The sequence below is a fragment of the Euphorbia lathyris genome, chromosome 10 (assembly GCF_963576675.1).
Source record: "Euphorbia lathyris chromosome 10, ddEupLath1.1, whole genome shotgun sequence".
Taxonomy (NCBI): Eukaryota; Viridiplantae; Streptophyta; class Magnoliopsida; order Malpighiales; family Euphorbiaceae; genus Euphorbia; species Euphorbia lathyris.
The window spans coordinates 58,364,159-58,436,247 of record NC_088919.1 but is presented as its reverse complement, the minus strand read 5'-3'; the positions used below and the strand labels follow the sequence as shown (position 1 = coordinate 58,436,247).

The following is a 72,089-nucleotide window of genomic DNA, read 5'->3' as shown; positions in this document are numbered from 1 at the left end:
AAAGCCTATAACTCATGTGACATTGTTTTCACCCATCTATCATCTTGTGTTCCGGTTTGTAGGATACTAAATCAACAAAATTTGTTGTAGGATGAAATTCTTACCTTTTTAGGCACGTGCGGACAAATGAGAGGTCACATCGCTCAAAGGTCATACACAGCAAATGAGTTCCACGTGTCACTCTGACTTTTATAACATCGACACTTCTACCCTATTTAATGATGCTTGCTTTGCACAAAAGCATGCTTCATCTTTAGTCCATAGACAAGTGGCGACGTTACAAAAGCCATGTGGCACCTCCACAAGCTCTTTTCTGATCAGTCACAACACTAGGCACAAGATACCTCTGCGCGATGGGTTGGCCACAAACCACTCCTCTGCCATAACCTCACATCCAATGGTTTGGTCAACAAACATTCAGAAAAGGGGAGGGACTACTTGATGAGGAAGATAGGCTTGTGTACTTACGGAGCCCAAGAAGCCCATCCAAAGGGCTAGCCCAACACAAATCAGGCCCACTTGGCCACATGCACAAGGGCACCCTTCAGGTGACGGTTAAAAACCGTCATCCCGCAAGATATAAATCTGTCACAGGGCTCGCTGCCATCTGATGGTACTTCAGATGACGGCCGCGTTCTGTCATCCGTAATAGCCTCACATGACAGCGACCAAATAGCGACATGTCATCTGACCACTAATTATATGGGTTTGTCTAATAACAACTGTCATCGAATATATGTTCTCATGACACCATTTTTAAATAATCTGTCAAAATATCAAGTTAAAATGAAGCTATTATGTTAATGTTATGACATTTTTTGTTTTCCTGACTGTCATTGTAGCGTAATTCACATGACATAATTTGTATTAAATCCTGTTGTTGGAACGTAATTAGTATGACATTTTCTTATAAGAATTTTGTCATTGTTTTTTTTTCCTCTTTCATGAACCTGAATAAATAACCAAAGTTTCTTGTAAATAATGCGCAAATAACCTTTATATATAACAATAAATTTGTACATATGTGAAGATCACAATCCTAACCAAAGGTTTGTCATTACAATGCTAACATTTAACTATATAAGAAGCCTAAAAACCAAAACCTTGAATCTCATGACTTGTTATGCTTATCCTTTGCACGTTTTTCCATCCCTTTGCTACCTAAACATAAAATACACAAGTTAATTGAGTGTGATCTTCAAAGCAATAAAAATAGATGCTTGAAACATCATATTATAACAGAAAATGCTATAAAATGCATCAAATCATGGTAACTCGCGTAAAAATGTTAGCTATACCAGTTGAATTAAACATAAACCAAGCCAAAGAGGAGACTTTGTAGAATAAGTAATTCATTATCAGGAGACATAAGACAAAATTCTGATGAAACATTTAAGAAGCCATATTCAACCTTCCAGTGAAGATATGTTCACGAACACCTAAAATAGTAGGTGAACGCACCCCATGATCCTCATGGAACTCTTGTAACAGGTTCCGCATTTTGAATGCTTCTTCTAAATAATTATCCTATTAGAAATAAAAGCAACATATTATCAGGTTTGCCTTATAATCTATAAGGTGGGTTAGCTGAATCTGAATTGGAAATGAAGATGGCATTGATATTTGCAGAGAGAGAAGAAGGACATCGGAAGATGACGAAGCTTTTGCACATGCAAATCAACAAAAAGTGATATGAGCCAAAGAAGCAACATGCTGAAAAAACGCAATAGACCAGTAACCCCATAATCCTTCAAGAATTGGAAGAAGAACAATCAACCAAATAATGCCCAAAAACCTATTCAAAACACTAACTACTAATATATTTCAATTTCTCAGAAATATGAAGCCAACTATTATGTGATCGTTTACTAATTTGAAGATAATGTCCAATTATAGTGTTTTTAAGCCCGAATTATTAAGTGTTTTGAAAACATTAGTATGTGACAGAAATTGACAGTAGAGAAGAGGACTAACCGAAGATACTAGAATACCATTCCATCTCCACAAAGACGCGATTAGAGACATTTTCATGGATAGAATGTGTTTATTAACAGCATATATATCATTAAATGAGAAAAGTGAATGATATTATTAAAAACTTACATGAACTTGGTCCCCATGAAAGCATGAAGCTTCTCTAAAGTTTCCATAAATAACTTAGGATTGACTGCAACATCTTCATATCTGGAAAGAGGAGCTGGGTATTGAAAATGGTTAAGCAATGGTTCTTTCAATGGCACAAGACTCTCCTTTGCAAAAGAAGTCAAAGCCATATCCACTTTCTTTAAAAGTGCACATAAATTTAGGTAATTAAATAACATCCTATGCAAGCTAGAGAATGTCTCAAAGTCAGATTAGCCACAACCTCTCATTATCAAAAACTGCAGCATCATCTCCTCCTCCATTTTGGTTTGGACTTCATCCACTTTAATTCCTCTATAATGACTTGATTATCGGAGTGTTCACAGGAACCGGTGCAGGAGGAGAACTAAAGGAAGACCTTGTCCGAAAATCTCCATAACCCTAATAATATATATTTTATTCTTTCTTATTCTATTCATTCTATTATATTTCGTTCCATGATCCAAACAACACTTAAATATTAAATATGTATGTCTAGACCCATCCTTATAGAGAGAAGGGGGTTTAAGCTGCCGCTTATAAACATATCTAATTATGAGTAAAATAGTAAGGAAGATCCACCAATCATCAAACATCATTCTAAGGTTGTTAATCTAGAATTAAAACATTTATCCCAAGTGATTATGTTTTCAACTATCGATCAATTCCATTTAAGAATATATTTATTTTGATGGAGATTAAGATATAATATTTTGTTTTATGGAGATTAAGATAGGGTAAATTACAAAACTAGGTCAAATGGGAGGTCCATTTACATATTTAACTCATTTACTCAACTTACTACATATCTAGACTGTTTTTATGCGACTTTCTCATAATACCCTCAATATTTACGCGCGTCTGTCTCCATCCCGTCTAACTTCACAGATTCGACCATATGTGAAGCCTGTGAAGCTAATGTTTGGTTTACTTGATGAATTTAATTAGCATATGCGAAGCCTGAATGTGTTTTGAAGCTAATTCGCGAAGTGGTATATAACAAAAAATGTCAAACAACAACGGATTCTGTTGGAAAATAAGAGGACTAGAATTGGATTTGGCAAGGACTTCTATATATTAATTTTTTTCGGATTACAACAACACCAATATCTCAAACTTGAGATATATTTAAATAGGAATCCTAACACCTTATCTTAAATAAATAATAATAAAAAAAACTCATAACCCATACAAAGACTTACATCACCCATACAAAGACTTACACCAATAATATCACCCAAACAAAGACTTTGAACCATACTTTGACTTTAAACCAAATTAATTCTTCTTTTCACTATGTCTTTGTTTTATTTTATTATTATCAAAATTAAGTTTATTTTTTTTTTTATTTTAACATGCTCCCTTAAACTTAATTTTTCGTGACTCCAAGTTGAGTTCTCAAATGATTAAAGATATCGTACTTTAGCGGCTTCGTGAAAATGTCTGCAATTTGATCTTGTGTTTTCACGTACTTTAGTATCACCTCTTTTTGCTCAATGCATTCTCGAATGAAATGATATCTCGTATCAATGTGCTTACTCCGGTCATGGAACACTGGATTCTTTGCCAGTGCCAATGCAGACTTATTATCGATAAAAATTTCTGTTGGATCACTTTGAGTCATCTGAAATTCTTCTAGCAATTTTCGAAGCCAAATTGCATGACAGATACATGAGGTTGCAGCAACATATTCAGCTTCACAGGTTGATAGTGTCACAATTGCCTGCTTCTTTGAACTCCAAGTAAATGCAGTATCACCCAAAAAAAATACAAAACCAGTTGTACTTTTTCGGTCATCCTTGTCACCGGCCCAATCACTATCACAATATCCAACTAATTTGAAATCGTCAGTTTTTGAATAAAGTAATCCCAAATTAGTTATACCTTTCACGTAACGGAGAATTCTTTTTGCTGCATTCCAATGTGACACCGTTGGGGCTTCCATGTATCGACTTACTAAGCCGACTGCATAAAGAATATTCGGTCTCGTACACGTCAAATATCTGAGACTTCCGACCAAGCTTCGGAATAATGTCGGGTTGACTCTGTCTCCACCTTCATCTTTTGTCAATTTGATTCCACATTCGACTGGCGTGCTAACAGAATTACAATTTTCCATCTTGAACTTCTTTAAGATCTCCTTTGCAAAACCACTTTGAGAAATAAAAATTATGCCGTCATTCTGCTTCACTTCAATGCCAAGATAATATGACATTAGACCAATGTCAGTCATCTCGAACTCATGAGCCATTGTCTTCTTGAACTCTTCAAACATCTTAGGATTGTTCCCTGTAAAAATGAGATCATCCACATACAAACAAACAAGTAACATATCTCCATTTTTCACCTTTGCATACAGGGCATATTCATGTGGGCATTTGACAAAACCATTTTCTTGAAAATATTTGTCAATGCGACTGTTCCAGGCTCGTGGTGCTTGCTTGAGACCGTAAAGTGCCTTTTTCAATTTTAGCACTTTATTTTCTTGACCTTTTACAACATACCCAGGTGGTTGCTGGATATAAATTTCCTCTTCCAAATATCCGTTGAGAAATGCGGATTTCACGTCCATTTGATGGATTCTCCACCCGTGTTGAGCAGCTACAGAAATTACCAGTCTGATACTCTCCATTCTGGCAACAGGAGCAAAAACTTCATTGTAGTCAATTCCGGGTCGTTGACTGAACCCTTTCGCCACCAATCTTGCTTTATGTCGGACAATTTCACCGTTTGCATCTTTCTTTGTTTTGAACACCCATTTAACTCCAATGGGTTTTTGACCGGCCGGAAGTGATGTCAGCTCCCATGTTTTATTTTTCTCAATCGAATGAATCTCCTCTTCCATGGCTTGTCTCCATTTTTCATCTTTCATTGCTTCTTCTGGATCTGTTGGTTCATCATTAACAAAATGACAATAAAGAGTTAATTCATCATCGAGATTTCTTGTTACATCATAGAGATCTTTAATAGGTATGAATTTTTTAGGCTTTCCAGGCGGATGTTCATCTGAACTGTTTTCATCACTCAAGGACGAACTCGAACTGGATGAGCTTACTGATGTCGAACTGGTTGCTGGTGTTGTGGCTGCGACTGTGGTTGGTTCTTCTTGATCATTGTCTTCATCCATGAAAGGATAAAAACTGTAGCTATTTTCTTTTTCACCGGTCCAGTCCCAAACTGCTTCTTCATCAATAGTGACATCTCTACTAATGACGATTTTCTGTGTCTGAGGATCGAACATTTTGTACCCTTTGGAATGTTCTGAATAACCCACAAACAAATATTTCTTACTTTTATCATCTAGCTTCTTGCGTTCTTCATCAGGTACATGGACATGAGCAACACTGCCAAAAAACACGCAAATGAGAAATACTGGGTTTTATTCCGCTCCATGCTTCTTGTGGAGTTTGATCCCAAACACTGACAGTTGACGATCTGTTCAACAGGTAGACAGCACAGTCCACTGCTTCGGCCCATAACTCCTTCGGTAAATTTTTGCTTTTTAACATGCTCCTCACCATGTTGAGCACCGTTCTGTTCTTTCTTTCTACTACACCATTTTGCTGAGGTGATCTGGGGACTGAAAGGAAATGACGGATTCCATGATCTTCACAAAATTGCTTGAAAGAGATGGACATGTATTCACCGCCTCTGTCTGATCTGAGTGCCTTAATAAAATGACCACTTTCTTTCTCCACTTGGACTTTGAATTTTTTAAATGTCTCAAATACTTCTGTTTTTTCCTTCAAAAAATGCACCCAAGTTTTTCTACTATAATCATCAATGAAAAGTAGAAAATATTTATTTTTACCAAGAGACTGTGGAGTGATCGGTCCACACACGTCTGTGTGAACTAGCTCAAGAGGTGCCTTTGCTCTTGACATGGACTCCTTTGGAAAACTGGTTCTGAATTGTTTTCCAACAAGACATCCTTGACACAGTTGATGAGGCTGATCAATAGGAGGCAATCCATTTACCATCTGCTTCTGTCCCAACTGCTTCAGTCCTCCAAAATTGAGATGTCCGTACCGTAAATGCCAAAGCCAGGGGAGACTTTGCACATAAGCTTTCAAACATTTGGCCACGTCCGTCTGAATGTTAATTGTGAACATTCTATTTCTCGCCATGGGTACTCGTGCAATCAGCTCCTTTTTCTCATTCAACAGGAGTAGTTTTCGGTCCACCATGTGAACTTCATAATTTTTCTCCAATAACTGTCCCAAGCTCAAAATATTGCTTTTCATGCTAGGAACATAATAAACATTATCAATAAACTGCTGAGCGCCATTTTTGAGCCGAATAAGAATTGTTCCTTTGCCTGTAATATGAACCTTGGAGGAATCTCCAAATACAACATTACCGCGAACGGATTCATAGAGCTCCACGAACATCTTCTTGTCACCACACATATGGTTACTTACCGCATTGTCAAGATACCATATATTATTTTCGCGATTTTCTTCACCTTCATAGGTAAGTAACACAGTGCCAGTTACTTCCTCATCTTGAATATTATTGGCAGTCTCCTCTACCTCCTTCGGCGGACTCCAACATTCTACCGCATAGTGACCATACTTGGAGCAATTATAACACTGAATATTGGACTTGTCACGTCCTTCATTCGGCCTCCAGTTTCCTCTTCCTTGACCGCGTCCTCGGCCTCTTCCTCTACCTCTAATGAATTGAGTGCTTCTGTCATTGTTGTTGTTGCCGTTTTCATTTCTGCCTTGACTTCTGCCACGTCCTCGTCCTCTACCATTTCCTCCTCGACCTCTTCCGCGTCCTCTGCCGGAATGACTACTTTCGCCATTTTTAAACACAGTCTTCGTTGCTAAGACTTGTTCTGCGGAATCTTCTTTTCGTTTCTCAAACCGCTCCTCGCGTGCTTGTAGTGACCCTACAACTTCGTCAACTGACATTTCACTGATGTCTCTAGACTCCTCCATAGCCACCACTACGTAATCAAATTTTGCTAGTAGTGATCGCAGAATTTTTTCAACAATTCTGGACTCTTCAATTTTTTCTCCATACTGCCGCATCTGATTTACGACAGATTTTACTCGGGATGAGTAATCACTAATGGCCTCCGTCTCTTTCATCCTCATCATCTCAAATTCTCCTCTCAACATCTGTAAACGAACTTTTTTCACTTTTTCCTCCCCTTGAAGAGAAACTCGTAGAATTTCCCATGCTTGTTTGGCGGTGGTAGCCTCGGCTACTTTCTCGAACATTAATTCATCCAAACCTTGATGGATGAGTGTAAGCGCCTTTTGATCGCTTTTGCGATTTTTCTGCAGAGTATCTTTTTCTGCCTGTGTCAACGCTGCCTCGTTGGCTGGGACTGCGTAGCCTTTTTCGACAATATCCCAGACATCTTGACATCCGAGTAATGCCTTCATTCGAATACACCAACTTGAATAATTGGTTTTGGTGAGCTGAGGGTATTGATAAGGAAGTTTGAGACCGTCTGACATTTTTTATAGGGTCTGTTTGGCGGAAGACTGACTCTCGTAATATGGCTCTGATACCACTTTGTTGGAAAATAAGGGGACTAGAATTGGATTTGGCAAGGACTTCTATATATTAATTTTTTTCGGATTACAACAACACCAACATCTCAAACTTGAGATATATTTAAATAGGAATCCTAACACCTTATCTTAAATAAATAATAATAAAAAAAACTCGTAACCCATACAAAGACTTACATCACCCATACAAAGACTTACACCAATAATATCACCCAAACAAAGACTTTGAACCATACTTTGACTTTAAACCAAATTAATTCTTCTTTTCACTATGTCTTTGTTTTATTTTATTATTATCAAAATTAAGTTTATTTTTTTTTTATTTTAACAGATTCTAACATTAAAATCATAACATTATCAAAATTTACAACAAGATTGCCAGAATAACAACATTAAAATCATAACATTATCAAAATTTACAACAAGAATGCCACAATAAACTCCTAACAAATTATTTCAAAGTCAACGTGACGAATCTGGACGGAAATTTCTCGCTCTACAGGAAGTCCAGACCTTTTGGGATGGACGTGTCCCATGATGCACACCAAGATTGGCACAATCTCTCCTAACCAATCATTTCAAAGTGAATGTGCCAATCATGAGGGAAATTTCTCCCTATACAGGAAGGAAAATCATCTCCCCTGCAGCCCAATACGACGCCTTCCAGAAAGGGATGTTATGTAATCAACCACCTTCAGGAAAAATTAATCGTGTTAGGCAGGGAAAAAGACGATTTTGGCTTCACGAAATGAGGATTAGCGAAACATGCGAATGTAAATGTGCAGGGAAAAGGATGATTTTACTTCGCGAATTGATGTTTTCGCGACGTTTGTGAGGTTTGAAACGTGACGATCTACGTCGCATATCGATGCTTTCACGAGGTCTGTGAGTGAAATCATGAACTTTTCTACTCGCAGACTTCGCGAACTAATCGATTCGTGAAGTAGATCCACACGTTTCAGGCTCTTTCTCTTCGCAGATCGTCGCGAAATCATCGACTACACGAAGTGATTTCATGGAAAAACGCAGAAGAAACAGCAGATACTTACATTTTTCGCGTCTTTCACCCTTAAAAGCGACAATAACAATATGATAAACTGGGAAAACGATGGAAATAACGTAGAATAACCATTTCTTTGATGGTAACAAAAAGAAAGAAACCAATTAACGAGCAGGAACAGGAAGATGAAGAACCATGGCTTCGTTTTCCAGGATTAGGAAGTTGTAGAATCAAGAGATGAAGAGAGGAAAAAAAGAAATACATTTTGATTTGGAGAAATAGTGCAGATTTCGTGCAATTTAAAGGAAGATAGGAAGATCAAAAGTCTTTGAATCATTAATGGAGGAGCCAACAGCCGTTTCGCGCACCCAAGGAGAAGAGGGGAGAGAACGTTCGCGTAAGGGGGAAGTGGGAAGGTTAGGGGTATTATGGAAAAATCACACAAAATCAGTCTAGATATGTAGTAGGTTGAGTAAATGAATTAAATATGTAAATGGACCTCCCATTTGAGCTAGTTTTGTAATTTACCCATTAAGATATAATATTAGAAATAATACAAATTAGTTATAATTGAATTCATTTTAATATTTTTTTAACCAAAACAACCAAAATCGAAAAGTTTGAGAAGTAGATACCAATTTCATTCCATAAACAGCTAACAACAGAAATATTTTGTCATGTAGCTTCCAAATTTATAAGGAATACCCAATTTCAAAGGAATAGAATAATTAGCAAAAATTCCTCTTGTAATTATCATAATTAAAAGGGGATTATTCGCATTAACGAAAGGTTACTTACTATGTTGTAATTTAATTAAATATTAATTGGGTTGTCCGAAAATATATACATCAGTCCAAAATCAGTTATCCTATTTTTAAACATTAGGCCCCAAATCCAAATCCAAAAACAAAACGACACAAACTTCTTGGTCCACATTCCAAAACTTTCTTCGGAAAATTACACAGAAATTCATCTTTGAAAAACTATTTACAACTAGGGCTGCACAAAACTAATCGGAAAACCGAAAAACCGATTTCCGAAATCGAAACCAAACCGAAAAATAGGTTAACCGTAACCGATGGACTAGTGTACGGTTTTTATTTTAAAAACCGATGGTTAACCGAAATCGAAAAATAAACCGATTATGTATTAATACACATAAAACTAGTATAAATATATATAGAAATTTAATTATCAATCTATAAATCTACATATTTGTATTTAATATTTAAGTTAAAAATATCAAAATAACTTAAAACTTATTTGTTTTGGCAATTTTGTTAATTAAATTTGAAGTTACATATTTTTATTTAATATTTAAATAATTATATACTTATTTTAAAGTGAATAATTATAAATGTAAAGTGATATTTGCTACGAAAAGTCACTAATGGTTAACCGACCGAAATATAGGGTAACCGACCGAAGTTTATATTAACCGAAATATAGTTAACCGAATTAAATGGACTGGTTAATGGTTTTTGTTAATGGACTGGTTAACCGACCATGTGCACCCCTATTTACAACTATGTCAAATTATAATTTTGGATTATGTCAAACTAGTAAAATCAGTACTTTTAATATACTTTAAGGATTGTAATTTATAAATTAGAAGTCTAAAATATATTTTCTAGGGTTTATGATTTATGAATTGGAGTCTAGGACTTTTAAATTATAGTGTAAAATCATAATATATAGAGAATAATGATATATTAAGAATTAAGTTTGGTGATATGACTTAGTTGTAATTTTATATTTAATTATGATATTCATGTATTATTTGACCCAACTTTCTTTCTCTAATCCTCACTCACATTTCAAAAATAATTAAGGAATAATGTGCAAAAAATACTCCTAATATTTATAATCAGGAGTAATTTTATCTTTAACATCTAAAATAATATAATTTTATACCTAATGTAGGTAATCAAGAGCCATTTTACTCATAACATTATCAAGTTGGGTCAATTTAAGAAATAATTAATCAAACTGTTTTTTCGGTCATGAATCTTGTCATCTACACATGAGTCATTTTATAGCTCATTAGTAACAGATCATAAACACATGAGTAGATGTGAAAAAATTAAAATTAAAAATAAAAAAGTATACTGTCTATTGTATGAGTTTGATAAAAACAATTTCAAAATATTTCGCGAAATTTATAAATATTAATCTGAAATTCTATTATTAAATCAGAGAAAATATGAAATAATTTTTTTTAAACGAACTGATATACAATTGACACAACTTGCCAGCATTAAAAGTAAAATTGTTCTTGACTGCCAACGTTAGAGATACAATTATCCAATTTTAGACGTTAAGGATAAAATTGTTTCTGACTGTAAATATTAAAGTATTTCTGCACTCCTAATAATTAATTATCAAATATATACTTTCTATATTCTTTTATCTAGTTTTTTTTAACTAATCCCAAATTAAAAGGATTATTCATAGCTTTTGAGGTTTCCTCATCTTAGCCGCTAAAAATTTCTCGTATTGTTATCCAGGTTTTGGAGTTCTCTTCTTATTTTTAGTCATAACTTTACTTCGGTTTTTTTATTTAATAATTTTTTTGATTGATATATTATGGTAGATTTATTAGTTTCTTTTTTATTTGTAGTCTTTTTGCGTTCTTTCTCTTTTTACGAGTGGTAGTAGTATGTTCTCTTATATGAATGACTGTCATCTATCTCTCAATATGAGTGTTATCATATTTTTCCTTAATGGAAAACCGAAAATGTTTGTTTATCATCACATAAATTTGGCTAATTGAAACATTATGAAGTTATTTTTGGAGAAAAAGACTATGAAATCAATTCTGAATGAAGTGTATTTCTCGTCGTTGTGCCAAAAATAATTTCAAACAATGTCTGGTATTGCTCTATTATGATGTATGATACTTCTAATTTACTTGTTGATTGTAATTTTTTAATACAACTATCTGAAGAGTAAATACCATCAAACAAACTATAATTAATTTTTTTTTTTGGTAAATTAAAGTTTAGATAGAGGTAGAAACTATAATTAAAGTCATTCTTTTACAATTTGAATTAATTAATAATTACACCTTCACAACAATAAAAGTATATCCTTTAATTTAACACACACAAAAACAAAACAAAAACGGTGTCGTATTCAAACATGTGTCATCTTGTTTTTGTGACTACAAAGCAATAAAATCCCATATTCGGAAATTTTTTAGTTATTGGCTTCACCTTGATCCGACCGAATTTGAATTCTATACGTTTTCGCGTTTTGTCTTCACTACTCTTTCACTCTTTACTTCCTTTCTCCGCTCTTCTCTTCTATATCTTCTCGAACCCTCGAACATTGGTACGCTCTAGATCCAACGCATTTTCAAAATTCCTCTGCTTCTTCACCTCAAACTTCATCCACATTTCCCCCAATTTTATCTGCTGCTCTTCATTTCAACTGTAAGTTCCTCTTCAATTGGATTCTTTATTTTAGAGCGCTGTCGTTTTTGGTATCGGAGTAGCTGCTGCTGTTCTTATTTTGCTGTTCTTAATGTGGTTGGAAAAGTTAGGTTGAGCTTTTTTAATTGTGAAGTCTGGCTTTTTAAAATTTTTGTTTTATGTTTTGTTGTTTAGTTTGGGTTTTTATTATGTTGGGTTATTGTTCTTTTGTTTTGTTTTTTGTTCTGTTCTTGAGTTTAGGGACTCTGGAATGTGAAATTGATTTTTTCTACTGGAAAGGTACCTGAAATCACTCTAATCCTAACAAATTTGCATAATGGGGAAGGAATTGTTAGAGATAATATTAAAAGCTATTTTTCAGTTTAAGTTTTTGAGGTAATTGATTGGTTGATATGATATTAGAATCTCTTACACCAAGTAATCCGGATTTAAATCCGGATAATTCTATATGTTAATAGAATTCTATTTTCAGCTTAAACTTTTAGGTCAATTGATTCTTTGACATGAAATTAGAATCTCTTAGAACAAGTGAGTGGGGTTTAAGTCCGGACAATTATATATGTTAATAGAATTTCAACATATTGTAAGATGAACTCGTGTTGTACAAGCTTTAAGTTCAAGGAGCATTCACATGCATAGCGTGTCAAATATAATAATAGAAGCTATTCTTGGACCTTACCTATAGCTTTAAGTTTTTGGGTCAAATGGTTCCTTGGTATTAGAGGGTTTTATTCCAGTAGTCAAGTAGTCGAGGGAGGGCGAGCCTTGGCACAACGGTAAACCTTGTTGTCGTGTGACCGAGAGGTCACGGGTTCGAGTATTAGGAGCAGCCTCTTGCCAAAAAATTGACAGGGGACGGCTTGCCACCAATACACCCTTGTGGTGGGATCCCTCCCCGGACCCTTGCTTAGCGGGGACGCGTAGTGCACCGGGCTGCCCTTTTTAGTCAAGCAGTTGATGGTTTAAATATTGATAACACCATTTGCTAATGAAATTTCAATATATGTTAAGATGTGTTTGTTGTGTTGTGCACGTTTCGTGCCTAAGGAGCATTTATGTTAAGATGTCTGTGTTGTGTTGTGCACACTTCGTGCCTAAGGAGCATTTATGTTAAGATGTCTGTGTTGTGTTGTGCACACTTCGTGCCTAAGGAGCATTCACGTGCGTAGGCATGTCAGAGATAATAATAACAAGTATTTGAAGCTCAAAATATGTTACAGAATTAAGAATCAAGATTTCAATTTGTTTGTTTTTTCTAAGTTTTCTTCTTCTTCTGCCTATGATGTTTTAGAATGCTTATCTATTGTCATTTATTGTCTAATTTTTACAGCACATGTACTTTGAATGAGTTATGGGGTCCGAGTCATGGCTCAGTAGTTTATGGTCGCATTCAAGGAAGAACATTCCAAGAAAGGCTACACTAGAGAACTATGACAAGGCAGCAATTGGTGTTTTGGCATTTGAAGTTTCATCTTTGATGTCTAAAGTTGCTAATTTATGGCATTTTTTGAGAGACAAGGATATAAATAAGTTGAGAGAAGACATTGCAAACTCAATTGGGATTCAAAAACTTGTATCTGAGGATGCTGATTATGTGATGGATCTTGTACTAAATGAGATCATGTTGAACTTCCGAAGTTTAGCAAGATCGGTGGGTCGATTGGGGAAGAAGTGTGTCGATCCTTTGTTTTCTCGTTTCGAACATTTCATTAATGACCCAGTTGGAAACAATGTTGAGTGGCTTGGATGGGATTATAGGTTGAAGAAGATGGAAAGGAAAGTTAAGAAATTGGAGAGATTCGTTGCTGTCACGATGCAATTGTCTCACGAGAACGAGGTTCTTGACGAGCTTGAGCAAACTCTTAGGAGAATGCAGGCCAATCCTGATCTCAGACGAGGGAAATTGCTCGAGTTTCAGCAGAAAGTGGAGTGGCAACGTCAAGAAGTGAGATATCTACGTGAGATGTCTCCGTGGAATAGAACTCATGATTATGTTGTTCGACTTCTTGCAAGATCGCTCTTAACGATACTTAACAGGATCGTGCGTGTATTTGAGGTTAGCAAACTGTCATCTGTGGAGGGAAATTTTGATCTTGAGCATATCCCTCCGGCTTGTCTTCCACGGAGCCGCTCCTTTTATGCTGTCATGCAATCGTCAATTCATCCTTCAGAGAACATTTTTTGTGGAATCTCTTCAGCACCTCCTCGGATATGTGATCCGAAGTCTAGAGTAACTGGTAGGAAGCACAAAACGAACAAGCAGCGAGAATTCGAACATCATCGATCATCGGACGTAGGGGTAGAGCATCATCACTTGAGAACCAACAGTTTCGCTCATTTCGTATATTTCAATGAGTGCATGATGAGTGAAACCGAGGCTTTCCGTGCAAATCCAGCCCTCTGTGGTTCTGTGAAATGCACTGATAATCACAAAATGGAACATTCAAACATGAGATCTTCTGTTTGCAGCCATAGAATATACTCTAAATTAGCCCTCTGCAGGCCGAAGCACGGATTGCTTGATGCTCCGTCTTCTACTCTCGGTCACGCTGCTTTAGCTCTTCGCTACGGGAATGTGATTGTATTTATCGAGAACCTTGCTTGTGCCCCTCACATGATTGATTCCGAAACAAAAGACGAACTCTACAATATGTTACCGACAACTATAAGATCCGCTCTAAGAACTCGGCTCAACGGTCTATCACCGCCTGATCATGTTTCCTCTGCAGCTGAGGCGGTTGCAGGGATATTAGAGTGGCTGTCTCCTCTTGCTCATAATACCATAAGATGGCACTCTGAGCGGAGTTTCGAGAGAGAGCATGATGTTTCTGGCTCGAATGTGCTTCTTGTGCAAACTCTACATTATGCAAATCAAGCTAAAACTGAGGCTGGAATTACAGAACTCCTTGTAGGTCTCAGCTACCTCTGCAGAATCAATGGAGACCCTAGTAAAGGAGGCCTGTCGAAGCCTTCTCAGTTCCGAGTTGGTTATGGTTCAACGCCGAAAAGGTTTGTGAAAATGGTGTAAAGTAGAATGTAAAGATCGTTAGATGCATCTTCGAACACAATCTACTTGTAATGGAATAGAAATGTCATAAATCTTAAATTCTTAACAAGAAAGACATCATCGTTTAACCGTAGTTCATTCACGATCTCTTAACACGAATTAATGGGAATTGAATTCTCAATTCTGATAAATGCCTGAAAGTTCAAATTCTTTTTTTCATACTTTTCTTATCTTTATATGTTAAAAATTCATAATATAGAGCATGGTGTTTCCAAGAACTCTCAATTTTATTTGTACCCCAAATTTTTGTTTTGTAAGGACTAAGATTGAGAATGTGATAATAGTATTGCGATGCACGGGATATGAAATTTTTATATAATTTAGATAAATAAATAAATTGACATATTTACTTTTAAGTAATTTTATATCATCCTATGAAATTTTTTTATATTATGTATATTTGAAATTAATATATATTTTTTTATTGATAATTCAAATTAAATTAAATTAATTTTCAAAATATTTGATTAATTTTTTTTATAGAATTTTAATTAAAGGTGAATGATTTATTTATTTTTACAAAATTCAATGATTTGTACTTTTTAATAATTTTAATACATTTTTATATTTTTATATAACTGGAATTCTGTGAAACAATGATAATAAAATAGGAGATTAACTAAAAAAAAATATATATACTTCATTAAAAAAACTAAAAAATATATTAAAATATAATGAAAAACCAAAAATTGAATTAAACTACAATTAAAATTAAATATTATATCTAGGATACAAAAGAATTACAATCTATATTAAACAAAAATTGAATTAAACTACAATTAAAATTAAATATTATATCTACGATACAAAAGAATTACAATCTATGTTAAAATGGAAGCAACATCAATATATTATGCTATAAACTATTACAATCAATACTTTTCTAATGTTGCACATGAAGAAACTTTATCAATTCAATATGTTACATATAAAAAAAATAAAATTCAGAAGAATTAGTCACAAATTCGTCTTGATGATAAACATTTTGCTTGATGGAATTTCACGATAACCAAGTATTTGAGTTTAATTATTCATTATGCTACAATAACCTAATGTATCCAATTGAATCAGCTTAAAGTGATGATTTGTCCTATTTTCATCTCGTAATATCTCATCAAAACATTCAATCAATTTGTTTTTCATTGTATAGAATATCAATCACGCTCGCATTGTCACGTCCGTGTCCAAATTTCTAGAATTTATACCTTGATAATAATATATATGATAATTATTAGGTGTGTGATTTTTATTTGGTGGTGTAGAAAAAGTTTGGAGTTAATTTGATGGTTTTTATGTGTAAATTAAAAGTTTAGAGTAATTTTTAAAAGATTATATAAAGATGGAGGATCAAACTGGATATTCGCCAATATGGACACACGAAGAGGTGGGGGAGAGATATGATCATTATTTGTTTCTTTTTTTCTTTTTCGTTTTCTTCCTTTCCTTTTTCTTCTGCATCATTATCGTTTTCGATCGTTTCTCCACCGTTTCTTTGATTTACGGATATTCGACCATCCGAATCACTCGAAATTAGAACCATAGCATCTTTATCCATAGATCTAAGTCCTAGCCGAAGAGTTTTTGAGTTTCGGCAGTGTTTGGAGGAAAATGTCTTAGACATAGTTTAGAGGAGAATTGAACGGGTTTGTGGTCTTTAATTAGTAGCCAAGGTAAGTAACTAGCAACTATATTTTGAGTTTTATGTATATGGATATATATATATAATCAAAGAATTTTCAGAAATTGATATTTTAAGGTTATTTATGAATTTTGTAAAATTGGGGTTTTTCATGATTTTGCTTTTTATTGTGAAATTACGGTTCAAATGAAGCTATTGATTATGCTTCTACGTGAATTTCAGATTTTACTTGATTATATTGATTTAAGGCTTCATTTGGTTGATTTACATATATATATATACATATATGTTTTTGGTTTCAATGTATATATATTGAACAAAATGAATTTGATGATTTCTTACGAATTGATTTTGGATTGAGAAATCTGTTGCGGTGATTGTTGTTATTATTTTGGATTGAAGTCCAAATATGATTTTTATGAGTTGTGATATTTCGAAGATTAAATGGTTTTGTCCATCTAGGATTGCCCGGGGTATGAGTTGTATTTGTAAGACCATACCTAATGGCGGTATGGCCAGAGTGCACGGCTGATAGTCCTAACTGTTAGGCAAGGAACGAGATATAAATAAGATATCTCGATATTGTTGATGTTGTGATCTACACGGGTGGAATTCGAGGATGGATACACATACACAACTTTGATTTTATGAACTTAAGTTTTGAGTATATTTTATAAGGTTTTGATGATTATATTATAAACTTAAGTTTTGAGTATATTTTATAAGGTTTTGATTAAATCCCTTTATAAACGTATATATGTAGCTATGTTAAGTAAAATGTGTTTTTATAGCTGATAGTTTCTTACTGAGATTTTTGTGTCACCTTTTTAAATGTTTTAATGTTTTTAGGTGAGAAAGTACAGGATATAGAGAAGGTTACCGACCGTTTAGGCGGGGTTTGGAAGTTGGCTGCTTATTGTGGGAATTATGGTTAGAACTTTGGTAGTTCAATTGTAATATAATGGCGTTGGATAATTTGGAGACTCTTAATTATTGATTATGATCTTTCTATTTCACGCCCGATGCCGATTGAGGTTATTTAGGGTCGGGTGTTACACGCATATATCACTTATTTGACTTCATTAATTTTTTCTAATAATTATATATTCTTGAATTTTGTAAGCAAGAAAAACAAACGAAAGAATAGAAAACAAAAATGAAGGGACAAAAAAGATAATCAGGAGAGAACTATCTTCCTCTCTTTTTTTTTTCGAAAATAAGAGAGAATGTCAAGATATGAACATATAAAGAGGAGAGTGAAAATACTTTTTGCACATTAATTAAATTTTTTATTTTTTTCTCAATGAAGTATTAAGTTTATAAATTAATTTTAGTTAAATAGAATTAAATCGCAATTGTAACCACTCAGTACAAAAAAAAACATTTTATAATTAATATGTGAAATTAGTTCTATTAATTAGAATCATTATGCTCAATATTTGAGAATTTGAAGAGATTCAAATAATAATAAAAAAAGAGCGGTCCGGTCGCACTACACGTCCCCGCTGAGCGAGGGAAGAGATTCAAATAATAATATTTTTAATTAATATTTTTCAACAACTTCTCATATGATCATGCTTCTCATATGATCATGTTTCATTTTCATCTGTTAAAAACTATTGAAATAGTAACAATTTTGTACAAACCACAATATAATATTTAAAAACTATATAAGCCAATGTTGCAAAATCAATTATCTCAATATCTCATAATTAATGTACATTTTTAGGATTTTGAGCATCAAAATTTATTTTTATTTACCTTCATTTTGAATTCGTATCTAGCATAATCCAAATTCTTCAAGAATAAACATCTTATCAAGTGTATTAGACGCTTACAATCTCTTTGTCTAGAGAACTAAGAAAAAATACATTCTTGATAATAATAATAATAATAATAATAATATAACATAATTTATAATTGAAATAAATTTCATTGTAAGTATAACATTTCAATTCCTCTTTAATATTTTCTTCAACATGTCTCTAACTTCAATAAACAACTATTGTGTGAAACTTTATATCTATTTGTATCAAAATACATAAAAATAAAAAATATAATCCATATCAGTTAGATAAACTCAAACTAAAAAAATGAGTGGATTTCAACATGTTCCGAATTAGAAAAATTAATCCAACTTCAATTAAAGCTAACAATTGAGTTCATATAAAGCCGAAAATCTAAATTTTAGTTAGACTTAACAATCGAAACGATAACACCTAGCAACATCTACTAAAAAAAGAATGCAAATATACAAAAAAAATTATTTTAGTCATTTTGAAAAAAAAAGACAAATAAAAAAGAAAACATGGATAAGGTAATGAGATGTATGGAACCTGGTAACGACAGAAATGGAATTTCATCTCTGAAAGATGAAACTATAACATCTATTGTTTAATAAAAATAAAACAGCATAATTGAGAACAAAAATAACTACAACATATGCAAAAATCGAATAATTATCTTGAGAAACATAATAATTTCTTGTAATTTTTGACACATTTGTGTTTCCCAATTTTAGTTGTCCATGCATCTTCTATTTCTATCGGATTTCTTCAATTGGAGATATCGGTTTGGAAAAAAAAGACAAATAAAAAAGAAAACATGGATAAGGTAGCGAGAGGTATAGAACCTGAGTAACGGCAGAAATGGATCTGAAAGATGAAACTATAACAACTATTGTTTAATAAAAATAAAACAACAACACAATTGAAAACAAAATAACTACAACATATGAAAAAAATCGAATAATTACCTTCAGAAATATAATACTGTCTATCATGGCCAATGAATATAATGGTGGAATACTATCTATCATGCTTTATATAGAAGTTTATTTATGACTTTTGGATTTCCTTTGTTTTGTGTTTTTTCATTTTCCTATAACTCTTACTGTCTTTTATTATTTTAATTAATAGGGTAATGATTGTTTAATATATTTGATGACAAGTAGAGAAATTCCGATCAACTTCCGTCCCTGTTGGGGGCGTCGTTGGGTTCGACGGGGGGAAGCTCCGATGCCAAAGTCGGTAAGGATGAACAGAAAGGAAAACTGAAGTGACAAAGGGTAAAGGATATGTGTATGTGTACCTGGATAGCCTGAGACGTAGGCTATATATAGCTAGAAAGTCGTAACCTTCAGAAACTAGAAAGCCTCCATTAATGCTCCATTAATGGCGGTTACAAGTTATCCTCAAGCTGGCGGTTAGCTAATTGATAGCTCATTAATGGTCTTTATGGCCAAGTTGGCTCAGCCGTTATAATGGCGAATGAGTGTCCAAGGAGATTCGCCTCATAGGTTCGCCGGCGGATCTCTTTTAATGGGCCCTTGGAGATCCGGTGATCCGCCAGGCGGATCTCATCAATACGCGGCGTTTCCTTAGGTGAATATCCCCTTAAGTCCTCGGGATAATATCTCAATGTTATCAGAAGCCCCCCCCCCCCCCCCCCCCCAAAGTTCCTTTAAAGTCCTTTAGGGCTTTTGAACTTCTGGGCGCCGTCATGATTACCTACATTAATGAGCACTCTGTTCGATGCCAATCGTAGAGTGACACGTGTAACGTGCGCTTTTTTCAAGGAAAGAAAAGACGCCTTCTTTTTCTTCTCCCTCTTTTCCCCATTCCATCTTCATTTTCATTTGCTCGAAGCTTTTTCTGTTAATTTCAGAGTTCAAAGTTTTTCGATTTCATGTAAGTTCATCTTTCCTTACTCTAATTGTTCTGAATGTTTAGGAGTTCTTCATCATCTTCTAGATCAACCTCTGAACTCTTTAATTCGACCCCTTCTCCTGAAATTGTAGTTAATTTTAGTTGGACCACTTCGTCATCGGAAAATTCATCTCCCTCTGAGGACACAATTAGCTCCGATTTAGCTGGGTTATGTAACTCGGCGCGCAATCGTTATCAAACCCGTTCAACCAGAAGCCAAACTCTTTCTACTTCTGTCTCCGGTACTGCTCCGGCCGTTAAGCCTTGGTGTTTTCCGGGAATAATGGCTTCTCCTTCCGTCCAACCTAGGAAAAAGAATCCTCGAACGGAGTCTACTCCGTCTCGTATGAGTGCCGCGGATTTAGCGGACCTGGCGGATCGCTTCCCTTGGATTGATAATTACGAGACTCAGTTAGCCGCAGCCCATCAACGACCCTCCTGTCCGCCAAGCGGTTTTCTAACCGTATATTGTAGTCATGTAGAGAGAGGGTTCCGACTTCCTCTCCCAAAGATGATGGCGGACATCCTCTCTTACTTCGATATTACTGCCAGCCAACTACACCCCAACGGTTGGTTGGACATCGCTTTAGACTGCTATCTCGCCTCAAATTTAGGAGTGGTATATACGGGTCGTGTCTTTAGAGCTTTCCATAAACCCTCAAAACGGAAGTCCGAGTCTTACCTCACTTTCGCAAAATTTGGAGTGTATTCGCCATTCAGTGACAAAATGTCCAATGTCCACTGTTGGGATGAGAAATTCTTCTATGTGAAGATAAAAGAGGGCGAATCACTGGGTTTTCCCTCGTTTTGGAATCCCAAGCCTTTACACATGACGGGCGATATACGAATATTGACCGATAGCGATAAAGTGGTGGCGGAGCTCATGAAGAAGGTCAAGGCGGATGCATGGACATATGCAGACGCTTTAGCCTTCATGATGAGTGATATACCGTTGATTCGCCGAGAGGGGGAGCAGTTTATTTACTCCAAGATTGCGCAATTTGATCAAGGTAACTTTTATTTCTTCTTGAACCTTGATTACTTTATTGTGTTCTTTGGCAGGGGTTTATCTAAGGCCAATCACACTATTGCAGAGAAGCGTAGGAAGTTCCTAGAGACTGAGGCGCGTAGGAAAGATCAAGCGGCGAATCCTCCAAAGGATGCCGGGAAACGTCCCGCTGGAGCAATGGTTGACCCGCCACTAAAAAGGAGGAAGCCTACAACTACTAGAGGCCCTAAGCTTATGGCAGATGCCATGAAGTCCGCAATGCCCGCAGTGGAGATGGAACAGGTAAGTTGTCTTTCTATCTTTTCCTGTTTATCAAGTTTAGGATCTGAGTTTTGATCCTTGAATATTTGTGTAGATGGCGAAGCCTGATCTGGGCGGATACTGGTCCGCCAAGTATGGGGCCCAAGGATCTTTGGATAATGAGTCCGTTATAAATGACCTAGATGAGGCTCTGGGCCAGTTGGGCGAAGTGAAAAGGAATCAGAACCAGATCCCCGGTTCCACTCATGCGCAAAAGGGGAAAACGGAGCTCCTCACGGTAAGCCCCCCGACTAAAAAGGATTTCTTTTTGTAGACAACGTTGTTCCTTTGTCCTTTTCTTTTGACGAAACTGTTTGTCTTTGATAGATGTACACTCGCATACGTGCTATGGAGGCTGAACTCCTTCAAGGCGTGGCGGATAAGGCCACCATTGAAAAGTTTGAGAAAGAGGTAGCGGATGCCAATACGAACCTCGCCTCTACCAATGCAAACATTGCCTCAGCCGTGTCCGCCTTAGCTCTTAAAGACGCAGAGATCAAGAAGCTATAAGACAAGATCGCGACAGACGCTAAGAACTATGAGGTGGCTATAGGAGAGGCAGAGTATATGGCTGGTGAGCAAGCTTTCTATTATGGCGAACTGCTCATGGCGTACATCTCCCTGGCACATCCCGAGATTGATTTCACAGACCCGCAGTTCGCCGTCCCAGACCCAGATGATGTAGCCAAATATAACAAAATGCCAGACGCTAAGGACTACCTCCGCGATTATGTTCGGAGATGGATGAAGCGACCCATGGAAGAAAGCAAACCCCCCACTGACGTCGAGCTAGTGGAGCTTGAGGAAGTGCCCCATAAGGCGGGTGAAGAACCGATCATCGATAACGCCCTTCCTCTTGGTCGAACATCTTCCGTGGAGAAGGAGGTACCCTTTGTAGGCGTATCTGAGGTTGTGGAGAAGGAAGCTTCTCAAGCAAGTGCCGTAAGCGAGAAGAGTGCAAAGGAGGATGATCCCATTATTACTTAGTCTTTTATTCTTGGGTTGTAATAATAAAAAAACCTTAAGTACAATTTGTTTAATCCTTTATGGCAGCTACTTATTTTGCTATTACGTTTGCGTAAGTAAATATATAGGCATTTAGGATTTATTTTGAAGTAGGTGGCTAGCCATACTCCATCGTATGAACCTTTGTGAAGGTTAGAAGCTGTTTTATTCCATTGGAGGAAGTAAAGCTGCCTAGGGGATCAATTTGCTACCTGTCTTTGAGGTAAAGTGATCCGCCCGTAGGACTTGTGAATCCTTTTTTGGGAAGGATGTAAGAGAGTGTAAAGACCTTGCGTCCAAGGATCGTTTTAACTCTATCTGAGGAGAAAAAGTAGCTATGAGATAGCAGTACTTTTTAATGCGAAGAGCGTTGGATGCCCCCCTTCTTTTTAAGACTGGAATATTGATATTGCTGTAAGAAAAACTTTAAAAAGAAGATAGAGAATAGAACAATTGATGTTTATTGATAGGAGAAATGCTTTATTACAGTAAGCAGGTCTTACATGTGAGCCTCGTTAAAACCTTTAATAAGAAAAACCACATGGAAAAAAGCTTACTAAAGGAAAAAGAGTACTCAAGACTGTATGCACTCTTTATTTTCTGACAAAATATTTGCGGAGATTTTGGAGGTTTCAGGTGCGTGGCAATGTGTTTCCCTCCATGTCTTGAATTTTAAATGTGGCGAATCCAATCTTGTCTACTATTTAATATGGTCCTGTCCAGGTGAGCCCGAGCTTGCCCTTCCCTTCTCGAGACTGGATTTTGTCAGCTTTGCGGAGCACGAGATCACCCATATTTAGGTCCACTAGCTTGGCATTTTTGTCATGGTAAGCGGCGATCCGCTGCTTGTATGCTGCCATACGTACGTAGGCCTGGTCTCTTCGATCTTCCACTTGATCAAGACTCTCCTTTAACCTGTCACCGTTGTCCTCCTCACAATAGAAGGCAACTCTATCACTGGGGACCTGTATCTCAATCGGGATCACGGCCTCTACACCATGAGAGAGGGCGAACGGCGTTTCTCCTGTGGCCGTCCTAGGAGTTGTGCGATAGGCCCATAAGACGCTTGTTAGCTGATCCACCCATTTTTTATCATGCTCCCCTAATCTCTTCTTTATGCCTTTTACGATCGTCCGATTCGTAACTTCAGTCATTCCGTTGGATTGGGGATAGTAAACGGAGGCGAATCTGTTTAGAATGCCCAATTTCTCACAGAAAGTTTTGAACTCGTCACAGTTGAACCGTGTTCCATTATCGGTGATGATGGTGTGGGGGATGCCATATCTTCCCACGATATTGTCTTTGACAAATTCCACCATTCGTTCAGCAGTGATGGAGGAAACAGCTTCGGCTTCTACCCACTTGGTGAAGTGATCTACTGCCACTACCACGTACTTCCTCTGCCGGCGGGTAGGAGGGAATGGCCCTACAATGTCAATACCCCAGAGGGCGAATGGCCGTCCTTCTATGATGGGCCTCTGGAGATGCTTGGCAGTATGTGATTCATTCGCATGAATCTGACAATTATGACAAGTTTCCACCAACTTTTGCGCATCAAGTTCGGCTGTTGGCCAATAAAATCCTGCTAACCTGGATTTCTTCAAGATTGAGGCGGATGCTTCATGGGCCCCACACGATCCTTCGTGCAGCTCCTTGAGGACTTGTCGTCCTTCTTCTGGCAGGATGCATTTTAACCAAGGATGGCATAAAGATTTTCTATAGAGACCATCGTTGATTATGGAGAAATAAGCCGCTTTTCTGACGATCCGCCGTGCCTCTTCCTTATCCTCAGGTAGAGTTCCACTCAGCAGATATTGGCGAATGGCCGATCTCCAATCATCTTCAATTGTTGTGAGCAGGGATACTTCCTCCAAGGCGAAGGCTGGAGCTATTTTAACTTCGAAGGGACATTGCGGGTCCGTCCAGTTCTCCTGACTAGAGGCCATTTTGGCTAAATGATCCGCCTCAGTGTTGGATCCCCGGGGCACATAAATTAGTTCCCACTTAGTTTCTTTAGCCTCAAGGTGATCTAGCAATTTTTTGACTTCTGCTACGTATTTGGCCAAAACATCATCTTTTACCTCGTAATTCTTGATTACTTGATTGACCATTAGCTTGGAGTCACTATAGATCACAATCCGCTCGGGGGTGATTTCTTTGAGTAGGCGTAATCCCAATATCAGAGCTTCATATTCGGCGGCATTATTAGTTGCATGAAAATTCAATTTTGCTGCGTATCGTAACTTTATGTATTGGGGACCCTTGATCACAACGCCTATGCCAGCTCCATCCGCCGAGGAGGCACCATCGGTGTACATTGTCCACTCTTCCACTTGAGATTTGGGATGATCTATCCCCTCTTCGGTGAATTCATTCACGAAGTCTGCCAAGACCTGACTCTTCAAAGCTGACCTGCTTTCATATCTCACATCGAATTCACCAAGGCGAATTGCCCATTCCATCAACCTTCCAGAAGTGTCCGGCTTCTGCAACACCTTTCTCATTGGTATATTCGTTAGAACTACAACAGTATGAGCCTGAAAGTATGGCCTAAGGCGGATTGCTGTGGTGACAACAGCCAGCGCCATTTTATCAAGCTTAGAATATCGGGTTTCGGCATCTTTTAAAACCTTGCTCACATAATAAATCAGAAACTGCTGGCCATCCTCCTCTCGTATCATGACCGTGCACATAGCTTTATCCGTAACCGATACATACATGTAAAGGTCCTCACCTTTCACCGGCCGACTCATCATGGGCGGCTCCGTGAGAAACCGTTTGATCCCTCCAAAGGCCCTTTCACAATCCTCGTTCCATTCGAACGACTTTTGCTTCTTGATGACTTCGTAAAAGGGCTGACATCTGCGAGCTGAACAGGAGATAAACCTGCCCAAGGCTACGATCCGCCCATTAAGGCGCTGCACTTCCCTGATGTTCCGTGGTGCTTGCATTTCTAGGACAGCCTTAACCTTGTCAGGATTTGGGCTAACTCCCTTCTCGCTGATCATGAACCCTAAGAATTTTCCATATGTTGCACCAAAAGTACACTTCTCTGGGTTCAGCTTAATATTGTGGCGTCGGAGTACGTCCAGTACTTCCTTCACATCATCTGCATGCCTTTCTACGGTTGTGCTTTTAATGATCATGTCATCCACATAAACTGAGTAGTTATCACCCTTGCTTTCCGCGAATATCTTGTTCATCATCCGCTGATAGGTGGCTCCTGCGTTCTTAAGCCCAAAGGGCATGACTTTGAAGCAATAAGTGGCTTGGTGAGTCACGAACGAGGTTTTGATTCTATCTGAAGGCTCCATGGGAATTTGATGATAACTTGACTTCACGTCTGTAAAGGAGTACATAGCGTGCCCAGCAGTTCCGTCCACGAGTATGTTAATACATGGCAAAGGGTAATTATCTTTGGGACAAGCCTTGTTAAGATCTGTAAAGTCGATACACATGCGGTAGGATCCGCCTGCTTTTTTCACCAAAACGACGTTCGCCAACCATTGAGTATAAAGTACCTCCTCAATGGCGTCCGCCCATTGGAGCTTGGTGATCTCTTCTTCTATCACCTTCTGTCTTTCAAGCCCGTGGTTTCTTCGCTTCTGAGCTACGGGAATTACATCTTTGTCAATGTTAAGCTTGTGAGTGATCACATCTGGACTGATCCCGGGAAGGATCTCATCCTTCCATGCAAAGACATCCTCCGCTCCATGGAGTACCTTAATGATTGCGTCTTTAATTTCGCCCTTGAGCCCTTTAGCCATTCGCACCTGTTTTTCATCCGCCATGAGGTACATTTCTGTCTCGCCCAAGGCCATTGTGACGAGCTCCTCCTCATCCTCCTCCTTAGATTGGGGGCGAATCATTAGTGATGCCGAATACGTCTCCTGAGCCACCTTTTGGCTCCCTCTGATCATTACACCTCCCTTCTTGCCATCATTTTGGATGAACCGATCCAATTTGCCTCTCTCAATGAGACGCTCAATTTCCCGAGCTAACTCCAAACACGCATCGGTGTCATGGCCATTTTTCCTGTGATATTTACAATAATTTTTAGGATTTTTACCAGTATTGGTGTACTCCCCCCTTTTGGTTCGGGGTATGAAATGCTCCGTTTGTGTTGAATGCTCTCGATCCACATAAGCACTTCACTTTTAGAAGCATTGAGAGGCGTGAAAGAGGTGACAAATGCTGATTTGTTCTTAGAACCTTTTCGCCGACCTCTAGAGGAGGAATCCTGGTGCTTGTCCTTTTCTCTATCTCGATGGCGAGAATCGCCTTTGTCCCTTCTAGGTGGAGATAGAGATTCGCGGCGAATGTCATCCACCTCCATAAAGTCCTTGCAGCGCTCTATTAGTTCTGCCATGCTGGTAGGCTTCTTGCGAATTAGATCCTCCTGTAAACTTTTACAAGTGGTATTTTTTACCAGAGATTCCACTGCCATGGAGATATCTACATCCACAATTTGTATACACAATTTGTTGAAGGAATTTATATAATCTCGAAGGGATTCATTCGCCTTCTGCTTTAATTCAAAGAGCTTCCTGGATTTGACCACTAGAGGGATACAGCCAGCGAATTTAGCATAAAACTCTCTGCTTAGTTGGTCCCAACTATCAATCGAGCCAGGAGGCAGTGATTGGAACCAGCCATAAGCGGGACCTCCTAACGTGGTGACAAACATTTTGCATAGTACTGGCTCGGTTGCACGATTGAGGCGAAGCAATATTCGATATTTTCTGACATGTGCCTCCGGGTTGTCAGCACATGTGTATATAGCGAGATTAGGTATTTTAAAATGCCTATCCGTCTCCTCTGCTTCAATCCAAGCCGTGAAGGGCGAATCCCGATTGGCGAATGGGTTATGCCTGGCATTCTCCTCATTCATGCGGAGCACCGCTGCTCGAACTCTGTCGTCAAAATTCTCCGGATCCGCCCTTGGGCGACCCCTCCGTGGAGATCTGCTTGGAGGAGATGACGAACTGGATCCTGAAGACGGATCCGAGGGTGATCGCCCGCCACGTCCGCCTCCGCCTCCATGCCCGTCTCCACCTCCACTTCCATCTCCTCCGCCTGGGGGAGCCTGACCGTTATCTCCTCCAGCGCCTCCTGAAGGAATATGCCCATCATTCCTCTGGTGTGGTGGTGGTGGTGGCAGCCCACTTGGATGTGGCGTGTCTAATGGCCTTTTACTCTACCTACGTCCAGTAGATAGGGGTGACCTGCCTCTACGGGAGGATCTCGGATCTCGAGGCGAAGGTGATTCAGACTGCCTACTTTTTTCCTTTCTACGCTTCTTATGCTTTCGCCCCTCCGAGCCACCCAAGCAGAGATTTGACCGTGGTCTCCTTGGGATATCCGATCCGCCCAAATTGATCCCATGGCTAGTAGATCCGCCTGCTAGAGTTTGATTGTTCCTTTGACTTCCTTCTGCGCCAGCAGGGAATAACTCTCGATTGATCGGTCGTTCTCCCAACGCCGCCGTGGTAGTTACAATAGATTCTGTATTGTGGGCTTGGAGAAACGAAGAATTGTGGGCGTTTGGTCCCAAATTCATCTAGGGCCAAGAGGATATCGTAGATGAAGGCGCTAAACTCCAAACCGGAGGAATGGTCATAAACGACCGTAGGCGATCACCCGTTTCAGAGCCAAATCTTTCCCTTATAGCTTCCGCACACATGTTAATGAATGCGTCCAGGGGCATACTACTTTCAGCTTGTGTTGTGGGAATATTCGAATCAGTGCGGCCAGCACTCGTTATTGGCGGTGTTTCAACCCCTGAGGAGGGGTTATGATCTCCATTTGTCATATTTCTTATAACCGTGAATGAAAACCCTTTATTTGTTTAAGGATTCCACCTTCACCGCACCAATTGATGACAAGTAGAGAAATTCCGATCAACTTCCGTCCCTGTGGGGGCGTCGTTGGGTTCGACGGGGGGAAGCTCCGATGCCAAAGTCAGTAAGGATGAACAGAAAGGCAAACTGAAGTGACAAAGGGTAAAGGATATGTGTATGTGTACCTGGATAGCCTGAGACGTAGGCTATATATAGCTAGAAAGTCGTAACCTTCAGAAACTAGAAAGCCTCCATTAATGCTCCATTAATGGCGGTTACAAGTTATCCTCAAGCTGGCGGTTAGCTAATTGATAGCTCATTAATGGTCTTTATGGCCAGGTTGGCTCAGCCGTTATAATGGCGAATGAGTGTCCAAGGAGATTCCATAGGTTCGCCGGCGGATCTCTTTTAATGGGCCCTTGGAGATCCGGTGATCCGCCAGGCGGATCTCATCAATACGCGGCGTTTCCTTAGGTGAATATCCCCTTAAGTCCTCGGGATAATATCTCAATGTTATCAATATTATAAATATAAATTTGTTATTTTTAATTAATTAAATTTTTTTTATTTTGATTTTATACTACGTTGACAACTCATCAAAAATGTTTAATTCTCATCATTTCTCATTAATAGGGTAATAATTGTTTAATATATTATAAATATAAATTTGTTATTTTTAATTAATTAAATTTTTTTTATTTTGATTTTATACTACGTTGACAACTCATTAAAAAGGTTTCTAAAACACTTCTTCTCATTTCTCTCTGCTTCCGCTATTATATATAGTATAGTTTTAATTAATTAAATTTTTTTTTATTTTAATTTTATACTACGTTGACAACTCATTAAAAATGTTTCTAAAACACTTCTCTTCATTTGTCTCTGTTTCCGCTATTATACATAGTATAGATAGATATATAAAAAATGAAAAATAATTTATCAATCACTGGAAAATATTAAACTTTTATTTTAAGAATACAAAGCTATTAATTTAAATAAATATTAATTCTTAAATTACTTTTTAACTCTTGAAATTAATTCTCCAAATTAAACTGATCTTTTGTGAACAAAAGAAGCGTACTGTGAAATTTATTTGGTGGACTGTATTCTCTGGCGATTACTTCGCTAATTTATATCTCCAATGCAACTGCTGAAGAAAAAACATCGACTCCGGCGGCGTACGAGAGCAATCTCCGAGCTTGTACTCCAGGTTTCTCCGATCTTTTCTTGTTATTTTTTCTGCAAATTAAAATTTTCTTTGCTTTCCATAGAATGTGCTAAACTGTATTTCAATTGGAATGTCATCCATGCTTTGTTTCTTCTTTCTCTGAAAAAGACAAGGTTGATTTGGTTATGCTGCTCTATTCCAGATTGCGCATTCCATTTGTCCGTTTGTTCGGAAGATTAATTTTGGTGTTTGGGGATTTCTATTTATCTTTATACATGAATGATCAGAAAATGGGAATGCCCAATTATTTTTCATAGATAATTGATAATCTTCATCAATTGAAGGAAAATATAGCTTTTCGTAAAGTATGAACAAAATGAATGGAATGCTGAATGATTCTCATTAAAGAAGAATAAGGTACATGTACAATATTTATGCTAACACACTAACTGAACCAGAAATCTATTAGGGATATTGAGACTATGATTAGCAAATCATGCCTTGAACTTTGGATTGATGACTTGGTAATCAGCATTTCAACTGTTGATTGATCTGCTATGCTACTGCTATTAAGCTCGAGTTTGAGCTTGACAATGATGAGCTGTTGTCTGCGTTTGATGGGTTGAGCTACTGCCTTTTTTATTGTGCTGAATTTGAATTCATGAGCTTTGAAGTTTGAATACTAGAGTTCAATCACATTATTTGCTGTGCCTCTTATATAGACCGTGAAAGCATTATCAGAATGACTTATTTTATTTTATTTTCTTATGATCATCATTCTGATTCGGAAATGATCTTCTTCTTTGGTATTGCTCTAAAGGGCACAAGCTTCCTAACTGTAAATCCGAACTTTTCTTTCAAATCTGTGGCCTCTGCAGCAGAATTCCGATCAATCTCCCAATCGAAACAGTGAAGCAAAGATGCAACTGTGAGATGAAGTATGCGATGCGCCAATGGTATGCCAGCACAAATCCGTCTTCCAGATCCAAACGGAAGTAACTCAAAGTTTTGCCCTCTATAGTCAATATTAGAGTTCAGAAATCTCTCAGGCCTGAAGCACAAGGGATCCTCCCAAGTATCTGGATCTCTTCCTATTGCCCATGTGTTTACAAAGACCTGCGTATCTTTAGGTATCACGTATTTCATGAATTTTGTTTCTTCTAACGTGTTTCGTGGAATTAACAGTGGAATTACGGGATGTAATCTCATTGTTTCTTTGATTATTGCCTGCAAATATGGCAATTCATCCAAGTCACTCTCTCTTCAACTTTCCTTTTCGGTCCAACAACTCGATTAAGTTCTTCTTTAATTTTTCTCATTGATTCAGGGCTGCGGAACAGCTCCACCATCACCCATTCAGTAGTTCCACTCGTAGTTTCTGTTCCGGCTAAAAACATTTCCTGCATATATATATATATATATATAGTAACATGTGAGTCTAGAGCTTAGAATGTTTATGAATGATATATTAACTACTACAGAAAAGCTGATTTGTGATGGAAAACTCCATTTGATCCATGAATACTGAACAAAATCGGAAAAAAAAAAACGATTCTGACGGAAATTCTATTGCAAATACTAAAGCTTTTCTCTAGTAGTTTGTCTTGCTGCACAGTTCAAACATAAGAGATTGAATTAGAGACTCAGTAATCATTTACAAATAGTTTTAGTGAAGTTACCAGTATGATTATGAGCATATTGTGAATGGAGATCTTATCAGGTCCTTTTCCATTGCTTTCATACTCTAAGATTGTATCCAAAAAGTCTTCGGCATCTCTTTCTTGCGTTGATTTTCGATCTTCAATCCTTTCCTTCATAAACTTCTCCAATACATTCATAGTTCGTCCCAATTCGATTTCAATGTTTTTCCTGATCCTCTGCGGATCAAACACTTTTAAGTATGGAAAGAAGTCAGCAAGATTAGGCTTCTCACTCCATTTCATCACCATGTCCATGGCATCAAAGAACTCTGAACCTTCTTCAGAATGAGAATCCACAAGATCCTCGGAGAAAATAAGGTTTCCCATCAGGTTAAATGTCATAACAAAAACGTACCAAGACAACACTATTTCTCCCGATTCTCCTTTAGCACGAGCAGCTGCTGCATCTTCCTCGATGAATCGTATCATCTTGTCGATGCAGTTTCGCCGAACATAAACAGACTCGTTGATTTTCTTGGTGGTCATGAGGCCAAGTGTGACTAGACGGCGAAGAATGCGCCAATTGGAGCCATAGGGGCATAGAGAAAGAGATCCCTGATAGAAGTTATGAGCTGTGAAAGCATCAGGAATTTTCCTGTCTGAAAATAGAACATCATGATTCTTGAAAAGATGTTCAGCTTCTTTGGCAGATTGAATAACAAGTGTGTTAGTGAAACCAAGTCTCAACCAAATTACAGCACCATATTTGGATCTAAGTTTGTGTAAACTCTGGTGTGGTAATGTTCCTAGATCAAAGATGTTACCGAAGATTGGCCAAGCTCGTGGACCTGGTGGTCTCAGCTTTACGTTGAGTCGGCTTGATTTGATTAGAATCAGAATTATTACAAACAGAAGAGTGAATAAAGGAAGTAGCCACTCCATTTCCTTCGTTTTTTTTTACTCCATTTGAGCTGCTCTGTTCGCTATTGTTATAGTGGCCAATCTTATCTCTCATTGGCTGGATTTGGCAGAATGAAGCCAAGTAGTTATCCTTTTCTTATATTCTTTTTGGTTGGTTTAACACTCAGACAAAACATCATCTAGAAATGTGAGCAGAGATAGAAAAATATACAAGACATTATTGTTAGTGGTTGACCTTGGATATTTTATGATTCTAAATAGGAATCTATTATCTATCTATATATATTTTTTTTCCCTGAAAGAATCTATATATTATATCTATATACTATATCTAAAAGTTAAGCCTTAAAGTCTTTCTTGATAGTGACAATCACCAAATTGTTGTATTTGATTTGCTATTTGATGAGTTCGTTCACGAATATAATAAATGAGTAATAGACAAACTATTTGTAAGCATCTTGTTTATTTATTCACGAACTTTGCTTGTGAGCTTGTTTATGTACCCAATTAAAGAGCTATTAGCGGGCAAATTTCATAAATATAATTAATGATTTGACTTTGTTCTTTTTGACTGAAAAAAACAGAACTGAACGGAATTATACTGAAACTGAAATAATAATATAATCCTTTAAAAACAGCAATAATTAAAATAAAAAGCTTATAAAAATAATAATGGTTCTAATAATAATAATAAATAATTATAATTATAATAAGTAATGATAAATTACTGAACTGAATGCTACTGAACTGATTGATACTGAAATTAAGTAACAAACAAAGAACAGGCCCTTACTCACAAACAATTCATGGTTCTATATTTTTCTTAATAAACTAAGTTCAAGGAGGATTTTGGGTTCGAAACAAGATCGAAGCTCGGCTCGAGCTCGTTTATTTTCTAAGGAGTTGAGCCGAGCTTGAGCAAAGGCCCAACAAGCCAAAGCTCGGCTCGGGTTCGAGCTCATTAATTTTACAGCTCCTAACACACTAACTGAGCCAGAAATCTATTAGGGATATTGAGACAATGATTAGCTAATCATGCCTTGAACTTTGGATTGATGACTTTGCAATCAACAATTGAACTGCTGATTGATCTGCTATGCTGCTGCTATTAAGCTCGAGCTGCGTTTGATGGGTTGAGCTACTGTCTTTTTTATTGTGCTGAATTTGAATTCATGAGCTTTGAAGTTTGAATACTAGAGTTGAATCACATTATTTGCTGTGCCTCTTATATAGACCATGAAAGCATTATCAGAATGACTTCTTTTATTTTATTTTTTTATGATCATCATTCTGATTCGGAAATGATCTTCTTCTTTGGTATTGCTCTCAAGCGAACAAGCTTTCTAACTGTAAACCCGAACTTTTCTTTCAAATCTGTGGCCTCTACAGCAGAATTCTGATCAATCTCCCAATCGAAACAGTGAAGCAAAGAGGCAACTGTGAGGTGAAGTATGCGATGCGCCAATGGCATGCCAGCACAAATCCGTCTTCCAGATCCAAACGGAAGTAACTCAAAGTTTTGCCCTTTATAGTCAATATTAGAGTTCAGAAATCTCTCAGGCCTGAAGCACAAGGGATCCTCCCAAGTATCTGGATCTCTTCCTATTGCCCATGCATTTACAAAGACCTGCGTATCTTTAGGTATCACATATTTCATGAATTTTATTTCTTCTAACGTGTTTCGTGGAATTAACAGTGGAATTACGGGATGTAATCTCATTGTTTCTTTGATTATTGCCTGCAAATATGGCAGTTCATCCAAGTCACTCTCTTCGACTTTCCTCTTCGGTCCAACAACTCGATTAAGTTCTTCTTTAACTTTTCTCATTGCTTCAGGGCTGCGAAATAGCTCCACCATCAGCCATTCAGTAGTTCCACTAGTAGTTTCTGTTCCACCAAAAAACATTTCCTGCATATATATATATAGTAACATGTTAGTCTAGAGTCTAGAATGTTTATGAATGATATATTAACTACTAAAGAAAAGCTGATTTGTGATGGAAAACTCCGTCTGATCCATGAAAACTGAACAATATCGAAAAAACAAGAACGATTCTGACTGGAAATTCTGTTGCAAATACTTCAGCTTTTCTCTAGTACTTTGTCTTACTGCACAGTTCAAATATAAGAGATTGAATTAGAGACTCAGTAATCAATTTAAAATAGTCTTAGTGAAGTTACCAGTATGATTATGAGCATGTTGTGAGTGGAGATCTTGTCAGGTCCGTTTCCATTGCTTTCATACTCCAAGATTGTATCCAAAAAGTCTTTGGCATCTCTTTCTTTTGTTGATTTTCGATCTTCAATCCTTTCCTTCATAAACTTCTCCAATACATTCATAGTTCGTCCCAATTCGATTTCCATGTTTTTCCTGATCCTCTGCGGATCAAACACTTTTAAGTACGGCATGAAGTCAGCCAGATTAGGCTTCCCACTCCAATTCATCACCTTGTCCATGGCATCAAAGAACTCAGAACCTTCTTCAGAATGAGAATCCACAAGATCCTTGGAGAAAATAAGGTTCCCCATTAGGTTAAATGTCATAACAAAAACGTACCGAGACAACACTATTTCTGCTGATTCTCCTTTAGCACGAGCAGCTGCTGCATCTTCCTCGATGAATCGTATCATCTTATCGATGCATTTTCTCCGAACATAAACGGACTCGTTGATTTTCTTGCTTGTCATGAGGCCAAGTGTGACTAGACGGCGAAGAATGCGCCAATTGGAGCCATACCGGCATAGAGAAAGAGATCCCTGGTAGTAGTTATGAGCTGTGAAAACATCAGCAATTTTCCTGTCCGAAAATAGAATATCATGATTCTTGAAAAGCTGTTCAGCTTCTTTGGCAGATTGAATAACAAGTGTGTTAATGAAACCAAGTCTCAACCAAATTACAGCACCATATTTGGATTTAAGTTTGTGTAAACTCTGGTGTGGTAATGCTCCTAGATCGAAGATGTTACCGAAGATTGGCCAAGCTCGTGGCCCTGGCGGTCTCAGGTTTACATCGAGTCGCCTTGACTTTCTCTTAATCAGAATGATTACAAACAGAAGAGTGAACCATGTAAGTAGCCACTCCATTTCCTTCGTTTTTTTTACTCAATTTGAGCTGCTCTGTTATCTATTATTATAGTGGCTAATCTTCTCCCTCATTGGCTGGATTTGGCAGAATGAAGTCAAGTAGTTATCCTTTTGTTTTATATTCGTTTTGGTCGGTTTAACACTTAAACTAAACATCATCTAGAAATGTGAGCAGAGATAGAAAAATATAGAAGACATTGTTGTTAACATAGTGTGTGGTAGAAGTCGTTGATCCAACTACCAAGTTGATTACTTGGATATTTTATCATTATAAATAGGCATCTATTATATATCTATCTATTATATCTATATACTAGTTAAGCCTTAAAGTCTTTCTTGAGAGTGACAATCACCAAATTGTTGATGCGTCAAAATACTAGTACATTTTTTTATTTTTTAAAATGATATTTTGAGTGTTCAGTTATTCCAGAATTCTCCTAATTTTGAAGGTTGATTACGGAATGTGTTTCCATATTACAGAATGTTTGTTAGGAAACTACGGTTTGCCTTTTATACATGAAATGTAGTTTTTTTTTTCAAAAGGAATCCATGCTTTTCCAATAACAAACAGCAAAGAGCAAATCATAACTCAAATAACAACAACAAACAACAACTAAACCAAACGGCCCCTACATCTACCTCTTCATCTCCCTTATTAACATTAGATTTCAAAGTTTCACTATTAATTAGATGTGTTATTTCTCCTTTGATGTTATAGTCTCAAGAGAAAATATTGTCCAGTTAATATAGATGACTTCTTTATTTCATCAATTTTGGACATGAGATTGCTTAACTTATGGTTGATTTAATGTGATTGGTGATTGAACTTTTCTTTTTTAATTTGCTACGGAAAGGTACATATGGAATTGGAGAATGTTTCTACTCTAATAAAGGATGATTGTGAAGTTATGCAGTTCTAGCGAGTGTCTGTTCACTCTAGCGCTAGCCTAAGGCCCAATTAATTTTTTTATACATATGCCGAGTTTGGTAGAGAGTGTTTTGGGATAAAATTAGATGTTTGAGATATTTTAGAGATTTTGATTAGTCAAACCTTAAACAGTGGTGTTTGGTGAATAAATGTTTGAAAGAACTTATTGGTCCAAAAACTAATTTTTAAAAAGCTGGTTTTCGGAGTTTTTTCAATTAGCTTATTGCTCCATCTATTTTGACGGACATTTTTACCCCCAATTACTACCTTTTAACCCGAAATAAATGTTTTATTATGTTTTTATTTGCCATTTTACACAAACAGCTATATCAATCAGTTAAGTTTTACCAAACAAGTTTACAAAATCAGTTAGTCAAATCAACTAACAAAAAAGATAACCAGCTAACAACTAATTGTCAAATAGCGCTATAAATTAATATTATATAGGCCTTAAAGACCTAAATAATAGATATTCTAGACTTCCAATTGATTTTTTTTTAAATATAGATGGATGGTTAATTTATAGAAATTATAAAACATCCATTTGATTTTTTTTTTTGATAGTAATGCTAATATTTCATTAAATCAGAAAATTGCAAGTACAACATGAGACCAGTAAGGAATAAAACCTTACACACATATAGGCTAAACTTAATACATAGTCCACTAGGACAAGAAAATGACTATTAAAAGAAAGAAAATGATTATTAAAAGCAAAAAAAGCCATTAAAGGTACATTAAACATAAACATAAACAACAGTTGAAATATATATAGATCGTAACTCCAAACTCGTCGCAAAGCAACTGTAGTCCAATCTTCAGCATTTGAACCATTCTGAACCTTCGGATCTAAGTCATTTCTTTTGCAATCCCGTAGATCCAGTGATCTACGGATAAGATCAACCGTTTTTGTCCTTGCTAACACAAAAAAAGTTACAAAAACAAAGATTTTAACCAACAGGCGTAGTTCAAACGGATTCAAAGATACAATGAAATATATATGATCCAACTAAAACACTGACACAGACAAAAAGAAAAGAACTACGAAAATAGGAAAACAAAAAACGGTGTTCCTTCTTCCTCCTCAACTAGACACTAGTAAAAAGGGGCGCAGGCAAGAGGGAAATCAGTGATTTAGAGGGGGTGGGAGAGAAAAAAGGAGAGAAAAACGGAGATGGTGAGGCGGCGGTGGTGGGAATGCTAGAGAGAGAACTATTCTGTGGATTTTATGTAATTTTGCTAATTAACATAACGCAATGAGGTAAAACATCCATTTGATTTTAGTTAAATAAAGGTATTTAATGAACATATAATACATGTCATGTAATTATCAATAACATATTTTTTTTTATCATGTATTAAAATATATTTTAAATTTTCACGTACATTTTTTATAAAAGGACCCTTATTTATTATTTCGCTTAGGACCTATAAATTGTCAGAAGTGACCTGCCTCTTAGCATTAGAGTTTAGAGATAATTATAAAACACATTCAATTGAATGAAGAACATACACATGTGTATTAGTTATTTTTAGTAGTAATATCATATAAAATGACATCGTACACGTGGTATCATCACGACCTTTTACGCTATTAAGGGCTAGCTCTATCCTTATGTAAAAGAGGGGGCCATCTAGGCCACAAAAAATAGAGATCCTATATACTAATTTTTTTTTTAATATATCATTAATATTTTATGGAATAATTATAAAAAAAATAAAAGAACGTGGAATATAAATTTTAATTAGCGGTGTTAAGTTTAAAAGGGTTAGAGTAGTTTTTAGATAATAATATTTTTATGAATAATTTTTCCTTTTTTACAAATTCTAAAGTAATAAGGTATTTTTTTTTGTCTTTTTTTTTAATAAAAATGCTTATATGATTCCATTAGATGAAAAAATTAGTACTACAGCAAGAAAACAGTGAGGAATAAAACCTCACAAGTACAGATTAACACCAATACAAAAACCACAGAAAGAATAAAAAGACTACAAATAACAAAAAAAAGAAAACATGAAAGATATATTTTTTTCGTCAAAATAAAATTATATAAATATATGTAGTTTAAAAATTTTATTTATGTATAAAGAGCCTATAATTTATATCTTGCCTAAGGTCTCAAACGATCATGAGTCGATCCTGACGCTATTACACCACATGTGATAAAATAGGCGTTCGGAACCCTTAGAAGCTTCTATTTTCCTATAAGGGAATGCTCGTGAATAATTAGAACTTCACATGACAAAGGACTTCCCCTTGGACAAGACTCCTAAGGAAAACCTAAGTCCAAAAGACTTCTAATTAACGAAGGATTTTTCCTAAAACCCTATATATAAACAGATATCACTATGCCAAAAACCCCTTCAAATGACGGTTAAAAACTGTCATCCCGCAAGATATAAATCTGTCACAGGGCTCGCTGTCATCTGATGGTACTTCAGACGACGGTCGTGCCCTGTCATCCGTAATAGCTTCACATGACAACGACCAAATAGCGACCTGTCATCTGACCACTAATTATATGGGTTTATCTAATAACAACTGTCATCGAATATATGTTCTCATGACACCATTTTTAAATAATCTATCAAAATATCAAGTTAAAATGAAACTATTATGTTAATGTTATGACATTTTTTGTTTTCCCGACTGTTGTTGTAACGTAATTCACATGACATAATTTGTATTAAATCCTGTTGTTGGAACGTAATTAGTATTACATTATATTATAAGAATTTTGTCATTTTTTTTTTACATTTTTCATGAACCTGTACAAATAACCAAAGTTTCTTGTAAATAATGTGCAGATAACCTTTATATATAACAATAAACTTGTACATATGTGAAGATCACAATCCTAACCAAAGGTTTGTCATTACAAAGCTAACATTTAACTATATAAGAAGCCTAAAAACCTAAACCTTGAATCCCATGACTTGTTATGCCAATTCTTTGCAAGTTTTCTTCCATCCCTTTGCTCACTGCAATATAAAATACACAAGTTAATTGAATGTTGATCTTCAAAGTATAAATATAGAAAATGAAAAGAGAAAATGAGTACAGGCATAGGGTAAACACAATAACTATTAGGCCTTTCTCTACTCAACCAGACTACAGCAGAAGTAAGAGCAACCACATTTAGCGGAAAGCACTTACCGGATATCAACTAAGCACCTTACGAAGCTCATCGATCAATGACGCTCGGCTTGATGGCTCCACCTGCATTACATTTAAGCATTAGGGTGTCAAAATGAGTTGGTAATTTAAGTGATTTAGATCTTTCCTGTCAAGGTTAGATAAGTTATGTGAGGTAAACAAAACCAGATAAATGGAGGAAATGGTCTGCCTGTGGAGGAGAGAGGCTAATTGTCTTCACTACAAATTATGTAGAAAAGCTTGATCATGCTCTCATAAGAAGAGGCGGGATGGATAAGCACATTGAGCTTTCTTATTGCAGTTTTGAGGCATTCAAAGTGCTAGCTATGAATTACTTAAAAATCGATTCACATGCTATATTTGATACAATTGAAGGGCTTCTGAAGGAAACTAACTAAGATCACACCTGCGGATGTTGCAGAAAACCTGATGCCAAAGTCTCCACTAGATAATGCAGACAAGTGTCTTTCCAACTTGATTCAAGCCCTTGAGGAAACAAAAGATGCACAGGCTCTGAGGGAAGACAAAGAGAAAGCTGAGAAAGAAGCAAATAGAGGAAAATTGATAAATTGAAGTGAAGTGTCAAACTGATAAATTATGCCAAACTCAAGCATCAAGCTGATAAATTATTCCAAATACATAGGTTAATTACACTCATTATCCTCCAAATACACTGTGCATGAGCTATCAACTTAAGTCAGAACATAACAAATACTAAAAAAAGACAGTCATACAATGTGAACACACCACAAGTTTAATGGACTTGTAAGAATTAAGCTCCACAAAATGACATCCAACAAGAATAATAAGCTACTATAATTGTCATTACTTTATATTTAATAGCATTTTAGTTACACAAAATATTATGTCCAAACTTCAATCAGTGAAAGGACATTATAAACTTTGCAAATACCTTCATGTTGACTTTTATCCTGCATCATTTTATTTCAAGCAAACATTTCGAGTCAATTTGATTGAACAGCAGCAATTACAAACCCATATTCATCCATTATACACCCAATTGATCACATGTAAACCTAAGCAAAAGAGCTTAAGTAATGGTGTTAATCCCCATGCTATTATCTCCAATTAAGGAGTAAAATCCGGTAATTGTCTCTTAAGTACCAATCCCATTTGATTGTGGAAATTTTCAAAGATTGGGAATTTATTAATGTGTGTTTTGTAAGATCATAATTGATAAACACTTCAACATCCACTAGCAGTTGTGTATGGCTGTCAATAATAATAATAATAATAATAATAATAATAATAATAATATGGAATTGAGATACAAAATCTTTAATATCCACATCAAGCAATCATTTACTTGAACCATGGGTTATATAACTCAGTTTACAGTCAATGAGTTTGTCATGTTTATACGTGGAGATACTTCAACATCCACTAGCAATTATGTGTCTCGTTCCGTTATCGAGATCTAAATTGGTACATTTTTTAAACGTTAAGCCTATATCGATACTATTTTTTATACGTGGAGATACTTCCCCAAAAACCATAGACCTATTTTGATATCTTATCCCTAAAAAAAAATATAAACTAGCTAAAAAATAAACAACCTGAAATAGACATTGAAGCAAGCAAAAGCAAAAGAGAAGAGACTCGTGAGCAAAACTTGCTCTTCAGCAATGAACAGGATCAAATTGCTGGCTAAAAAATAAACAACCTGAAATCGCTTGTTCAAAACTGAAAACCCTTGCCAGTTACTTTCCTCTTTAAAACAAGTAGCACATCCACCAATCAATGATGATAATGGCAGTTGCCTTCATGTCAGTGGCTATTATTCGTTCACATTTTTCTACGTATATTCCGAAGTGTTTAAGGAAAGAACCGTAAAACAATTGGTTCTTCAGACAATATCAACCAGAACATGAAAGCTCAAAAGTATTTTCTCATATGTAGTAGGAGAATAACTCACAGCTTCTTCCATAAAAACAGAAGATGCAGCTCCTTTCCACTTAGGATCAGAGTCAGAGAAAATCTGACCAATATCAGGAAGTCCTGATGCGCCCAATATTGAATCCACAACACAGTGCAACAACACATCTCCTGCAAACAAATTCAACTTCAAAATTAAATATGATGTTGAAAATAATTAAATAAGAATCCATCATAGAGAGAAGATTCTCTCTATTAATATCATCATTACCTTATTTATTTACTTCGCTACAAATTACGTTAACTCCTTCCCCTTGTCTACATACCATACTAGTAACACCCTAACACCCTAACACCTACTACTTAATGCTATCAGTTCTATTTATCTCAACTAATACTTATCCTTTCCTATTTATTTTAAATCACCACATAGTTTTACATTCATGTTCACCACTACCTCAGTCGTTAAATTAATGAAGTGTTTCAAAGTTAATCTAAAGGCTAAACCTTTTGGCATCAAACCTTTTGGACACTCTGTTCTATCCCAACTTAGAAAACTTCAACACTATCTGAGATTCAATTTCTACAGGTTTTCAAAATATAAACGTCTAATACAGGAAAATCTCAACAATAGCTCAATCTAGCCCAATCAAAACTTCCCTATACATATTTATTAATCAAAATAATACAATAAAAAGGCATAGAACAAGTCTTTTAAAAATTAGAGAAAAAATAACAAAACTTAGCCGTTACACAGGAGGATCATGTAGATCCAGTAGAGCATCATAGGTGGTCGAGCCTCCATTGCATATAAGATCATAAACCTTAACAAACATTTCTGATGTCCATGAAAGAGGTGATAAAAAAGCTTAGTTTTACAAAGTGAACAGAAAACCCTAAATAATCGAAAATTGGGGGAAACATACTTACAATGGAGACTCAACAGCAACATGATGTCTTCTTTAAGCTTAGGCGACTCCGATCTATATCTGATAGTTCAGGCAATTCCTCGTGGCACATGTCGATAGAGTTGGAATAACAATAGTTCTCAACAAGATTTGAGAGAGTGAGAGAAAGAGACAGAAAAGAGGAATTAGTAAGATAAAAAAGATCTCTATTATTCATAACCATAAAACATGCCTTATCAAAATTATATATTCAATTCAAGGATCATGACCAAGTCTGAGCTCCAAATCTAACTCATCATCTTCTCTTAATATCCAAATTATATATTCAATTTAAGGAATTACCTGCACTATGCGGTCGAAGTACAGAGTCAACTGCAACCCATCTTAAACCCAGAACTGGATCTGCAGATTTCAGTCTTCAAAAGTTCAAAACCTCCTTAAGTTGGTCTTGATTAGAAGATCGATTTAGTGTTGCCTCCTTTTCCTGCTAACAAAAATTTATCCTTCAAAACCAAGTTCAAACAAGAACCCTAGAAGTTAAAAAATCACCCAAATCATAAACATAGATAAACTGGAAAATTAAATTACCTTAACCCCGTACTTAATTGCCACACCTGCAAGAGTATCCACCTTAGGGTTTGGGAGGCCACAAGACCAATGGTTGAAATATGGAAAACCTTACCTCCATTAAAATCGATTCTCTAAGAGCGGAAGAAAAAGGAGGAACAAGGAACATAGAAAGCAGAGCAGAAAAAGGAGACCATGGCTGCTCTAAGCTCTGTTGCCATCAAAGCTTTGTTGAGAGGAAGGAAGAGAGAAACTATCTCGGGATCTTTAGTTTGAGGAAAAAAGATGTAGAGATAGAAAAAAAGGAGATGAAATTAGAAAAGAGAAAGGGGGGAATCGAAATTAGGTTTTGAGTTTTGGGCGCGCGTTAAAATGAAAGTAAGAGTTTTTGATCCCCCGCTTTTCCAATATTTGGTTGCCGCTTTTTTATTTTCGTATACCGATGACAGTCATTTATCTGTAGTGTCGTCTGATGGTTAAGTGACTTTTCCATCAAAATCGCGTTCTTTTGGGATGACAGAAGCCGGTAATCGTAACGTCATCTGAGAATCGAGCGCATTTTTAATTACGCCATCAGATGACATAGAGTTAAAATACTGTCACGAAAACTATTCAGACGACACGAAAACAAATGTCTGTCATCTACATTGTGTCATGTAAAAGGGAAAATGGCATAGTGTATAGTCACAAACTATGGTATGTTAACTATTATCTCACTACTAGTCCTTATTATTCAATCCTTTCTAAGCACTTGACTGACTTAGGTATCAGAGTGGATTCGCCGGACTCCGGCCCCTTTCTGACTCTGGTTCTGTTTTACGGATCAATATCGGAAAGATTCAACAAGACGGTTTAGACAATTATTCAAAGTTTAGATACACGATTATCAAGTAGTCTATCAAACTTTGTGGTGGTAGAAAAGATGATGCATATTGTCAATATTTTAGTTGTGTTTGATGGATTTGATTTGTGCTGAATTTGATCCCATGATACCTCTATTACAAATTCTTACTACATTCTTTTATGTTCCATATTTTATTAAATAAGTCATCTAAAATAGAAGGTAATAAATTTACTATTCAGTTGTGAAAATTAAAGCAATTTTTTTTCAATGGTCAATTTATTAGTTTATTAAATGATATGAAACCATGTCAAAAGTTCATTCATAGGCAAATAACACTTTAATATTTTCAAATATGTAATCCTTTTGAACTTGGCTCAAAACTAGCTAGAAAAGCATTACTAAAGGTGATGGCTGTTCATGGAAATGGGCTGTTCAACATATTTAATGTCTTCTAATTTAATGTTTTCTAATTTATTCAAATTAACCACTCAACCCATAACTTTCTTATAAAAATTGGATCCTTCCTAAATCTTCAATTTCCTAAATGGTTTTACATCTTCTATTGATTCCAATTTTATTTGTTTTCACTATGTCGATTGAATTTGCAGCTTTGAATATTCATATAAAATTGATATTTATAATCTAAATAAATTAGTGATTATTTTAATTATTTTTAAATAGAAAATGTATTTTCAAAAAAAAAAATGTTGAAAAAACATCAGCAGAACAACCAATTAACTATTGTATTCATTGTTGTTTTTTTTATGTATTCTTGGATGTAATTTGTGGTGTACAATTTTTTTTAATTAATATTAATATTAATTATAGTGTGATTAAATAATAATATAATATCAACCAACCAATCTTTTCAAAAAAAAAAAAAAATCAACCAACCAATTAACTTATGGGATGACTAAATTTGACTCTAACGCTTGGTCTTAACATGCGAAATGGTATAAATTTAATTCTAAAGTTTTCAAATAAGATCAATTTTACCCATACTTTACTAAAATTAAAAAAAAAAACTGTTTGACTGTTATTTAACTATCAAATAAGATCAATCTTGCTAAAAGGCTGGGTGTTAAGAGGCTCTCTGTGGAGTCTGATAATTTGGAAGCAATCAAAATGATTTCTGAGAATCATTCTATGGGTCTTAACAGTCGCAACCTCATCAAAGCTATTAAAAGGCTTTGCTCCTCCTTTGAGTTCGTAGAGTTCAGACACATTTTTAGAGAGCAGAATCGTGTTGCTGATCGCTTGGCGACGGCGGGCAATGAAGGGACGTTAGGCGTTACTACCCTTCCTGTTTCCCCTAATTTCATCTCTCCTCTTCTCTTAGAAGATAAGATTGAGGTTAGCTTCCCTAGGCTAATTCCTGGGTAGTTTGTTGTTGTTCGTTTTTCTTTTCCTTTTCTACCAAAAAAAAAAAAAAAACTATCAAATAACATTCCAAATATCAATTATATCTAAGATATTTAGTGTAAAACTAACACAGGTACAAAAATATATTAAAATGTTAATAATTATGTCTCTATGATGAGTGTCAAATTCACACAAAATAAAATACCTACTCCTGGAATTCAAAAACTGTAGTAAACATGGAGTATGAGCGAATCCATATAGAGACTTGTCGAATTATAACTTTTTTACATTAACAAATAAAAGTAAATAAATGGGGGGTTTTGATTTGTGGAATGCAATTAATAACAAAATATCATAAAACGATAAAATAACAGCAATAATTAATGGATGAGAAATATTCTAGCTAGAAGTTAGGTTCGAATCTTGAATTGAACCAATTGATCATCGATCACAAAAAATATTAATTTCAATCCTTCAAATAAATTAACTATTGTTATTAAAAAACATTAACAACCTATCTCTTATTACTGATTGGACAATTAAGAAAAGTTCATTATTTTTTCCTCATCAATCAAACAATTCCAAACAAGCCTCAGAATTTAATTTGATTGAAAGCATTAAAGTATGAAATGGATACTATATTCTACTCAATAACCACTGAAGCGGGATTATTTAAAGCATATCAATTACATTCACAACATAGGTTAAAAGGTTGCTCGCAATTAACTATGTTATTTGCTACTTGCATTGGATGAATTAAACGATTATGTATTTAAACATCTAATTAGCGAAACGATTACAAAGTAAATAATCAAATCAACGATTTAATTAAATCATGCCATACAGACACGAACAAAATGGAAATCAATTACTTTTAGATGAAAAATATTAAGTACAGAATGATCTCACAATTGATTGTTCAAGACCTAGAAATCTCCAGCTAGAAATTGGAAATTAATTCATATTGGAGGAAGAAGAAACCATGAAAGCATGTTGATGCATGAAGAGCCATTGATACTTTTTGTTGTTCTCCCTTTGTGTTCCAATGTGATTCTGACTGTCTTTTCTTATAGGTTTCAAGATTGTGCCTCTTAACTTTTAAGAGAGAAAAAAACTGACTTTTATTATAAATTATTATGTTTTTAGAAAACTTATATTAATATTATTTTATTCTTTGAATTTATTATTGTAATGACATATCATTCTAAAATAAAATAAAATTATCTATTCATTCATTTATGTATATTATAAATGAAGTTATAATTCTAAAACTAAATATTTAGAAAATGTTTCACAATCAACCCTTGACAATATTAGACAAATCTTGCCCCTCTCCTCTAGTGAATACACAACCAGAGCGACTCTGCATTTAGGCAATAGAGGCAGCCATATAGGGCCATCAAAAAATAGGACTCATATAATAATTCTTCATTAATATATCATTAATATTTTATAGAATAGTTGTATTATCGGTTAAAAATTAAAAAATTTAAAAGAACATTGAATATAAATTTTAATAAGTGATTTTACGTTTAAAAGGGTCAAAACGGTTTTTAGATAATAATATTTTTATGTTTCTATGAATATTTTTTTTTCTTCCAAATACTAACAACTATATACCAAACATAGCCTTAATGTCTAAAAAAGAGTATTAATTGAGGCATCGATAAAGAAATATGTCATGTCATTCATATTACTCCGTTAATAACGGAGTAATATGAATGACATGTCATGTTCCGCTATTGAGGCATAAATTGGCACTCTTTTTTAAACGTTAAACATATATTGATGTTATTTTATACGTAGAGTCTAAATTGATTTCTCCAAAAATCTTAGACCTATTTTGATACTTTTTTTTAAGTGTGATGTGATTATGAAAAAACTCTAAACACTTTATTTCAATTTGTTAAAAATTTAATTTCAAATACAAATTAAATTAGTAACGATCTTTTTTTAAGCGAAATAAATATTTACAATTAATTAATTTATAAAATATAAATTTAGTGTCCCTTTGGTTCCATTTTCGGAGCTATTTTTTGGTTTTTCATTTTAAGAATGAGATAAAAAAGTTTGTTAAAATTTCGAAACAACGGATTTTAGTAGAAAAATCAAGTAATATTTACTACATATCCAGGGCCGTTTCTGATCTTTTAGAGGCCCGGGGCGAGATGATAATTTGGGCCCCCATATGTACGTTCTACTTTTTTAATTTGTAGGCCAGATGATTTTTTATTATTATTACAAAGATAAAGTACAAATTTAGTCATATGGTTATTAGGAGAGAGCAATTATCATTCATGCATAAAATAGTGCAATTTTAAACCTAACGTTTATCAATTGGTACAGTTTCGAACTTAATTGACAAAAATGAGGTTTTTTTATATGTAATTTCTTGTTCTATCCTCGCTTCAACCTCCGTTGTTCTAGTCACTCAATATGGTTTGAATTTACACATTTCATGTTAATGAAAAGAACTCATTTTTAATCAACTAGACTTGAAATTGCACCAACTCATAAAGGTTATTTAAAATTGTAATATTTTCTACATAAAAGCTAAATTGGTAGTGCAGTAGTAGTGAGGGTACTAACTAGAATTATTTATGTACTAAAATAACAATTATCTATGTCATGTTGAAAGAAGTAAATAAATATTGGCAGAAAGCATAATTAAGCCTCTGAACTTTACATGTTTTAAGGATCAAACTGCTGATCGATTATTTTTTTACATTGAATCCTTTATCATTGATTTTGTTATGGATTTGGTCCTTATTTAACTTTTTCGTCGAGTTTAGTAGATGAGAAGATCGATTTGGCGATTCTAAAGTTAAATAAGGGTGTAATCCATAATAGAATCAATGACCAAGAATTCAATGTGGAAAAATAAATGATTAGGGGTTTAATCCTTAAAACAACCAAAGTTCAGAGTTAATTATGCTTTTTTGCTGTAAATATATTATTTTTCATATTCAATATATTGATAAATAAATTTAAGAAAAAAATTGAAATGAGATAATAATTTTTTTTTAGAAAAGATTAAATGGTTATTTTTCTTATTGGATACATAAATAAATTGATAATTTTGATTTAACAAAAAAAAAAAAAGTTAGTGATAAAATGGGGTGGAAAGGGAAAAATATTTGATAATAATAAAAATGAGGAGGAGGAGGTTCGAACCTCCAACCACAAGCTTAATTAAAAATAGGCCTAATACTCCTCCAGCCCCCTTAACTTGTCCAAATTGATCATTTTACCCATTCAACTCATCGAATTAATGTCCTATTTAGGCCCTGTTCTTTATCACTTAATTTCAGTAACAATCAATTCAGTTCAGTTCAGTTCAGCATTCAGTTTCAGCATCCAGTTTCAGTATTCAGTTTCAGTATTCAGTAATTTATCCTTATTTATTATATTATAATTATTTATATATAATTTATTATAATAATAATTATTATTTAATTTATTATTATTTATTATTATTATTATTTATAGTTTATCATTATCTATAAATTAGATAAAAGTTAAGAAATGATAGTCAAGAAATGATAGTTTATTAAAGTATATATCGTTTAATAAAAAAATTAAAACTAAAGTATGTTTCCATATTTAAAAATTAGGAATTGCACTTAAATTTATCAAATTTATCAATGTTAGAGATAAAATTGCACCATTTTAGATATTAGGGGTAAAATTACCCATGACCCAAAACGTTAGGGATATTTTTACACTTTAACCCTTAATTAGAATAAAAAGTTAAGAGTTTGTATTCATATAAAAATTTGTATTTGATTTCATAGGCTTTAAATTATATGTAAATTTGTGTTTGTATGTAATTTGTATTTTTAATTTAAATTAGACTCATTTTTATTTAATTTTATAGGCTTTTATCGAGCCAAAATTTTATCAAGCCGAGCTTTTATTTGATATTCAATTTAGTTTTATCTTTAATAATATATTTATTTATTTATTATTGATATTATTAAATTTATTAGAACCATCATTGTTATTATTATAAGTTTATTAATGTCCAATATTATCAATTAAATTATTTTAAAGTCTAATATCATCATTATTGTTTAGTTCGGTAGTATTCAGTTAAGTTCAGTAGTATTCAGTTAAATTCAGTTCAGTTCAGTTCAGTATTCAGCAGTATTCAGTTCAGTTCAGTTCAGTTCAGTTCAGTTCAGTTCAATTCAGTTCAGTTCAGTTCAGTTCAGTTTTTTTCAGCAATAAAGAACAGACCCCTTAACTCCAAAAAAAGGGTATTTCTCACCCCCTTAACTTGTCCAAATTGGTCATTTTACCCCTCCAAGTAAACGAATGTCCTATTTACCCCCTTAACTCCATAAAAATGATATTTCTCACCCCCTTAACTTGTTCAAATTGGTCATTGTACCCCCAACTCATCAAATGTCCTATTTACCCGCTTAACTCCATAAAAGTGGTATTTTTCACCCCTTAAAATCCGTTATCGATACCTAAATTGATACCATTTTTTAAACGTTAAACCTATATTGGTGCTATTTTGTACGTGGAACCTAAATTGATACTTCCCAAAAAACCATAGGCCTATTTTGGTACTTTATTCTTACATATAATGTCTTTAACTTATTTATATTAATGTTCTTGTTAATTGTATCTTTTATTCATTCATTCTCTTTTCAACTTTTTTAGCTAGTTAAATTTTGATTATCTAATTATTGTAATACAATATTATTGTAATAAACACACGAAGGATAAATATAATTATCAAATTAAAACAAAATAAAAAATTTGATATTAAAAAAATATATTTTCAAACTCATTTCAACAAGTCTTATTAATTTTGCACTATAAAGGGGTAAGAAATACCACTTTTATTGAGTTAAGGGGGTAAATAGGATCATAAGGGGTGAGAAATACCACTTTTATGGAGTTAAGGGGGTAAATAGGACATTTGATGAGTTGGGGAGGGGTAAAATGACCAATTTGGACAGGTTAAGGGGATGAGAAATATCATTTTTATGGAGTTAAGGGTGTAAATAGGACATTCGATGAGTTGAAGGGGTAAAATGACCAATTTGAATAAGTTAAGGGGGCTGGAGGAGCATTAGGCCTTAAAAATACAAACCTCTTGTTTAAACCAACTAAACCAATTACTTTCTATATTGCTTATGCATCTCGGTTTTATATATCTACAATATAAAATATTTTTTGGACCCCTTAATATTATGGGCCTTGGGCGGGCGCCCCTCATTTCATAGTCCAGAGCCGGTCCTATACCTATCATGATATGAGAAAAAACGCTATCACTGATCAGCAATCACTAACAATAACAAATAGTAAACAAAAACATGTGAATTAATGAGCACTTACATTAGTAATGTGAGAAATAATCAAATTTGATATATTTAAATAAAAAGAAATTAAGGGGTTTTTTTTGTAGTAAAAGAAATTAAGGGTTGAATCTATTAAAAATCAAAACAATCATATAGTATGCTTTTGCCTAAAATTTCTCGTGTGGCTTATCTTATCTCCTAGTTGTCCTTTTCTTTAGTCTTTTTGGTCGGTTTAAAACTTGCACAAACATTGACTTGAAATGTTAGCAGATAATAATATAGAAAAATATATAAGCCGGTGTTTATAAATTATGGACCTTAAACGAAATAATAAATTAAGGTTTTCTGTAATAAAAAAAATTGTACGTAAAAAAATTTAAATATATTCCAATAAATGATAAATAAAAAAAAGTATATTATTAATAATTATGGTACTTCAACACGAACCCAGATACATATATAGGTGTTCCACAAATTGGAATTGTTGGCCACATCATACGAAAAACCCGTTTGGTTCACCTGTTGCTGTTTGCTGTTTGTTGTTTATTGTTGCCGTTAGCTGTTTGCTGTTTATTGTTACCGTTAGCTGTTTATTTATTAGTATTTAGTAAAATTACAACTAATTGTTACTGTTAGTATGTAAAATGACTAATATGGACCTGTTTTAAAGAATCAAACAAATAAATTATATAAATAATAAACATTAACATCTAAGTTTTGATAATCAAATTCGTTGGCATCATTAACAATCCATATATATATAGGTTAAATAACACTTCTGCCTACCAAACTTAACTCATTCACGGTATGACTTTAAATTTTAAAACATAATATTAAAGCCACTTACAACTTGTTTGGATGGAGGTATTTTAAAATAAGTGAGGGTAAGTTAGGGTAGCTAATCTTGTTTGTTTTGAGGTGTAATTGAATGTAATAGTAAGTGAGGGTAGGTGAGGTGAAATTTGGCTGATTTTCTTTACACTCCAAATTGGAGGGTAGAGAGGTGATAGATTTTTCTTTTCCAAAATTACCCTCTATATTTTATTTTAAAATAAGATATTATTTGGATATAAAAGTAATTTTGTATATAACTTACCTTACTTTACCTTACCATCAAACCAAACACAATTACATTATTAAATCATCACTTACCTTACCTTCTATCCAAACACAACAAATTATTTCATTCACTTCACTTACCCTACCTTACTTTACTTTAAAATACCCTTATCCAAACAAGGCCTTAATTTTACATGTAGTTTATGGTAAATGTCGTTCTAAACAACTTTAACTCTTAAATATTTTTATTTTGATGTCGTTAATAGTCATTTTGAGATGTTAGTTAAAGTGTACATACTGTGTAAAATTAAATGTCTTTTATATTATGTTTTAAAGTTTAATAGTCATACCGTGGAAATTAGTAAAATTTAGTAGTTATATAGGTGTAATTTTCCCTATATACATAAAATAGCAAGCACTGGCCATAGATCAATTTTTTAATCGCAATTTAAATAATAAATTTCAATAAAGTAAGGGTACTTGGGTCAATAAAAATCAAACAGGGCTGTTTCCCCTAAACAGCAGCAAAATTCACTCCTATAACATCAATCAACAGCTGTTCTGTAATGACAGCGTTGATCCTCCAACTCCTTATTACATATATGCCCTTCTCTCGGATGCCATAACACAACTAGATGTTTCTTACAGGCGTCGCTATTGATAAATTAAATCTATACTATATATAATTACGGAAGCAGAGAAATGAGAAGAAGTGTTTTAGAGGTCTTTTTGATGAGTTGTCAACGTAGTAAAAAATCATATTAAAAATAAAAATTTAATTAATTAAAAATAAAAAATTTATATTTATAGTATATTAAATAATTACTAGCCTATTAATTAAAATAATAAAAGAAATCAAGAGTTACGGGAAGATGAAAAAACACAAAGTAAAGGAAATCCAAAAGTCACAAATAAACTTCTATATAAAGCATGATAGATAGTATTCCACCATTATATTCATTGGTCACGATAGATAGTATTATATTTCTGAAGGTAAATATTCGATTTTTTTCATATGTTATAGTTATTTTGTTCTCAATTATGTTGTTGTTTTATTTTTATTAAACAATAGTTGTTATAGTTCCATCTTTCAGATTCATTTCTGTTGTTACTCAGGTTCTATACCTCTCGCTATCTTATCCATGTTTTCTTTTTTATTTGTCTTTTTTTTTTCCAAACTGATAGCTTCAATTGAAGAAATCCGACAGAAATAGAAGATGCATGAACAACTAAAACCGGAAAACACAAAAGTGTCAAAAATTACAAGAAATTCTTATGTTTCTCAAGGTAATTATTCGATTTTTTTCATATGTTGTAGTTATTTTTGTTCTCAATTGTGTTGTTGTTTTATTTTTATTAAACAATAGTTGTTATAGTTTCATTTTTCAGAGATGAAATTCTATTTCTGTCGCTACCCAGGTTCCATACCTCTCGCTACCTTATCCATGTTTTCTTTTTTATTTGTCTTTTTTTTCAAAATGACTAAAATAAAGATTTCGTAAATTTGTATTCTTTTTTAGTATATGTTGCTAGGTGTTATCGTTTCGATTGCTAACTCTTAACTAAAATTTAGATTTTCGGCTTTATATGAACTCAATTTTTGGCTTTCTCAATTGTGCTGTTGTTTTATTTTTATTAAACAATTGTTGTTATAGTTTCATCTTTCAGAGATGAAATTCCATTTCTGTCGTTATCCAGATTCCATAGCTCTCGCTACCTTATCCATGTTTTCTTTTTTATTTATTTATTTTTCCAAAATGACTAAAATAAAGATTTTGTATATTTGCATTCCTTTTTAGTATATGTTCCTAGGTGTTATCGTTTTGATTGTTAACTCTAACTAAAATTTAGATTTTCGGCTTTTTATGAACTCAATTTTTAGTTTTAATTGAAGTTAGATTAATTTTTCTAATTCAGAACATGTTGAAATCCACTCATTTTTTTTAGTTTGAGTTTAGCTAATTGATATGGATTGTATTTTTTTTATTTTTATGCATTTTGGTACAAATAGATATAAAGTTTCACACGATAGTTGTTCATTGAAGTTTGAGACATATTAAATAAAATATTAAAGAGATATTGGAATATTATACTTACAATGAAGTTTATTTCAATATAAATTATGTTATATTATTATTATTATTATTATTATTATCAAGAAGTTATTTTTTCCCAATTTTCTAGACAAGGAGATTGTAAGCGTCTAATACGCTTGATAAGATGTCTATTCTTGAAGAATGTGGATTATGCTAGATACGAATTCAAAATCAAGGTAAATAAAAATAAATTTTGATGCTCAAAATCCTAAAAATGTACATTAATTATGGATATTGTGATAATTGCTTTTGCTACATTGACTTATACAATTTTTAACTATTATATTATGGTTCGTACAAAATTGTTAGTATTTCAAGAGTTTTTAAGAGATCAAAATGAAATATGATCATAGGATAAATTATTGAAAAATATTAATTAAGAAAATATTATTATTTGAATCTCTTCAAATTCTGAAATGTTGAGCATAATGATTCTAATTAATATAATTAATTTCACATATTAATTATAAAACGTTTTTTTTTTGTACTGAGTGGTTACAATTGCGATTTAATTCTATTTAACTAAAATTAATTTATAGACTTAATACTTCATTAAGAAAAAATAAAATGTTTAATTAATGGGCAAAAAATATTTTCACTCTCCTCTTTATACGCTTATGTCTCGACATTCTCTCTTATTTTCAAAAAAAAAAAAACCTCCGAGAGGAAGATGGTTCTCTCCTAATTATCTTTTTCGTCCCTTCATTTTTTTTAATTTTTTTGTTTGTTTTTCTTACTTATAAAATTCAAGAATATATAATTATTAGAAAATATTAATGAAGTCAAATAAGTGATATCTGCGAGTATGGCTGATATTCTATATAGTGAAAGAATGAAGAACAAGTTGATCGAATGTCTAGATGAGATATTACGAGATGAAAATAGGAGAAATCATCATCTTAAATTGATTCAATTAGATATATTGGGTTATTGTAGCAGAATGAATAATTGAATTCGAATACTTGGTGATCATGAAATTCCATCAACCAAAATAATTATCATCAAGATGAATTTGTGACTAATTCTTACGAATTTTATTTTTTTATATGTAACATATTGTGAATTGATAAAGTTTCTTCATATGCAACATTAGAAAAGTATTGATTGTAATAGTTTATAGAATAATATATTGATGTTGCTTCCATTTTAACATAGATTGTAATTCTTTTGTATCGTATATATAATATTTAATTTTAATTGTAGTTTAATTTAATTTTTGTTTAATCTATATTGTAGTTCTTTTGTATCGTAAATATAATATTTAATTTTAATTATAGTTTAATTCAATTTTTGATTTTTTTATTACATTCTAATACATTTCTTAATTAATCTGCTATTTTATTATTATTGTTGGAATATGAAAATGTATTAAAATTTCTAAAAAGTACAAATCATTGAATTTTGTAAAAATAAATAAATCATTCATCTTTAGTTAAAATTCTATAAAAAAAGTAGTCAATTATTTTTAAAATTAATTTAATTTGAATTATCATTAAAAAATATATATTAATTTCAAATATACATAATATAAATTTTTTTCATAGCATGATATAAAATTATTTAAAAGTAAATATGTCAATTTATTTATTTATCTAAATTATATAAAAGTTTCATACCCCGTGCATCGCACGGGTTTTCGACTAATTTGAATTAATAATTATGCGAGGGTTAAAGATGTATGGGCGTCGCTATTGATAAATTCATTTAAACTCAATAAAATTGTAGGTTCAATAGCGACGCACGTTTATAAAGAGCATCGTTATTGACCAATCAATAGCGACATATTGCACATATGAGCATCGATATTGACAGTTATAATACAAGAATTGCCACAATTGATATTCATTAGCGACGTGCATTGCAAGATGCGTCGTTTTCCACTAGTTTCCAATTCTAGTGGTTCCTCCTCGTCGTTTATCACTGATTTTAGGTAATCCACCGGAGTTTCCAGTGGTTCCTCCTCATCGTCATGCAACGAGAAGTCATCCAAGGGGTGATCCTTTTCGGCTAAGGTGTGCATGGGTTGAAAACCAAACCGAACGAAAAAAGCTGAATACTAAAATTACAAAATAATTGATAGCGATACTGAACCGAATAATATGTAAAATCCAAATATAACTGAATAGAAATATTTGGTTCGGTTTTAAACCAAATTTAGTTAAAAAATAAAAAACGACAAATAAAAATCACATATATTTTCTCATTAAATTTACCTCAACAAAAAAAATTTGAAATACTTTCAAAATATATTTATGTTGGTTTATTATCTCGACAAAAAAAAAACTTCTAAAATCAAATATATATGTATATGATAATAATAACAAAAATAATATAATTTTTGTTAAATCAAACCGAATACTAAAATGCACCTAAAACTAAAAAATATCGATGATGCATTTTAAACCGAACCCATGCACATCCCTAATACCAACCATTAAGAGAAAAGTGAGAAAAGAATCTATCAAAACTCTGGATAATGAGATAAGGCATAGAAGGCTCTCAATGAGGAGACACGATTCAAAAGAAAAATTATTGTAGTATGAATTATAAACAACACATCCACGTCACCCATTTAATAGGATATGATTGGAGGGCCTCTAGCTGTTTCAATTTAAATATATATATATATATATATATATATATATATATTTTGGCATAGTTGATTTGATTTTATAAATTAATTTATTATTAAATGATTAAGTTCTAGAAAATTCTTTGGAAAAAAGTTTTAGAATTGATTAAATTTAAATATGATGTGTGGACATGAAAAGTCAAATAAGCTTTTGTTTGGGTAAGGAATTTTATTAATAAAAAATTAAAGTTGAATAATTACATCCATCAAGTCAAATAATTTAATTTGGAAACAAAAAGAGAGGGGAAGATTGCATTGGAAATCAATTATGAGAGGAATCACATTGTGGACCTCCAAATCTAATAACACTATATACTGTAGGGTAAATAATTTGTCAGTCCCTAGTTTTTACCTAACACACGGTTTAGTTCGTTATTTTAAAAAACATATTTTAAGGTCCTTATCTTTTACCAATATTAACCATGTGGTCATTTTATCTATTTTTTTATATTTTTAACCGAACATATCTTAGCTTTTAGGACAACCACAATACAATACAAGTTGACCATGTTACTCTGTTATTTTATATATCTCTATTTATGCTAAAATATAACGGTTCCAAGTCTAAAAAAACTAGACAAAATGACCAAAGAGTTAATATTGGCAAAAGATAGGGACCTTAAAATGTGTTTTTCAAAATAGGAGGACTAAACAGTGTGTTAGATAAAAAACTAGGGGACTCATAAATTATTTACCCTATATTGTATAATAGTGAGAATGTAGAAGTAGTTTTTTAAAAACTTTTTAGAGTAAAAGAGAATAAATGAGTTAATGAGTTTTAATTATCGTTACGTCATGTGTACTATATTATTAACACATTGTTTATTGTTAATTACTAGTCTATTAATTAAAGTAATAAAAGAAAGTAGCACGAAGCGAAGCAAATCTAGAAGTCACAAATAAACATATATATAAAACATGATAGATAGTATTCCATCATTATATTCATTGGCTACCGAAAATTAAAGTCATCATCAACCTTTAATTTTGATTATGTATTAGTTTTGTTTTTCAAACTCTTATAAATAATCTTATAATTTTGTTCTTACTTCAAATAATATATTTTTATAATTTTGTTTTTACTTCATTAAGAGAGTCAGATTTTTTTTGGAGCGGTTTCTATTGATAAATTGTATTAATAGTATTTTTTTCAAGAATTTAGAGAATTTAAACTTTGATATCTCCAATTGAAGAAATTCGATGGAAATAGAAGAGACATGGATAACTGAAATCAGGAAAAGGAAAGGTGTCAAAAATTACAGGAAATCGTTATATTTCAAAGGTAATTATTCAATTTTTTTTTCCATATGTAACAGTTATATTTCAAAGGTAATATATTTTGTTCTCAATTATCGGACTCCATTGTTTATGGCGTCTTTGCTCCGACGTCTGGTCTGCACAACCAGGCATCATCTTCATCATAATCTCCCCCGACCTTCCCAAGATTTTTGCCACAATAGCCACATCCAACCGCTCCACCCGCAGTGAACCCATCGTATCCCCATTCCCAAATTCTGGGTATACATTGCCGCACACAAATTCTAATTCTAGCTTTCTTGTCTTTGGTTCTGATATTGTCAATCCATTACCTTTCTTTGTTCCTATTCCATAAAACATCACCATTAATATAAAATTAACCTCCAAAAATTATCGTTCCTGGAAAATGAACATCAACACCACTCATATGCTCAGTCCAAATCATTCTCCTCCAAAATATTTACACAGTCAGAATAATCCTATGGATTATACTTTGAATCCTTCATTTACATCATGAGACATAATAAAAAACATTGCCCGTTCTCTGCTACTCAATTCCATAACTGAAGAAATCTATCCGCTAATTCATAATTTTAAACGTCAAATTCTATTTGGGGAGCTATGGAACGAACATATGGAATTATGTTTGGCAGCAGACGTCTACAACTCACTGTTGAAATGCAAACTCTGCGACAGGATGGCAACTCTATTGAAGATTATCTGTAGAAGCTTAAGGTAATACTTCAGGATTTGGCTGCCTCAGACAACCCTTATCCCTTTGATATGTTACATGGCTTTCTGGGTTAAATCTCACAATATCTGCAATAGCCAATTATAGGGGTTAAAAACGGGCCATAGTCGGGCTAAATAGAGGCAAACATTCACATTCATATCATAGAGGCAATCCACGACAATCATACATAAAGGCAAGTAATAAGCAACACAGGCACATGTATGAACAGTGCACTGATGATTTTATTAATGTAAATGCATCAATTATACATTCAGAATGCCCCATCAGTAGTAGTAGGGGGGCCACTACTAGAGATGGCAGGATCCAGGGCCAATCCTAGTGACACGTCCCGGGGTGACTAGTTAGTGCCCCATGTAGTGTTTTCTTACACCAACTCGAGGCCTAGGGGCAGTAGACGTTACCATGTTCCATTCACCACTGCCCCTGATTGCGTAGACACTCTCCCCCATTTTCCCCCCCATTACATATATACACCTTTCAACATGTAAATGAAGAATTTCACCCTGTCATTTCATCCTTATTATCGAACAATATTATACTGCTAATCTTGATTTTCATAAACTCTTTCATGAATTAGTTTCCTATGAACTTTTGTCGAGAGGGAATACCCCTGGTCCTCTAGCCTTAACTTATATTAGTACCAAGTCTGATACTTCATCTCCTATTCCCTGTCCCACAAAAAAGGTAGGTCATTGTTATATTTGTGGTGATACTAACCATTGGGCTGACAAGTGCAACCAAAATAAAAGAAATAGTGGCACATCAACCGTTCATGGGGTAAGGGACAAAATCCTAGACCCTAGGCTCACTTTACCTGTACCGTAATACGGGTGCCACAAATCATATGATGGCCAATCATAATCAAGTTCATAACCAAGCTCCCTACAATGGTTATGACAATGTCTATGTGGCAATGGACAAGGTATGGAAATCTCACATTCTGGTATTGGCAAAATTAATCAATTTCATTTACATGATGTATTACTTGTTCCAAAATTAACCAAATCCCTATTATCTATTCAAAAATTCACTAAAGATAACTCGTGTTTTTTGAATTTTGGCCCAATTTTTTTCTTATTAATGATCAAGATACGCGGGCAATCCTATTGCGCGGGTCGAGTGAAGAGGGGTTATATGTGTTTCCATCTACTTTAAAGAAAACATTAATAAATGAGAAGGTCCCGTTTGCTAGATGGCACTCAAGACCTGGGCATTGTCAGAATTCAATCGTCAGTGAAGTTGTTCGTAAGCATAATCTTCCACACTCACGGTCTCGCCAATTATGTGATTTTTGTCCTTTAGGGAAATCATCTTACAAGCCTTTGGACTAGTACTGTTACTTTTCATTATATTCATACAGATGTTTGGGCCCTTCCCCTATTCTATCTTTTTTGGACATCGCTATTTTGTGGTATTTATCGATGAATTTACCCAGTTTTCATGCGTGTATTGCATAAAATCCAAGAGTGATGTTTTTAACATATTACATGAATTTTATCCAATGATTGTGATTCAATTTAATGTCTGCCTTAAAAAAATTTACTCTGATTTTGGTGGTTAGTTTCAATGATTGCAATCATTCTTTAAACAAATGGATATTACACAAACTTGTCTGTCCACATACACATGCTCAAAACAACATTGCTAAATGAAAAATAAGACACATTGTTGATACTGCTTTAAGACTTCTTGCCAATGCATCTTTACCCTTAAATTTTGGAATTATGTTGTTTCTTATAATGTCCGTTTGATTAACGTTATGCCTACACCAGTCTTAAACAATGAATCTCCTTCCTTCAAACTATTTCATGTTTCACCAAATTACTCAAAATTCCGTATGTTTAGGTGTGCAATTTATCCCTTCCTACGTCCCTATAACAAGCATATATTTTACTATTGTTCTAAATGATGCATATACCCAGGCCCATCCTCTAACCATTCAGGTGATTTATGTTTAGATTTCTTAACTGACTGCATTTATACATGTAAACACGTTGAATTTTGTGAAACTATCTTCCCGGCACAAGACCAACATGTTCATCCATCACTATCAACATCCTCATCATCAACAATGGTAACACTACCAATCCCTCCTGCACCAATCGAGCAACAAGGATTGCTTGTTGTGTCCCTACTTCCGTCATCCTCTACACAAAATCCTTCGGTAAATATTCATCCCCTTCTCTTCACAATTTATGTTCTGCACCAATATTATCCACACGTATGGCTCTTGTACCAAACACGAACTTTGTTCGGCCTACTGCTATTGCCTGTCCGATTTTTCCTTCAACATCCCATGCCAGCAGTGCTATGTCCATCCCTAACCGTTCTGCTATGTCCAATTCCGATTTTTTTGCAAATCAATTCTACTAATTATGCAATAGACACAAATTCTTCCACTCTAGATAATGATACACAGGACTTAGTTCCCCGACCACAAAACTGTAAGATTGTTACTTGCCGCTAGTTATTTCATACCAAATGTCATGCCAATAGTTCCATCGATCATTACAAAACTAGACTTGTTGCTTGTGGCTTCTCCTAGCAGTTTGGCTTAGATTACAAAGAAAATTATAGCTCGGTAGTCAAAGCTACATATGTTCGCACTGTCTTTGCACTTGCTGCTTCCAATGGTTGGTTCATCAATCAACTTGACGTTTCCAATGCCTTTCTTCATGGAAACTTGACTAAACAATCTATATGGAGCAACAACATGGCTTCACTAACAACAACCACCTAGATTTCTTCTATCGCTACAAGAAGTCACTGTATGGCCTTAAGCAAGCTCCACACAAATGGTTTACCCGGTTAAAACATTTCCTAGTTCAGATTGGTTTTGTTATGTCTCTTATAGACAACTCTCGGTTTGTTAAGAAAACTAAAACGTTCATGGTCTATATCTTATGCTATGTTGATGATATTCTCATCATCGACATGCCAACCCTCATTCAACAGACCATTTCTCAAATTCAGCAGGAGTTCCCTATATGCAATCTTGGGCGTGCTTCGTACTTTCTAGGTCTCGAAATTCGGTACCTTCGTAGTGGCATCCATATTTGTCAAGCAAAATATATCAATGATATTCTGGATTGAATCAAAATGATTAATAGCAAACCATATCTAACTCCAATGGCCACTACACTGACTTTACCAAAGAAACTGGTACACTCCTTGACTCTGAGACAGAATTTCACAGTATAGTTGGAGCATTACAGTATCTCTCTATCACCAGACTGGACCTTGCCTTATCAGTAAACAAACTGTGTTAATTCCTTCACTGCCCCACTAATCTACACGGGAAAGTGATCAAACGTCTGCTTCGTCATCTTCAGGGCACCTCTGACACTAGTCTCACCTTCCACCATACACCTATTCGCCAGATGCACTGCTACACTGATAGTGACTGGGGTGGTTGCCTGGATGATCGACGTTCTACGGGAGCCTACTATATCTATTTGGGTAACAGTCCTGTCTCATGGCATACAAAGAAACAACCCACAATTGCACGATCCTCCACAAAAAGTGAGTATAAAGCAGGTACAAATGCCATTGCCCAACTAATTTGGCTTCAGTCTCTCCTCTATGACTTGGGCCACCCAATTCCTCGACCAGTGACCCTATGGTGTGACAATGTTGGTGTTATATATCTAACTCTAAACCCCGTGTTTCATGCTCGGACTAGGCATATTGAATTGGATTATCACTTTGTTCGTGAACACGGTCAATGTGGTTCATAAACTATTCGATTTGTGTCCACTGGTGATCATATGGCTGATATCTTGACCAAGCCGATATCTTGACCAAGCCGCTATGGACGACACGGTTTCAAGTCCTTCGTGCTCGACTTTACCTCTCATCTCGACATCGGCTTGAGGGGAGCTATAAATAATAATCCGTCAATACACTTAATCCTCAATTGACTAATTCTTACTTGACTAATTCTGCAATCAGTTATAACCTACGGATAATTAGCAATTCTTTCAGTTTCATTATTTACTCCTTAATATCAGGAGCCTTTCTTTTGTATTTAATACTCTATGTATTTGTAAACGATTGATTGAGCAAATATACATATTATTTTACAGTGTTTGGAGTCGTGCTGCCCTTAATTTGAAGCCAGGTATTTTCAGACTTCAACCATGGGTGCCTTATTTTGATGCAATTATTAAAAAAAAGCAACATCTGCACATGTATAGGTGTCTTTACAAGCTTCTAAATGAGTACGGGTACCCTCAAATTTGAGCAGACATTACTAAGTGTGTTGGAGTTTTGTTACGTATTGTTAATGCTACTACAACCAATGGTGCTTTTGGCACTTTTCTAGGATTTTAATTGACATTGATCTGTCTTTTAATTTACCATGTCAAGTGGGGATTGAAAGAGAGGTTTCATTATTTTATTGAGCTCCTTTATGAAAATTTACCACTCTTTTCTCCGTCCTGTTCATCTATTGGAGGACACCATTGCTATAATTTTAAGTAGGAACAAAAATCCTAAAATAGACTAGGGAGGAAGAAAGTTTGGCAGGGATTCGTAATAAGAGAGCTTCTAATATTCCACCTTGTACGGATAGATGAAGGACTCGGTCTCTATCAGATAGGGCAGCTTGGAAGTTGCAATCCTGGTGAAAAGCCTTGACATAAGGTTAAATCAAGAAAGAAGAAGAAATTCGATCATGCTTTGTTTATGGAAGCACATGTGTAAACCGTCAACACCTGAATGAACACACTTTGTTTGAATCAGTGAATCGCACATAATTACTGATCAAAACCTTTAATATTCGATAAAGAATTTTAGAAAAGGAAACTCAATTTCTTATTAATGAAAAACTGTCTAATACAATCGAAAATATGTTTTAAAGAGATAAACCTAATCATAATCCTAAAAGTAAAAGAAAAGAATATAGGAAAATTACAAAAAGGCCTTAAAAATGATAAATTGTATTTTTGAGGCTCTAATCGAATGAATTTGGCTAAAAAGTGACTGAACTAATGGCGAAACTCATTAGCGATATGGTAGACTTCAGCAGCGGAGCCAGAAATTTAGACTTAGGAGGCTAATTTTAGCCGTGCGGTTGACGATAAATTTTCAAAGTCCAATCCGTAAGGACTGGGTAAAATTTTTTTAAACTCGAACGTGCTAAAACTGTAAAAATGTTATCATTTTTTAGAAACTATCATTGAACTAATAGAAAATTAAATATGTTTATTTTTTTTAATGATAAAAACATAAAAATGAATTCAAAATACAGAGTCCATTTAAGTTAATTAATAATGGTAACATATTTTTATAATTATTGAAAAATAAAAATAAAATGAATAAAAAATTTCTAAAAGAAAACGAGGTTGGAGGAAGTTGAACATAAACCTCTCAAATAGTATCATCTATCCTTAAACATTGAAAAAAAAATACTATATAAAGTCAATATATACTAATTTTAGGGGGGCAAATCAACCATTACTTAAGGGCAGAGCCGGTGGCCGGGGGGGCTCCGGCCCCCCGAGCTCTGGGCTGGCTCCGCCCCTGGTAGTCCTCCCAAAATTTCTTCATGTCGAGACTTCAAAAATGTTGTTGAGAATTGCGAGCTTTTTTTTTATATTAGGCTGGTCAGTCCTTGGCTAGTATTATGATCAAGTGTTGACATCTCATACTGCTTAATTCGAGAGTTAGCTATATGTCTCCTCATATGTGTGAGACAATCATCTCCCTTTAATGCACCTTTTGAGGTGAGTTAAATCTTTGTTTACATGATATGAGAGTCATGTTTCAATGTTCGGTCCCGTTCATATTAGTGTTACGCACCAAATGAATTAGATGTTAGAGGGCGTGTTAAACATCTCAAATTACTAAATTGGGAAACTATATAGCTCTTTAAATATGTGAGACCATCCAAACCTTTTGAGGTACCTTTTAGGGTTATTAGGCTGTTGTTTACATAGTATCAGAGTCATGGTTCAATATTGGGGTCCCCGTTGATATTAGCATCACGTACTAAAGAAATTGGGCGTGATGAGACTGTTAAACATTCCACATTACTTAATTGAAGAACTATATGCCTTTTTTATATGTATGAGATAATTTTCTCAATTTGGGATAACTTTTAAGATAAGTTAGGGATTTGTTTACAGCCTGGCCGATCCTTAAATGCGAAGTTTCTTTTGCAAGTTCTGGTTGCATTAATCAGTTCGTGATTAAATGATATGTTGCTGAAGAGCATGCCTAGTATACAGTAAAATCTCTATAGTTGGGACCATAAAATTTTATTAATTTATAGAGATATTAATTTATCGAGTATTAATTTACTGAACTGGCCCAAGTCCGGATTATAAGAAATTATTATTTTAAAGAGGTTATTAATTTATCGAGTATTAATTTATGAAGGTTTTATTGTATATACTATGAAATAACATAAATATGTTATGTTTGATAAGTAATTGTGTTAGTATATGGTAAAACTTATACAATGGAAATAATTAATTGGAAATTCAAATAATTTTGATATGCAATAGTAAAAAAAAAAAAAACTCACACTATTATTTTCATGTAAGGATTATAATTCAGTCTACATATAGGTTTAATTAGTATAATGGATGGCATAGATAGATCTTGATGTACAATAGAAAAACTCCTAATATGCATGCTAATTGATGAAGAATTTCATTGATGAGGTTGAAGAATTTGTCCGTTTTTATTTAGTAAACCTTCTTTTACGAACGGCCAAGAGATCAAGCGTCCTTATAAGAAATACAATAATCATTTCTTCCGACACCCAAATGATTTTAGAGTGCATTTGTAGAAGAGTGGATTTGTTGCCAATTATTTTCAATAGATTCATCAGAGTGAATTTTATGTTAGGTCTTCTCCAAAACTTTCTAAAAATAGAGAGCCCTTGAAAAATCCTGCTCCAATGAAGTTGGATAAGATTGCGGTAAAGATGCTGCAAGTTTGGTGGTACTGCATTTGCCGCAAGGCAAAATATAGTATTTTATTTTTTTTAAAATCTGATTTAACTTATCTGTTTATTTATTTTATGTTTTGTTTTATAGATTATTTATTTTATGTTATTTGTTTTGTTTTAAATATTTGTTTTTGTTTTAAGTATTAATTTCATGTATATTTATTATTCTTTTAGAAGTATTTGTGTTATTTAATTTTTAATTGTAGTGTTAATTGATTTTAATAATAAAATATTTAAAGTGTAAGTAAAATAGAGTAAATGGTTGGAGAAGTTTTACTGTAGTAGTTCTATATTTAAAATAGATCTATTTTAAATATAGAAATGAAAATAGAGTAGATAAAATAAACAGCATGGTTGGAGATATCCTGCTCCACCAGGCAAGATAAGAATATGTGTAGAACAAATTAGTGAATTCATCAAATGATATATGATATTGGTGGGTCTGAATTTGAGACAAGTGAGCTAACACTGAATTGGAGTTTTTTTTTTCAACTTGCTCCATTCATTGATGAGGAATTATGGTCTAGGTGTGATAATCATTCTATTTTGATAATTATGGATCGTATGTTGAGTATGAAGTCTGAAAACCATTTGTTTGAAATTTTTTTTGACTTGTTTGTTGATTGAATTTGAGTTTGACTTTCACCAAAGTTGTTGTGATATCATGAAAAATGTGGGGCAATTTAGTATTCTCATTAATCATAATCATAAGTGAGTATATATACTAACATGTAAATTCCGAATAAGCTTAATATATCACCAGCTCCCTAAACTTGTCTAAAATAGTAGATTGGCTCCCTGAACTTTGCAAGTGTCTTACTAGCTCCCTAAACTTGCTTATTTCATATCATCAACTCCCTAAACTTGTCCATAAAAGTATATTAGCTCATTGAACTTTGCAAGTGTCTCACCAAGTCCCTAAACTTGCTTATTCTGTAACAACTAAATACAAAAACTTATTAAACTTAAAATCTAAAAATACGTCTTCATCTATTCGAGAGGTAATTTTTTTACTCCTCCTACCTTTAAACCTATTATAAGAGTTAGTGTTGCAGGTTTGAAAGATTGAATGAGTGAGAATCGAGAGTTAGTATTATGGTTTTTGTATTTAGTTGTTACAGAATAAGCAAGTTTGAGGAGTTTGTGAGACACTTGCAAAGTTCAGGGAGCTAATGTAATTTTATGGACAAGTTTAGGGAGCTAGTGATAAGAAATAAGCAAGTTTAGGGAGTTGGTGAGACACTTACAAAGTTTAGGGAGCCAATCTACTATTTTGGACAAGTTCAGGGAGCTGGTGATGTATTAGGCCTTCCGAATACAAATGATTTCATCTATGATACCATCATGTGATATTTAAACCTAAATAATATTTTTTTATTAATTATAATCTCTCAATAAATAGAGAAAATTATAAAATTAGGTCAAATTGAAGGTTCGTTTACCTATTTAAACCAATTACCCAACACATTACATATCTAGACTATTTATTTATGACTTTCTCAAAATACACAAACCTTTTATCTTCCCACTTCCTTTCTTTCTATTGTTTCATCTTCCCCCTTCCTTTCTTTTTATTGTGGGAACGAAAACCATTTTTTCATTATCCTATCTCTTCTTCTTCTCTTTGTCTCTCTGTGCGAATCGAAGACATGGTTCTTTATCTTCCTGTTTCTTCTTCCTCTCTTTGTTTCTTTCTTTTAGTGCGAATCGAAGGCATCGTTCTTCAACGTTATTCTGCGTTTATCATATTGAATTTGACCTTCAATCTAATCTCGACCACTTTGTTATATAATCAAAACAAAAATCTGAAAGTCTTTGAAAGGGTTGTAACGGGGTTAGGGTTAAAGGTATGGAAAATGGGAAAATTTAGGTTAACAATCAAAAAAATTAGCAAGCAAGTCGAAAGAAACTAAATCTATTAACATCTACACTAGAAAGGGAAGAAAGTTTACCAAAACTGAATATATTTTTTCAAATATTTATTTATTTTTTTCATTTTTTTTTTCATTTTCATTTTTTTTTCATTTTGTTTTTTTAGAACAGAAAAGGAACAAAAGTTAGAACAAACTTGGCTGTTAAAAAGATGTGAAACAAAACAGCCAACAAAGAAGAGATGAATTCAGCTGCCAACTATTGGTGGCAAACAACTGATAAACAAAACTGAGAATTTATTTCTTTTGAATAGAAGTGAATAACAAAAGATGAGACCGAAATTGGCTGCTAAAAAGATGTGAAACATAACGGCCAACAAACAAGAGACAAATTCAGCTGTCAAATATCGATGACAACCAGCTGATAAACAAAAGTGAGAATTTATTTCTTTTGAATAAAAAGGAAGAATAAGACTGACTGCCGAACTTTTGTAGTGCAACAGATAAAATTTCAGACATCCTTGACTTTTTTTTTAAGGATGAACCTCCTTTCGAATGATATGAGCATATACGAACAATGACTAGTGCAGACATTTTACGGAAAAAAACTTGTAGAACTGACTTGCTTACCAACTCTTAAGATTAAGGGTAAAAGTCAGTGTTTGACTAAAAGGGAAAACAATTTAGTGTGTACAACAAAGAACAGTTTAAAGGCTCAAACTTGGCTATCTAAAGGATAAAAATTAAAAAGGATTATGCTATTTAAGTCAAGTGGTTAATCCTAATTTAAGTCAAGTGGTTAATCCTAAATTCCAGAGTTGCAAACCAAGTATGAATTCACACATAATAAAAAAAAAATTGGAGCAAACATTAAACGTTGATGGTAATTGAGGGTAATTGTACCAAGCTTTGCATACTTTTCAATCAATTTGATCGCTTCAGCTAAAATGGATTACTCAAAATAAAGACTACCAAATCAACTGTTACTAAGTCCAACACTCATCATAAGTTTTAATTGATTTCGATAATACGAGCTAATTAAACTATCAAGTTAAAGAGAATATGATTAACACGACTTGACTAAAACACAAGCTAACTAAATGCAAATGAAAACACAAAACACAAACTAAACATAGAGAACTCAATTTAAAATGAAGACTAAAATGCGAAAATTTTCTCCAAAACACCTCTCCCCCACACTAAAACACACATTGTCCCTAATGTGCAAAACACAAGGACACGAATTTATTTCTGAAACTGAATTTAAATAAAATAAAATTAAAATAAAGTAAAAGGATAGAAATTCAGGTTGCCTCCTAAAAGAGCGCCTTTATTTATCGTCTTTGGCTAGACATTATGCCAAATACTCAAGTAATTCCAATGGCATTTGTGTGTTCCTTCAAGACCCAAATCAACATTTCCTCATGCATTTCTTTTGGTATGATCACCGGAATGGTTTCATTATCACCTAGATACACAACCTTGAATTTTCCAATTATGGCCTCAGGTTCTATCTTTGGATCACCTTTCTTACACAAAACCTCTTTTAGCTCCACTTGCAATGTTTCTTCAGAAAATTTACTGTCAAAAATCTCATGCATGGGATTAGCAGCATCATTAGCTAAATTAGAAGCTACATCACATGGAAATTTCATAGCTTCATATATATTAAATTTAATCACTTCATCGTTGAACTCCATAGTGAGTGTACCTTCATGCACATTAATTATAGCTTTAGATGTTTTAAGGAATGGTCTCCCTAAAATAATTGGTGAAGACTTAGGAAAATCATCATCATCCATATCTAAAACATAAAAGTCCGCAGGAAAAACCAAACCATTAACTTGCACAAGTACATGTTCTAGCACCCCATCGGGATAAGCATTAGTTCTATCGGCCAATTGAATTATTACGCCCGTTTCTTTTAGAGGTCCAGCATTTAAAGATGCATAAATAGAACGTGGCATAACATTAATTGAAGCTCCTAGATCCAACATAGATTTTTCAATTCTAACATTTCCTAACATGCAAGGGATAGAGAACATACCTGGATCTTCACATTTAGGAGGAAGTTTATTTTGAATTATCGCAGAAACATTCTCCCCTACACTTATCCTTTCATCACCTCTCAATTTCCTCTTGTTAGTACACAAATCTTTAAGAAATTTAGCATAATGAGGAATTTGTTTAATTGCTTCAAGAAGAGGGATATTTATTTGAACTTTTCTAAACAAGTCTAGTACCTCTTTCTCTTCATCCTCCTTTAAGGTCGGCCTAGGAATGGCCTCCTCTTTTTCTAGCTCTTTTTCCATAACTTGTTTTAAGATTGATTTATCATGTGATTGCACTTCTTTGCCACTCCTCAACGTGATAGCACTAACATTCTTTCTAGGATTCACCTCGGGTTGGGATGGAAGATGCCCATAAACTTGAGATTCCAACTTGCTTATTGAAGTTGCCATTTGGCTCATCTGGTTCTCCAAGTTCTGGATGCTTGTCTTGGTATCTTGTTGGAATGTCAAAGTGTTTTGCTGAAATTGTTGCACATTAGTAGCCATAGCAGTAACAATTTGTTCGAAAGTCATACCTTGCTTAGGAGGAGCTTGTTGTATAGGAGCTTGTGGTATCCTTAGGGGTAGTGTGCACCCCTCGTATCTTTCGATCTTTTCATAAACCGTCAAAGCGAAAGTCTGAGTCTTTTCTCACTTTTGTAAAGTTTGGAGCGTATTCGCCGTTTAGTGGCAAGATGTCCAATGTCCATTGTTGGGACGAAATATTCTTCTATGTAAAGATAAACGAGGGCGAATCTCTAGGCTTTCCAACATTCTGGAATCCCAAACCTTTGCACATGGCGGGAGATATGCATATATTCACGGATAGTGATGAGGTAGCGGCGGAGCTCATGAAGAGTGTCAAGGCGGATGCTTGGACATATGCTGACGCCTTAGACTTCATGATGAATGACATTCCCCTGATTCGCCGAGAAGGGGACAAGTTCATTTATTCGAAGATTGCACAATTTGATCAAGGTAACTTTGTTTTTTCTTTGAACCTTGATTGCTTTATTGTTCTCTTTGGCAGGGGTTTATCTAAGGCCAATCACGCTCTTGCAGAGAGGCGCAGGAAGTTGAAGGAAGATGAGGCTCGCAAGAATGGGCAGGCGGTGGATCTCCAAAAGGGTGTAAGGAAACGTCCGGCGGATATAACGGCCGATCCGCCTCTGAAAAAGAGGAAGCCTGCAGCTTCTGGTGGTCAAAACTTTATGGCGGATGCCATGAAATCTGCCGCGCCCTTGGTGGAGGGGGCACAGGCGAGTTGCTTTTACTTTAATCTTTTTGCCATACTTTGAATCTAAGTTTTGATCCTCACATCTTCATGCAGACGGCGAAGCCTGACCTAGGCGGTTACTGGTTTGCCAAGTATGGTATCAAGGGATCCTTGAAAAATGAGTCTGTTATCAATGACCTGGACAAGGCTCTCGGTCAGTTGGGCGAGGTACAGAAGAACCAAAATCAGATCCCCGGATCAGCCCATGTTCAAATGGGAAAGATGGAGCTTCTAACGGTTAGTTCCTTCTGTCCTTTGGCTATAAGTGATCCCCTTTTGGTAGCTTTTGAATGAACTGTTCGTCTTAACAGATGTATACTCGCTTACGCACCATGGAAGCTGAGCTCCTTCAAGGTGTAGCGGACAAGGCTACTATAGAAAAGTTGGAGAAAGAAGTCGCTGATGCCAAAGCGAATGCCGCGTCCGCTATTGCCCGCAAGGATGCTGAGATCCAAAAGCTAAAGGAGAAGATTGAAGCAGATGCTAAGGAGCATGAGGATGCTTTGGGAGATGCAGAGTACATGGATGGGGAGCAAGCTTTCTATTACGGCGAACTGATCATGGCGTATGTCCAGCTGGCGTATCCCGAGATCGATTTTACAGATCCGGAGTTTGCCGTTCCGGACCCAGATGTTGTTCTCAAATATAGCAAAATCCCGGACATCAAGGGCTACCTCTGTGATCACGTTCGGAAATGGATGAAGGGGTCCGTCGAAGAAAGCAAGCCTTCCGCCAGTGTCAAGCTAGTGGACCTCGAGGAAGTACCTCCAAAGGCGGGTGAGGAGCCGATAACTGATGGCACCCTTGCTTTTGAGGGAACACCTTCTATGGAAAAGGAAGTCTCCTTGGTGGGCGTATCCGAAGCTGTTGAGAAGGAAGCTTCTCAGGCGGGCGCCTCAGGCGAGAAAAATGCTAAGGAGGATGCTCCTATCAATGTTTAGTTTTTTGTTTGTAAAACTTAAGTACAATTGTTGAATCCTTTAATTTATTTATTATACTTCTACGTTTGCATAAGTAAAGTTGTAAGCTTTCAGGATATATTCTGGAGTAGGTGGCCAGCCATACTCCATTGTGCGAACCTTTGTGAAGGTTTGAAGCTGTTTTATTCCTTTAGAGGAAGTTAAGCTGCCTTTAGGGATCGTCTTGCTACCTATCTTTGAGGTGAAGTGATTCGCCTTTAGGACTTGTGAACCCTTCTTTGGGAAGGGTGCAAGAGAGTGTAAAGACCTTGCGTCCAAGGAATGTTTTAACTCTATCTCGAATGGTGATCATCTAAGGATGGATCCGCCCATGAGATTGTTCTCCTATCTTTGAGGAGAAAAAGTAGCTATGTGATAACAGTACTTTTTAGTGTGGGAAGCGTTGGAGCCCCCCCTTCTTTTTGAGACTGGAATATTTATATTGCTGCAAGAAAACACTTAAAAAGAATATGGAAATAGAACAATTGCTTTTTATTGATAGGAGATACGCTTTATTACAGCAAGCGGGTCTTATATGTGAGCCTCATTAAAACCTTTAATAAGAAAAACCCCATGGGGAAAAAAGCTTACTAAAGGAAAAAGAGTACTCAAGACCTTGTTTACATTCTATTTTCTGGCGAAGTATTTGCGGAGATTGTGGAGATTCCATGTGCGTGGCAATGTATTGCCTTTCATGTCTTGAATTTTAAATGTGACGAACCCAATCTTGTCC

At 34.6% G+C, this 72,089-nt stretch overlaps 3 protein-coding genes and 1 pseudogene across 7 annotated transcripts; 1 reads left to right on the top strand and 3 right to left on the bottom strand.

Annotated features, from left to right (window-relative positions):
- Positions 1 to 11,872: 11,872 nt before the first annotated feature.
- LOC136210040 (protein PSK SIMULATOR 1-like) lies at positions 11,873 to 15,390 on the top strand. Its single transcript, XM_066001715.1, has 2 exons — positions 11,873 to 12,086; positions 13,417 to 15,390. The coding sequence occupies exon 2, from the start codon at positions 13,438 to 13,440 to the stop codon at positions 15,112 to 15,114; it is 1,677 nt and encodes a 558-aa protein (XP_065857787.1). The 5' UTR covers positions 11,873 to 12,086; positions 13,417 to 13,437; the 3' UTR covers positions 15,115 to 15,390.
- A 15,194-nt stretch (positions 15,391 to 30,584) lies between these two features.
- On the bottom strand, positions 30,585 to 32,403 carry LOC136208672 (iridoid oxidase-like; annotated as a pseudogene).
- Positions 32,404 to 33,667: 1,264 nt separating this feature from the next.
- Positions 33,668 to 35,466, bottom strand: LOC136208671 (iridoid oxidase-like). The gene is made up of 2 exons (XM_065999773.1): positions 34,564 to 35,466; positions 33,668 to 34,291 (listed from the first exon to the last, which is right to left on the bottom strand). The coding sequence occupies exons 1-2, from the start codon at positions 35,464 to 35,466 to the stop codon at positions 33,668 to 33,670; spliced, it is 1,527 nt and encodes a 508-aa protein (XP_065855845.1).
- A 3,577-nt stretch (positions 35,467 to 39,043) lies between these two features.
- LOC136208673 (2-C-methyl-D-erythritol 2,4-cyclodiphosphate synthase, chloroplastic-like) lies at positions 39,044 to 43,229 on the bottom strand. Of its 5 annotated transcripts, none has more exons than XM_065999776.1 (8): positions 42,944 to 43,229; positions 42,698 to 42,839; positions 42,378 to 42,494; positions 42,195 to 42,285; positions 41,488 to 41,618; positions 39,958 to 40,086; positions 39,552 to 39,614; positions 39,044 to 39,376 (listed from the first exon to the last, which is right to left on the bottom strand). In XM_065999776.1, the coding sequence occupies exons 4-7, from the start codon at positions 42,265 to 42,267 to the stop codon at positions 39,558 to 39,560; spliced, it is 390 nt and encodes a 129-aa protein (XP_065855848.1). In that variant the 5' UTR covers positions 42,268 to 42,285; positions 42,378 to 42,494; positions 42,698 to 42,839; positions 42,944 to 43,229; the 3' UTR covers positions 39,044 to 39,376; positions 39,552 to 39,557. The 5 variants fall into 5 exon arrangements, 3 of the variants coding, with proteins under 3 accessions (XP_065855848.1, XP_065855849.1, XP_065855847.1); XM_065999777.1 differs by having other exon boundaries at positions 42,378 to 42,839; positions 42,944 to 42,969; positions 43,038 to 43,229; XM_065999775.1 differs by having other exon boundaries at positions 42,374 to 42,839.
- Between the last annotated feature and the right edge of the window lie 28,860 nt (positions 43,230 to 72,089).

Bases quoted from the DNA above. Each gene is read 5' to 3' on its own strand.
- LOC136208671 (XM_065999773.1), bottom strand. From the start codon at position 35,466: ATGGAGTGGCTACTTACATGGTTCACTCTTCTGTTTGTAATCATTCTG. The intron at 34,292-34,563 runs GTAACTTCACTA...ATATATATGCAG, and splicing joins ACATGCTCATAATCATACTG to GAAATGTTTTTTGGTGGAAC.
- LOC136208673 (XM_065999775.1), bottom strand. From the start codon at position 42,267: ATGATCTTATATGCAATGGAGGCTCGACCACCTATGATGCTCTACTGG. The intron at 40,087-41,487 runs GTGAGTTATTCT...CTTCTTTCTCAG, and splicing joins CTGTTTTTATGGAAGAAGCT to CTTTCTCTTTGTCTTCCCTC. The intron at 39,615-39,957 runs GTGTGATCTTAG...AATGTAATGCAG, and splicing joins GTTTTCTGCAACATCCGCAG to GTGGAGCCATCAAGCCGAGC.
- LOC136210040 (XM_066001715.1), top strand. From the start codon at position 13,438: ATGGGGTCCGAGTCATGGCTCAGTAGTTTATGGTCGCATTCAAGGAAG.